The 71721-nt window shown below is 44.2% G+C and overlaps 4 protein-coding genes across 4 annotated transcripts; 2 read left to right on the forward strand and 2 right to left on the reverse strand.

Annotated features, from left to right (window-relative positions):
• The first annotated feature begins 5824 nt into the window (after positions 1 to 5824).
• On the forward strand, positions 5825 to 45261 carry LOC144254682 (E3 ubiquitin-protein ligase TRIM58-like). Its single transcript, XM_077798145.1, has 4 exons — positions 5825 to 6737; positions 8913 to 9008; positions 19628 to 19858; positions 45101 to 45261. Exons 1-4 carry the CDS (start codon positions 6315 to 6317, stop codon positions 45116 to 45118), a joined length of 768 nt encoding a protein of 255 aa, XP_077654271.1. The 5' UTR covers positions 5825 to 6314; the 3' UTR covers positions 45119 to 45261.
• Positions 45262 to 50273: 5012 nt separating this feature from the next.
• On the reverse strand, positions 50274 to 51219 carry LOC144249618 (olfactory receptor 14K1-like). The gene is given in 2 exon segments (XM_077791739.1): positions 50274 to 50855; positions 50857 to 51219. Coding segments are annotated over 2 exon segments (945 nt in total).
• A 1966-nt stretch (positions 51220 to 53185) lies between these two features.
• On the reverse strand, positions 53186 to 54131 carry LOC144249644 (olfactory receptor 14K1-like). Its single transcript, XM_077791766.1, is given in 2 exon segments — positions 53186 to 53767; positions 53769 to 54131. Coding segments are annotated over 2 exon segments (945 nt in total).
• An 11788-nt stretch (positions 54132 to 65919) lies between these two features.
• Positions 65920 to 66846, forward strand: LOC144254683 (olfactory receptor 6F1-like). The gene is given in 1 exon segment (XM_077798156.1): positions 65920 to 66846. A coding segment is annotated over 1 exon segment (927 nt).
• The last annotated feature ends 4875 nt before the right edge of the window (positions 66847 to 71721 follow it).

Here is a 71721-nt window from a genome sequence, read left to right on the forward strand (position 1 = left end):
GCCTGGACCTGATCTAGGCGGCCCCTGAAGAAGTGTGCAAGTCCGTGGCCTGGAGAAGTGCCCCCGCCTTTCTCCTGTGTTTTACACAGACTGGAGACTGGATCCACACGAAGGGCTGGGGCGGCCTCTAAGCTCCCTGAAGAGCTTCCCTGACGCCTCACCCAGTGGAGGCCAGGGAGGCCTGGCATATGTGTCTTCCATTTGTCTGATGGACAATGGGCCCTGTGCAGCTGCAGCCGGGGCGGGGCTGCCTCTAATATCCGGCAGAACACCCCACGACTTTACTGTGCCATTCCACCCCAGCTGCCCTGGGTATATAAAGCCTCTAGTCCACACTGACCCAAGGGCTTCCACACTGACTGCCTCATCCGCAGTGTAGACATACTGCGTGCGATGACATTGGGATCCACTTCTTACCAACAAAAATCACACTTTCTGGAATAGCGCGCACAACTAGCCCTATCCAGTCTCCCTGGATGGCCACCTAGGAAGGAGACACAACAAATTCCTGAGGACCCAGCACACCAGAAAGACAGTCCTGCATGTTCGGCCGCTCTCTGCACACTGCTTCCCCCTGAGTAGAATCCTCTGGAATGACAGGGCAGGCTGTATCTGCCAAGCCTCTGGAGCACCAAGTTCAGACACAAGCTCCTTTGTAAGTTTTCAGGTCCGTCCCCGGGCTCACATGCTACCTGTGTTCTGCTGCCCCTCCCCCCAGTACCTGGGTCTGGAAATGTCACCCTTCTGTGACACTATTTTGTCCATGTGCCAGTTTCCCCTGAAGCAGGACGTGCTCTCTGGTGCATGGCAGTTGAAATCATCTATGAAACCAGTAAGTGGTGGCCTGCGGCCAGCCTGAGAAGCACAGGACAGCACCGTCCAGTCCAGCCCTGTCCACAGCCAGTACCGCTCCCTACATGTGCTCAAGTGGAGACTCTCTCCCATCTAAAACACAGAGCGGGTGTAAGAGAGATGATGAGACTCTCTTGGGCTATCACATTTATTAACTTCCTGCAGGAGCTTGACTCGACTTTACTCTGTCCTGGCTCAGAGGAAAGGGACTTGGGAATAAAAATGTGAACAGAATGCATTATTGTCCCTGAATCAGGCAAATTGCATAAAATAATAATACAAACCACTCTTTAAATGTAGCATTATCACATAGATACAGTTTGTTGAAATGCAGGTGCGCTGCCTGGAGCTCTGGGCATGGAGAGTGCTGGGGAGGGCATCTGCCTCCTCCGCATCTGCCTCTGGTAGGCCCTTGGTCCACTTTCACCACCACTGGACCCTGGGAGTGGTCAGAGCTTGGCCCTTCTCCCTGAATTCCTTCCATGGCAGCACCAAGGTGCATTGGGTGCCAGCATCCCTCCCTGGGCAGGGAAGGTTGGTGCTGTGCCTACTGGGAGTAAGAGACCACCTGCGTGGGCCAGGCTTCAGTGGGGCTTCTGGGGAGAAAATGCAGGACTAGGAGCTCACACTCATTAGGTCAGTGCAATAGAAAGCAGGAAACAGGGCTGGAGACACGGTCGCAGTGGAGTGTTTGTCCAGAATGTGCAAGGCCCTGGGTGTGACCCCAGCATGGGCACTGAAAAAGGAAAACCATGAAAAATAAGAGCAGAAAATGGCAAGTGTGGGGAGCTTGTAAAGAAAGTGGAAACTTTGGCACTGTTGGAGAAGCTAGAACTACCTTATGATGTGGAATCCCACCTCCAGGTACAGACCCACCAGAATAAACCAGGGTCTGGAAAGATTGCATGTGTATTTGTGCTCTTAGAGGCATTCCGCACAAGGCTGAAATACAGAAGCAGCCCATGAGTTCCTGACAGAGGAGTTAATAGTCAACTGTGGGGTGTGTGTGTGTGTGTGTGTGTGTGTGTGTGTGTGTGTGTGTAAAATGAAACATTATTATGGTTACACATGAAGAAATCTGCAACATGTTATGATGAGGATGATTGCTGCAGAAGTGACACTGAGTCAAGTAAGTTGACAGAAAAGGCGAGTATTAGAGGACGCACCTGGGTAAGTCACCTCGAGTGGGCAGGATGAGAGGGACAGAAAGCAGAAAGGTGTCGCCAGCCAAGGGGCAGAGCAAGCGGGAAGTTATTATTTAACAGAGCGACAGCTGTGTATGGTGAAATGTTTAGGAGATTATCATTATTTTCAACACTATTGATGTATTTAATATCACCGAATCTGTGCTTAAAAATAGGATTGTAAATTTAAAAATTTTTTTTAGTTGTAGATGGACAGAATACCTTTATTTATTTATTTTATGGGGTGTGGAGACTTGAACCCAGTGCCTCACACATGCTAGGCAAGCACTCTGCCACTGAGCTACAGCCCCAGCCCCCAGGATAGTCAATTTTTTGTTAAGTGTATTTCACTCCATTAAAAAAAAAATGTCAGGGGGCTGGATTTATGGCTCAGTGGTAGAGTGCTCGCCTAGCATGCATGAGGCCCTGGGTTTGATCTTCAGCACCACATAAAAATAAAATAAAGAGAAGTAAATGAAGGTAAAATAAGATGTTTGAAAAAAAATGTCAGGGTTACAAATGCAGGGTGCAATTGCTTAAGTGGAAACAAACAGAGACATTTTAACATCCCCAAGCTGGAGGGAAATGCTGAGTCAGACCTGGTGCTCTTGAGGTCTCAGCTCAGGCTGTGGGGCTGGGAGATTGTGGATCCCTCAAGCAGAGAGGAGGGTGGGACCCAGGAGAGATGAGGGCCTTGGCCAATAGGACTCCTCGTAAACAGGAGGCTGTGCAGAGACCAGGAGCCCAAACTTTGTTTATGTGGTGCTGAAGATCAAACCCAGTGCCTCATGCATGCTAGGTGAGCACTCTACCACTGAGCCATAAATTCAGCCCCCTGCCAATAGGGAGTAAGCTAAGGCTAGCAGCAGAGGAGAACGTGGGTTCTGTATTCCAGCCAGCTGATGGCCTCAGAGGAGGCAGGCCAGGGAGGCTAGAGGAGGAGTGGAGGATGGGCAGGGTTTCCCCGGGAGATCCAAAACTCTGCACCCTGAGTCGGTCAGGATTAGGGTCAGGAATGGAGAGGCTGAGCATCAGAACCACGTTAACAACAAGGAGTATTGGCACAAAGATTGTTCAGCCTGAAAGAGAGACCATGAGAAACAGGAATTCAAGTTAAATAATCAGATGCCCGGGAGGAGCTTCCTACAGGGCTATTACCATCCACCCCACTACTGGCCCACTCCTAAGGGAAGTTTGTTTTTAAGAACAATGTTATAGACCTCATTAGCCTCCCAGTGTCAGAAAACAAGCAATTTTAGGCCTGGCCCTGTGGTGTAAGACGTAATTACCTGTAATTACAGGGGCTTGGGAGGCTGAAATGGGAAGATTGGGAGTTGAAAGTGAGCCTTATCAACTTAGTGAGGCCCTAAGCAACTCAGCAAGACCTTGTCTCCAAATAAAATATTTTTAAAAAGCTGGGGATGTGGCTCAGTGGTTAATCACCCCTGGGCTCAAGCCCTGGTGCCAAAAAAAAAAAAAAAAAAAAAGAAAGAAAACACTTTGAGCTTTGAGCTTAACAGCTCTAAAACAATAAGTGACCTCCCCTATCTCACCCCAACCTCCTAAAAACCACCATGACCCCACCAGTAATGGTGATCTTTCCTTAGCCTGCCATCGTATGGTGGTGTCTGGGTTCAAATTACCCTAATTATCAACTTATCCATGCATGTGAGCCAATAGGTTGCTTTATTGTATTTCAAGTTTTGTGAATTAGATATTCCAGCCTCTGTCAGAGCCATGGGGACAGAACAAGATGAAAAGAAAGATACAGATGTCATGCTGGATGCATAATGGTCACCTTTGAATTCTCTCCTACCTTCTTTCCCCACCCCCGCTTGCTAGTATTTGCTGAGTGTCATATGTGCCACTCACTCTATGAAGTCCCGAGGACACGGCAGTGAAAACAGGAGCCGCCCCGACCCGAAGCAGCTCATCTTCTGACTCATTATCCTTGCTCCACTCATTTTGTCATCTCTTTTTCTGTCTTTAGTTAAATATATCCAGCTTATGCCAGGACCTCTCTTTGGCATGTGGTGCCTCTTAGCTCATGTGACCCTCTGCACAGCCTCGTAAGAGGGCCGCAGCACTGACCTCCAGTGTGAGATGAAATGCAGCAGGGAAAGTGACCCAGCTCATCCCAGCCTCTTAGCAAGTGGCACAGCTTGCAACCTGGAACCAGGTCGGCTTCTCCAATTCCAGGCCGGTGGCCCTTTCCCTTTCTTCTCAAACCTCACATCTTCAGTGTCCTGCTCGAACCTGAAGTGCCGATCCATTTCATCTCTCCACCTTACCTTTGGGCAGGCAACCTCAGGGTCCTTTACACCCCAGTGACTACCAAAGCCCAGGCCAGGATTTGGGCTCATAGGCATGAACCTTGGAGGAAGGCCAGGGCCTGAGTCATCTGGCCCAGCCACTCCCTGCAAACTTATCTTGCTGCCACTCCTCAGGCCCAGCATGAGCCTGGCTGGCCGCCTCTGGCCACCTGGTGCCCCAGCTGCCTTCCTCCACAGCCGCTGTGTGCACTGGTGGGGGATCTACCTGCACCTTCACTCGCCCCCACACATCAGCAGACCTGGCAGGGTCTGTCTTGACCCTGCAGGCCACTGTCGAGTCCTCTGCTATATTCCTGCAGGACCGGTGGGTGATATTTCTCCCAGGTAATAACTTGTAATGACACATTGGCCTGACTCTGTGCTCATCTCTCTCAGTTGACCTCAAGGCTGCTTGAGAGATGAGGTCCTGGCTCTGTTCCTCATCCTCACGCGTCAGGCCCCAGGGTCCGTGGCTACCAATAAACATAAACATGCACAGACAGACTGATTTGCCAGAAGCACGACCCACTGTCACCTTAAAACTCATCCATAGTGAAATTACACTTTCTTCAGATGACAGACATTCCCACCGACCTGCCAGCCTTCTAGATGACATTAAAGACCTCACTGTACTCCTACAACTCTGCCTCCCCTTGGGGGAGCAGGTCTTTGGTTAATCCCCTACCTGCTCCTGTCTCAGTCTCCCCCCTCCCATAGATGCACTGATGGTGGTGGGAAATGTGCCTTCCAAATAATACCTTGGATGACCTCTTTCTCACTTCCAGTGTATGCGTTGCCCCAATTATAACACACCAGTCCATACTGGCTGTCAGCAGATGGGTGCCACATTATTTTTTAAAATATTTATTTTTTATGTGATGTTGGAACCCAGTGCATCCCACGTGCTAGGCATGCGCTCTACCATTGTACAACCTCAGTCCCAGTGCCATATTTTTTAAACCTTCAGAATTGTTGCTGGGCTGTAGACCTATCATCATTATGTGCATCTATTCAGGTATCTCCTCTTCAATGGTTTCATTTCTTTATCATTAGATAATTCACAGAAGATAGAAAAACTAAAGTTGGTGGAAAGAAGATTAAGAAAAATGAGCATACTATATAAAGAAAAAGATTTAAATAATGACTTTGCTATAGGAAGACCATGGAGTGGATCAGCAATAAGGAGAGGAAGGAGCTCAGTTATTCAAATCTCCTGACCCTGGAAACATTAGTAGCTGCTCCACTGGGAAGGTGCACAGCCTGGAGAGAAAAGTTCAGCTGGGCTCACCCTTAGACAAATATGTGCCACCTTGTTGAGTTCACCTGGAATATCATGAAGACCACAGAACCTGGCTACAAACAGCTAATCCCTTTCATCGATGCACTTCAGGTTACTTTCTTTTTTTGTTGTTGTTGTTATTGTTTTGGGGTTTTTTTGTTTGTTTTTTTAAAAAAATGTTTATTTTTTTAATTATAGGTGGACACAATATCTTTATTTTATTTTATGTGGTGCCGAGGATCGAACCCAGTGCTTCCTGCATGCTAGGAGAGCGCTCTACCTCTGAGCCACAACCCCAGCCCTTACTTTGTAAAATTTTGTTAAACTTTGAACTTTTGAACTTTTGAGATAAGTAGTCAAATCTCCATAATGTCTCCCTTTCAGATGACTTAAATGTTGCAGTACATCAAAGAACTGAAATAAAAATGTTCTCTGGAAGGAAGAGTGAGGAAGAGAGAAAGAGCTCAGCTTCCTAGGAGGTGAGGATTACTTGAATGTCAATTTTACCCCTGTGGTTGACGGTGTCTGAGTTGTAAATCATCAGCAGAAGTGGTTAATTAAGACTCTTGAACCCCAGCCAGCGATAACCCATCCTGGCCATGAGCCCTTCTCTTGGTTCCAGGCGACAGAGGAGATAACCGGCGCCGCGGGGCAGCGGCAGCCACGCGGCCAGGCGAGGCCAGTACCATGGCCTCCTGGACGCCCGGGGAGCGGTTCCGGGAGGAGGCCCGGTGCTCCGTGTGCCTGGATTTCCTGCAGGACCCCATCAGCGTGGACTGCGGCCACAGCTTCTGCCTCCGGTGCATCTCGGAGTTCTGCGAGAAGTCGGAGAGCTCGCAGGGCGACGTGTACGCCTGTCCTCAGTGCCGCGGCCCCTTCAGGCCCGAGAACTTTCGGCCCAACCAGCAGCTGGCCAGCCTGGTGGACAGCGTGCGGCAGCTCGGGATGGGCGCGGAGCCCGCGGGGGCGCGCCAGTGCGCGCGGCACGGCGAGGACCTGAGCCGCTTCTGCGAGGAGGACCAGGCACTCCTGTGCTGGCTCTGCGACACCACGCCCGAGCACCAGGGCCACCGCACGGCGCCGCTGCGGGAGGCCGCCAGGAGCTACCAGGTGAGCGCGGGAGCCCGGGGTGCCGAGCTGGGCCGCGGGCCGCTCGTGTCAGGCGGAAGGCACGGGGCACGGAGCGCCCGGCCCGCCGGGTCGTCCTGCCTCGGCTCCGGCTAGGCAGCGCGGGACCGACTGCCGAGCGAGCGCAGGACCCTCGATCCCTGGCTTTCAAGCCGGTCTTTTTCTTCCCGATCCCGAGCCGGCGGGCTGTGCAGTGAGACAGCCTTGCACCTGTGTCGTACTCGCTTCCACTGACGGGATTCCTAGGGCGCGGCATTTGCCTGGTGTCTGTCTAGGTCCCTTAACACGGGCACCAAGGCCACTCTCTGGCTGAGGAATAGCGTCTGCTCGTGACTGGACTGTCTGGGTCCCCTAAAGTAGGGAGTCACTCGACTCCACACGAAGGTCTGGGAACTGAGGACTTGAGCATTCCCCTGAGGAGGTGCTTGACCCCAAGAGCGCTCCGAGGGACTCTGCCCAGGTGTCTTCCCACAGGTGCCCTCGGGTCCTGGGACATACTCTAAACACGTGCCTGTCCCGGCATCTGGAACAGCTGCTATCACAGAAGAGGTCAAAGCTGTCTTTTTAATCTACTGGCACAGTTAGCCAAAGCACTCCGTGACACTGGAATAAGTTCCAAGCACCAGCTTTCTTAAAGCATTCATTTATTTATTCTATTTGTTTGTTTTAAGTTAAGGACTGGGGTATTCACCAGTCAACATTCATCTGGACAATCTTGGAAATTTTGATTTTTCCTCTTGATTTCTGTTATCCTCTGCAAATTACAGGTACTAGGCGTTCTCTAGCCTACCTGAAAAGTCAAGTATGCTCCTGCCTGTCTAAATCCCCAAGGTACCATACAGAACATGGCTGCTGTGATATCGCTAAAGACATTCTCTGTTTTCAGTAGTCAACTAAATAAAAAAATAAGTACCATCCAAACTCTTTGGCTTGTCAATCACGACTTTCTAGGTTCTGAAGTTCCCTTCCTTCTGCTCTTATCCAAGCCAAACATGGGACCCAGCAAAATTAGCCTAGTCACTCTTGTCCCCAAACATGCTCTTCTTTCACCTCCTTGCTTTTGTTCAGTGTCTTCGGTCCCAGAGAGCTTTCTTCTGTTTACAAGTGAGAATGGCTCTATTCCTTGCAAACACCAAACATATGCCTCTTTTTATTCTGATGCCACCATGAATTCTAACGTTACTTTATGTGTACTTTATATAGAGTATTATAATATTTTAAAGTGAAAGATATATATGTAAGATTTATTGAATAAGTTTGGAGGTAGAATTTGTATTATTTTCTACTAAAAACATATTTCTATATGTGTCTTTAGGGGTGCTTCCTGTTTAAAAAAAAGGCATGTATTTGCTTCTTGGAAGGGTCTTATCATTGAACAGAGATCTAATTTCTGGGTTTTTGTTTGTTTAATTGTTTGGCAGGCTTTTTTATATACTTCTTTTACTCCTTTTAAGAAGTACAGAATATTGTGTTTTTCACCTAAAGTATTTTATTTATTTATTTATTTATTTATTGACACCAAGGATTGAACCCTGGGGCTTTACCACTGAGCCACATCCTCAGACTTTTTTTTTTTTTTTTTGAGATAGGGTCTCACAAGTTGCTGAGGCTGACCTTGAACTTGAGATCCTCCTGCCTCACCCTCCAACTTGCTGAGATTATGGGCATGCACCACCGCATCTGACTTCATTTAACATATTTTAACCAACAAGATTTATTTTTGGTGAAATATCATTACTTATAGTACTAATATCAAATACTTTTCTCATCGTATTTAATAAGAAATTGTATCACTCTTCAACCTAGCATCAATAGATGACATTTCACCTAATGATGTCTTCATTTCCCTCCATCTATTGTTTTTACATATTCATTATAAGCATTTTTTTCAAAATTGGCACTGTTATAAAATGTACTTATTTGACACTGTAATTCTATTTCTTGTCATTAAGTTTCCTATTGTGTTGATGTAAAATGTTTTGCTACTCATTTTTACATTTCAGTCATTGTAGTTTTACTATTGTAATGATGCAAGGAGCACGATTTTAGATGAATCTTTGCATCTGGTATTAACTGAGTTACCAGTGAAGGTGTCCACCTGCGTTCTAGGGAGTTTTCCAGTTGATCCTGCAGGTGCTCACAGTCTTCTCCACACAGGTGAAGCTGCAGATGGCACTAGAGCTGGTGAGAAAGGAGATGGAGGAGGCCCTGATACAGGAAGCCAACATGGGGAGGAAGACCGTGCAGTGGAAGGTAGGGGGCGTTGGGCCTTGGGAGCTGCAGGCAGCACCCTCTTCCTGAGTCTCCATTCTCCAGCGAGCTTGCCATTTACTTAGGCGCTCTATGGAAACATCTCATGGCCATCCTGAATTGTCCCAGACCCCAAATGACATTGTTCATTTTTGTTTTTACCTCTGTCGGCAGGACCCTATCCAGATTATAAATAGCTTTACTCTCTTGATCTTACTGTGAAACTCACTGCTTGGGTGGGTGCCACCACCTGCTACTGGAGTGTCAAACTGTATTTGTCGGACAGTTAAATAGTGAATGCCACAGGCTTGGTGACAGATGTGGTGCAGTTCCCAGGGACCATCTATACAGGGAGGGAATTGGAGCCTTCAGCCTCCTTGGGTCATCCATCCAGGGTCCCCTCTTTCTGCAGCCCCTCCCCCCTTGTTTTTCTCCTACATTTCATTTACACACAGTGGCTGTGAACCTTATCTTCTCCTATTGCTATGTCTATTATAGGTAAAGTTAAGCCCTCTTCTCCTTTCCACAGCTGGAGAGGCTTTGGGTCACCACGTTTGCTGCTGCCATTCATGGCAGAGGCTGGAAAGTTGCTCGGCTCCCTACAGTGCCCAGAGCAGCAACTGCACCCCTCAACAGTGAATTGTAGGTCAAACCTGCCAAAGTGTCAAGGCTGTGAACCACATATAGTGCATGGGTGGATGGGTATATTATGTACAGAGCACAGTATACAACATGATCAGATATATTTTTTTTTTCTTTTCTAACATTTTATTATGAAGAATTAAAAATAGATAAAATTAGGGAAAATAGCTTAACAGTATAATAAATCATTATCATCCAAACCCAGCTTCAGCAATGATTAATTCATGACAAACTGGTCTTATTTTTTTTTCTGACCTACTTACAGTTTCTGATACTTTGAAACAAATTCCAGGTAACATAGCATTTCAGTTTCTTAGAATTAAGGACTCAATTCTATTCCATAGGATCATTATTATGCTAAAATAGTAATAACACTTTCTTAAAATATTAAAACTTCAATTTAGTGTTCACATTTCCATTTTTTTATGACTTAAAGTTTTCAGTCTGTTTTTTCTTTTTCTTTGGAATCAGGTTACAAAAGTAATTAACTTCTAATAATTGGTTGGTATATCTCTCATGTCTATTTTGATCTATAGGTTTTAATTTCTTGCTTGATCTCTCTCTCCAATTTAATTGTTGAAGAATCTAAGTTTGCCTTACAGACTTTTCTAGCTAGATTTATGGATAGAATTTGCAGTATGATTTGGGTTTGCAAAATTTCAAATTGTATAATTTTTCTTCATTTATATCTATAAAAAGGAACTTTTCATCTACTATCTAATAGTTTAGTTCACAAAGAAAAGTCAAGATAAATGCATAATTATTTTTCTTTATATAAAGTTTTAGAATGATGAATTTGCTTCTTCACACCTTAGCAACCACCATTGCTGAGAAATTATTTGTGTGTGTGTGGTTTTGGTATCATTATGAATGCATAAATAAATGAATTTAAACACATTAAATGTATGACAATTTTTTTTTTCTTGCTTTGAAATTGCCTAGGATTCAGAAACCTACTTCTTCTGAAGCTTGCTTTCTCCTGTGAATTTCTTTTTTTTTTTTTTATTATTGTTGGTCGTTCAAAACATTACATAGTTCCTCATACATCATATTTCACAGTTTGATTCAAATGAGTTATGAACTCCCAATTTTATCCCGTATACAGATTGCTGCATCACATCAGTTACCCTTCCATTGATTGACATATTGCCTTTCTAGTGTCTGATGTATTCTGCTGTCTATATTATTCTCTACTATCCCCCCTCCCCTCCCCTCCCCTCCCCTTTTCTCTCTCTACCCCTTCTACTGTAAATCACTTCTTCCATTTGAATTATCTTGTCTTACCCCTCCTTTCCTCTTATATGTCATTTTGTATAACCCTGAGGATCGCCTTCCATTTCCATGCGATTCCCCTTCTGGTTTCCTTTCCCTCCCACCTCTCAACCCTGTTAATGAAAATCTTCGTCTCAAGCTCCTCGTCCCTACCCTGTCCTTGTTTCCTCCCCTTATATCAGAGGAGTCATTTGGTATTTGTTTTTTAAAGATTGACTAGCTTCACTTAGCATAATCTGCTCTAATGCCATCCATTTCCCTCCAAATTCTATGATTTTGTCATTTTTAAATGCAGAGTAATACTCCATTGTGTATAAATGCCACATTTTTTTAATCCATTCATCTATTGAAGGGCATCTAGGCTGATTCCACAATCTTGCTATCGTGAATTGTGCTGCTATGAACATCGATGTAGCAGTGTCCCTGTAGCATGCTCTTATTAGGTCTTTAGGGAATAGACCGAGAAGGGGAATAGCTGGGTCAAATGGTGGTTCCATTCCCAGCTTTCCAAGAAATCTCCATACTGCTTTCCAAATTGGCTGCACCAATTTGCAGTCCCACCAGCAATGAACAAGAGTGCCCTTTTCCCCACATCCTCTCCAGCACTTATTGTTGTTTGACTTCCTAATGGCTGCCAATCTTACTGGAGTGAGATGGTATCTTAGGGTAGTTTTGATTTGCATTTCTCTGACTGCTAGCGATGGTGAGCATTTTTTCATGTACTTATTGATTGATTGTATGTCCTCTTCTGAGAAGTGTCTGTTCAGGTCCTTTGCCCATTTATTGATTGGGTTACTTGTTGTCTTATTGTCTAATTTTTTGAGTTCTTTATATATTCTGGTTATTAGGGCTCTATCTGAAGTGTGTGGAGTAAAGATTTGTTCCCAGGATGTAGGCTCCCTGTTTATCTCTCTTATTGTTTCTTTTGCTGAGAAAAAACTTTTTAGTTTGAGTAAGTCCCATTTGTTGATTCTAGTTGTTAACTCTTGCGCTATGGGTGTCCTATTGAGGAATTTGGAGCCTGCTCCCACAGTATGTAGATCATAACCAACTTTTTCTTCTATCAGATGCCGTGTCTCTGATTTAATATCAAGCTCCTTGATCCATTTTGAGTTAACTTTTGTGCAAGGCGAGAGATAGGGATTCAGATTCATTTTGATGCAAATGGATTTCCAGTTTTCCCAGCACCATTTGTTGAAGATGCTATCCTTCCTCCATTGCATGCTTTTAGCCCCTTTATCAAATATAAGATAGTTGTAGTTTTGTGGATTGGTTACTGTGTCCTCTATTCTATACCATTGGTCCACCCGCCTGTTTTGGTACCAGTACCATGCTGTTTTCGTTACTATTGCTCTGTAGTATAGTTTGAAGTCTGGTATCGCTATACCGCCTGATTCACACTTCCTGCTTAGTATTGTTTTTGCTATTCTGGGTCTTTTATTTTTCCATATGAATTTCATGATTCTTTTATCTATTTCTACAAGAAATGCAGCTGGGATTTTGATTGGCATTGCATTGAACTTATAGAGAACTTTTGGTAATATCGCCATTTTGATGATGTTGGATCTGCCTATCCATGAGCAGGGTATATTTTTCCATCTTCTAAGGTCTTCTTCTATGTCTTTCTTTAGGGTTTTGTAATTTTCATTGTATAAATCTTTCACCTCTTTTGTTAGGTTGATTCCCAAGTATTTTATTTTTTGGGGGGATATTGTGAATGGAGTAGTTGTCCTCATTTCCGTTTCAGAGGATTTGTCGCTGATATACAGGAATGCCTTTGATTTATGCGTGTTGATTTTATATCCTGCCACTTTGCTGAATTCATTTATTAGCTCTAATAGCTTCTCTGTAGACCCTTTTGGGTCTGCTAGGTATAGAATCATATCATCTGCAAATAGTGATAATTTAAGTTCTTCTTTTCCAATTTTTATCCCTTTAATTTCTTTCGTCTGTCTAATTGCTCTTGCCAGTGTTTCGAGGACTATGTTGAACAGAAGTGGTGAGAGAGGGCATCCCTGTCTTGTACCAGATCTTAGAGGGAATGCCTTCAATTTTTCTCCATTCAGAATGATGCTGGCCTGTGGCTTATCATAGATTGCTTTTACAATGTTGAGGTATGATCCTGTTATCCCTAATTTTTCTAGAGTTTTGAACATAAAGGGATGCTGTACTTTGTCGAATGCTTTTTCTGCGTCTATCGAGACTATCATATGGTTCTTATTTTTTAGTCTATTGATGTGGTGGATAACATTTATTGATTTCCGTATATTGAACCAGCCTTGCATCCCATGGATGAATCCTACTTGATCATGGTGTATAATTTTTTTGATATGTATTTGAATCCGGTTCGCCAGAATTTTATTGAGAATTTTTGCGTCAAGGTTCATTAGAGATATTGGTCTGTAGTTTTCTTTCTTTGAAGTGTCTTTGTCTGGTTTCGGAATCAGGGTGATGTTGGCCTCGTAGAATGAATTTGGAAGTTCTCCCTCTTTTTCTATTTCCTGAAATAGCTTGAAAAGTATTGGTGTTAGTTCCTCTTTAAAGGTTTTGTAAAACTCTGCTGTATACCCATCCGGTCCTGGGCTTTTCTTAGTTGGTAGTCTTTTGATGGTTTCTTCTATTTCTTCTATTGTTATTGGTCTGTTTAGGTTGTCTATATCCTCCTGGTTCAATCTGGGCAGATCGTAAGACTTAAGGAATTTATCTATGCCTTCACTATCTTCTATTTTATTGGAGTATAAGGATTCAAAGTAATTTCTGATTATCTTCTGTATTTCTGAAGTGTCTGTTGTGATATTGCCTTTTTCATCCCATATGCTAGTAATCTGGGTTCTCTCTCTTCTTCTCTTCGTTAGCATGGCTAAGGGTCTGTCAATTTTATTTATTTTTTCAAAGAACCAGCTTTTAGTTTTGTCAATTTTTTCAATTGTTTCTTTTGTTTCAATTTCATTAATTTCAGCTCTGATTTTGATTATTTCTTGCCTTCTACTTCTTTTGCTGTTGTTTTGCTCCTCTTTTTCTAGGATTTTGAGATGAAGTATGAGATCATTTATTTGTTGGTTTTTTCTTTTTTTGAGGAATGAACTCCAAGCAATGAATTTTCCTCTTAGGACTGCTTTCAATGTGTCCCATAGATTCCGATATGTTGTGTCCGTGTTTTCATTTAACTCTAGGAATTTTTTAATTTCCTCCTTGATGTCTTCAATAACCCATATGTCACTCAGCAACCTGTTGTTCATTCTCCAAGTGATGCTTGATTTTTCCTTTCTTATTTTATCATTGATTTTCAGTTTCATTCCATTATGATCAGATAAGATGCATGGTATTATCTCTACCCCTTTATATTGTCTAAGAGTTGCCCTGTGACATAATATATGGTCTATTTTTGAGAAGGTTCCATGTGCTGCTGAAAAAAAAGTGTAACTACTTGATGTTGGGTGGTAAAGTCTATATATGTCAATAAAGTCTAGGTTATTAATTGTGTTGTTGAGTTCTATAGTTTCCTTGTTTAACTTTTGTTTGGAAGATCTGTCCAGTGGTGAGAGAGGTGTGTTGAAGTCTCCCATGATGATTGTATGGTGGTCTATCAGACTCTTGAACTTGAGAAGAGTTTGCTTGATGAACACCGCTGCACCATTATTTGGGGCATATATATTTATGATTGTTATGTCTTGTTGGTTTATGGTTCCCTTGAGCAGTATGAAGTGTCCTTCTTTATCCCTTTTGATTAGCTTTGGCTTGAAATCTATTTTATTAGATATGAGTATGGACACGCCTGCTTGTTTCCGCTGTCCATATGAGTGGTATGATTTTTCCCAACCTTTCACCTTCAGTCTATGGATATCTTTTTCTATCAGATGCGTCTCCTGTAGACAGCATATTGTTGGGTCTTGTTTTTTGATCCATTCTACTAGCCTGTGTCTCTTAATTGGTGAGTTTAAGCCATTGACATTTAGGGTTATTATTGAGATATGGTTTGTACTTCTATCCATATTTGTTTGTTGATGTTACTAAACCTGATTTGTTATCCTCTTTGACTACTTTCCCCCCTTTACTGTCCTACCTCCCATTGTTGGTTTTCAATGTTATTTTCCATTTCCTCTTCCTGCAATGTTTTGCCAAGGATTTTTTGAAGAGATGGTTTTCTAGCTGCGAATTCGTTTAACTTTTGTTTATCATGGAAGGTTTTAATTTCATCTTCTAACCTGAAGCTTAATTTTGCCGGATACACGATTCTTGGTTGGAACCCATTTTCTTTCAGTGTTTGAAATATGTTATTCCAGGATCTTCTAGCTTTCAGAGTCTGTGTTGAGAGATCAGCTGTTATCCTGATTGGTTTACCCCTAAATGTAATCTGCTTCCTTTCCCTTGTAGCTTTTAAAATTCTTTCCTTATTCTGTATGTTGGACATCTTCACTATAATGTGTCTAGGTGTGGATCTCTTATGGTTTTGTACATTCGGCGTCCTGTAGGCTTCTAGGATTTGGGATTCTGTCTCATTCTTCAAGTCTGGGAAGTTTTCTCGTATTATTTCATTGAATAGGCTGTGTATTCCTCTGGTTTGGAGCTCTGTGCCTTCCTGTATCCCAATGACTCTTAAATTTGGTCTTTTGATATTGTCCCATATTTCTTGGATGTTCTGTTCATGGTTTCTTAGCAGACTTGCTGAGCTGTCTATGTTCTTTTCCAGTTGAAATACTTTGTCTTCATTGTCTGATGTTCTCTCTTCTAAGTGATCTACTCTGCTGGTAGTATTCTCAATTGAGTTTTTAAGTTGGTTTATTTTTTCCTGCAATTCTAGTATTTCTATTTGTTTGTTTTTTATTTCCTCTATCTCCCTGTGAAATTGATCTTTTACTTCCTGGATTTGTTTGTCAATGTGATCTTTCATTATCTGATTTTGCTGTCTCATGTCTTCCTTGAGACTCCAGATCATCTGAAGCATGTATATCCTGATCTCTCTATCTGACATTCCATCTGTTGCACCTATTACCTCTTCTAAAGTTGAGTTGACCTGCATTGCCTGTGGTCCTTTCTTTCCTTGTCTTTTCATACTGCTGGCGTTTCTTTCTGCTTGGTGAAACTGTTGTGTTTTGAAATTTTCCCTCTATTTATTTATATTGCTCTTGTATAGTTGAATAATCACCCTTGCAGGGCATGTAGTGGCTGTGATCCTCCTCCAATTGGTGTGATCCGTCTACCACGCTGGCAGGCCCTAGGTCTGCTCTGCTGGTCGGTCAAGGGTCCGCCTACCCAGCAGGCACGAGGGGCACCTCTATCACTCCGCAGGTTGCTGGGCCTAACCTCCCGATGGGTCAAAGGTTCGTCTAGCTTGCAGGGGGCTGCTCCCGGAGCGAGAGCTAGGCCTCCCGGGGGAGCCCGGATGGTGGAGGACTGCCGGTTCGGGCGGGGCGGGCCAAGCCGCCCAGGGATCCCGCGGGTTGCAAAGGTGGTTGGCGTCTGCAGGACTTAACTTCTGCACCCGCCGGTTCGGGCGGGGCGGGCTAAGCCGCTCAGGGTTCCCGCGGGTTGCAAAGGCGGCTGGCGTCTGCAGGACTTAACTTCTGCACCCGCCACGTGGGCACCTTTATCGCTGAGTAGCTGTGGCCGCCTGGTTAGGAAGCGGGCGGGTGGGGCCGCTTCTCCCAGGGCGAGAGCTAGGCCTCCCGGGGGAGCCCATATGGCGGAGGACTGCCGGTTCGGGCGGGGCGGGCCAAGCCACTCAGGGTTCCCGGGGGTTGCAAAGGTGGCTGGCGTCTGCAGGACTTAACTTCTGCACCCGCCACGTGGGCACCTTTATCGCTGAGTAGCTGTGGCCGCCAGGTTAGGAAGCGGGCGGGTGGGGCCGCTTCTCCCAGGGCGAGAGCTAGGCCTCCAGGGGGAGCCGCCTGCCGGAGCGGCTGATGGTTGGGGGACTAGACCTCTGTGCCCGCGTGGCCTTCCAAGATCCACTTCTCTGGGGCAACCTGTCACTTCGAGTAAACCTACCAGTTCACGGCAGCTCTCCTCTTAAGGAAGTTATGCTAGAAGTTCCTCCGTAGCTAGGCTGCAGCTGTTTCGATGAGTCTTTCATATCCCGTTAAAGTGGAGACGTTGGAGTCGCTGCTTCCTCGCCGGCCGCCATGTTGGATCCCTCTCCCTCAGTCGCTCCCTGTGCGAGCCACCAAATGCCGCAGTCTGTCTGGGCACAATTCAGGAGCCACTTGTCAAAAGAAACTAACTTTATTTTTAGAACTACAAACGCCAAACAAAACAGCTCCTCAGGAAAAAACCCTCAGAGCCCAACTGCCACCACTGGCTTCCACAAGCCTCTCACCCCCACACCCGATCAGATATATTTTATAGAATATTCCTCTTCCTGCTAGAATCATTCTTTATATTATTTTCTTCCTCAAAAATATAGTTTGGGTTGGGGATGTGGCTCAAGCGGTAGCGCGCTCACCTGGCATGCTCGGGGTACTGGGTTCGATCCTCAGCACTACATAAAAATAAAATATTGTGTCCACCAAAAACTTATATATATATATATAAAATTCTCTCTCTTTAAAAAATTTAGTTTGATATACTATCTTCATACAGATATTTTCATAAGGACATTTATTTATTTATTATTTATTGTGCTGGGCATTTAACTCAAGGTGCTCTGCCATTGAGCTACATCCAAAGTCCTTTTTACTTTTTACTTTGAGATAGGTCCCACTAAGTTGTAGAAGGTGGCCTTAAACTTGTGATCCTCCAGCTTCAGTGAATCACTGGAATTACAGTGCAATACTGTCCCTGGTTCATAAGGACCATTTTTGCTAACATTTTTCTTATGAAAAATCTTATCTTCTCCTATTGCTATGTCTATTAAAGGTAAAGTTAAGCACTGATTCACAATCTTTATTATTTAAAGCTAATAATATTTTATTTTTTTAAATATTGGCCTGACCACAGATTTATGAAATCAGGAGCCCAAGTGCAAGATCTGAATTCCCACATTTTAAAACCTCCAATGCATGTCATAACATAGAAGTGATGCTAAGATATCTCGTTCAGAGGCAAGTAGCCATGTCTGAACTTCTTGGTCGTTCATGTTCTCACGAGCCAGAACCATCAGGCACAGGCTTAATGGAAAGGAGCTCTAAGTTCTGCAGCAGCACTTCTTCTTTCTTCACATCCAGAAGGAGCCAAGCAACATTCCAGCCTCTGCCATGAATGGCAGCATCAAGTGTGGTGACCCAAAGCATCCCCAGCTGTGGAACTGGAGAGGAGAGCATTTTGGCCCAGGTTCACGGCCACTGTGTGTAAATGAAATGTAGGAGAAAAACAAGAAATTATCAGGTTTAAAAACAAAACAGACAACCCAAGGTGGCACTCAAGAGGGTGACGTGAAGGAAGCTGGGCTGCCGTAGCCCCTCCACTCCGTCATCCCTAGTGCACCCCTGGACTCCTCTCCCTGTGGCAGTGCTCAGCCCTCTCTCCAGCAGCCTGCCCTGGGAGACAGTTTGCATTTCTATGAGCCATGCCTCTCAGGAAACAGAATGTGAAATGCAGAGTCAGTGTCCCTGAGGAGGAGGCCAAGAGTGTATGAATTAGTGATTTAGAAAACAGTAAAGGAGGTAGGAATGCAAAATGGGAAGAAGAAAGTGGGAAACCTTGGCGCTGTGGCCAGTGGGGCCCTCAGTTCCTTGTGTGTGTGGGGGGGAGGGGGGGCAGGCATTGTCCCCGCAGGCTGTCGTTCAACAGCACTCAGCCTCTGCGGGCGGCAGCAGGCGGCACCTCCCCTAGAGGGGCGATCCAAAGTACCTCCAGATATTTGGGGAGAACTATTATTTGGATTACAAATATATATATATATGTCTTTTATAATAATTTTGATGATAATTTATGCCTTTCAATTAAACCAAGAAACTATCAGGTTTAAAAACAAAACAGACAACCCAAGGTGCAGATGCTTTGGGAGGGTGACTTGCCGCTCATGCTCAGTTTAAAGCTGGGTTTCTAGCTACTAATTTCAAGAGAATAACATTTAGATGTGATCCCCTGCACACAGTGTGATCCTTAGGTTCAGTCAGACACCAATGTGTGAGGGCCAGGTGTGCCTCAGGGGCAGAGCTTGCCCAGCCTGAGTGAAGCCAGGGGTTCTGTCCTCAGCACCAGGGAGATTTGGGTAGGGGCTGGTGTAATAGCCTGGAGTGAGTGGCCTGCGTGGCAGTTAGTTCTTCTGGACTCTGCAGAGGACACAGCCTTGTGCTGGTTTCTTGCTTCTCCTGGGACAAGAGAACATCCGGTGTTCTCCTGTCACATTGTCCCTCACAGCCAAGGCCTCCTGCTCTTCCTGGCCACCCATCCAGCAGCAGAACCAGCCCTCTGCTGTGGGGCCACACAGGCTCTTGGAGGTGCCCAGATGATCCCCACACTTCTCTTTCTGCTGCATTTGACTAGTGATATTGAAACCCGCGTGTCAAAGGCCTTGCCTCTGGCCCTGCAGCAGAAGGGGGCCCACAGCCACAGTCTTCCCAGACTCTGAGCTTGAAAACCCCACCGGCCACCTCTCCTGTTCCCGGCCTCTGGTTTCTAAGGTCCTCCCCAGAGGTGCAGAGCGAGGGGGGTGGGTTCAGGGGTGGGGGGTGATGCGGGACGTCCCTTCTCTGGCTGCCCGTCCCACACTTGAGGCAGGTCCCACACACTTTGCCCCAGCCTGATGGGGTCTCCTGTTGCTCCAGGAGAAGGTGGAGATGCAGTGGCAGCGCTTCAGGTTGGAGTTTGAGAAGCACCGAGGCTTTCTGGCCCTTGAAGAGCAGCTGCAGCTGCGGAGGCTGGAGGAGGAGGAGAGAGCCACCCTGCAGAGACTTCGGGACAGTAAGGACCAGCTGGCCCAGCACAGGAAGGCCCTCAAGGAGCTGGCAGAGGAGCTGGAGGAGAGGTGCCAGCGCCCAGCCCTGGGGCTGCTGGAGGTGAGGCGGCCTCAGGAGGGCAGGCCTACAGAGGCTGAGGGGATGGGGACAAGCCTTGGCATGGGACACGAAGGCACCCAGTTCTCTAGGACAGAGCTCAGCAGTACTTCCTTAGAAGGCATCTTATGACTGAATACTGGGCCCTGAGTCAGGAGGCACCCAGAGGACCATTTAGCTCATGCAAAAGACAAAAACTTCAATACGTGATGAGAGAAAATTAATTATTTATGGAATCGTGAACAGCTGGAGCAAGGATAAGCTGCGCCATTCTGGCTGAGAAACCGTCTTTTGTCAAAGATGATATTGCTGATTTTCATGAATGTTCAACCCCCAAAGCCTCTGGCAGCCCATTTCATGGAAAATAGCCAGAAGTATGAGCAGTCCTTTACCTAGTCCAGCTTGAAATTCCCGTGTTAAGTCCTAAGGGGAGTGTATGGTGGGAGTGTACAGACTCCAGGCATGGTAGGAGTGTATGGACTCCCATGCAGATTTCTCAATCTTTTGGGACTTCGGAGCAGCCTTTTTAAAGTCTTAATATGAGACAGGGTCTCACTCAGAGGCTCAGGCTGGCCTTGAACCACTCCCTCCTGCCCCAGCGTCCCCAGGGTCTGGGGTCACAGACATGGCCATTCCGCCCCACAGGTGTTGTTCACAGGGTCGCCTGCAAGAGAAATTCATTCACCTGGTACTTTTCTCTGTACCTTGCCCCAGTGACAGACGAGGATTCTAACCTAAAAGAGAGTGCAGATCCCCACTGAGCAGCTGGCCCACAGTGTCCCAACTGACTCGTCTCTGGACACTGCAAGTTCCAGACACATAAATCCAGTCGCTGTCCTGGGACATTTGCAAACACAGTTGTCAATATTGTGGCATCTGATGGGGAATCACTAAGTAACTGCATGAAACGCTTTTATCTACCAAGCACTTTATTTAATATGCCCATAATATCTTTATTCCCATTACCAATGTCATGGCTGTGCTCATTTCCTAATGAGTAAACAGAGAGCCAGAAAGAAATTAATTTTTCAAGTATAGGTGGCAAGAAAGCACAGGAACGTTGGCATTTTCAAAAATAATATTCACTGCATTATCTCAGATAACATCTCATTTAAAATGAGTATTTCTTTGCACCATATAAATGTTAAAATGATTTATAGTACAAATCATAGTAAGAATATACTCTTACATAATTTTTGTCTGTGTCCTCTCTCTTTCTTCTCTGATACCAATGATCTTCATTTTACCCCACTGGCCAAGACCCAGGCCGATCATGTCCATAAAGGACAAGGCAAATGGTTTCCCTGCATTCATGCCTTGTTGAAATTTGTCTGACTGTTGACCACTTTTAGGGAAGAATACAAGTGTGTTGGAGGTGACCTTTTTGTTACCCGCTTTGAGATACACTGTTGCTGGATAGTAGTGACTTCCTTTCTTATCTCCTTAGACAGTTAGTAGCTTTGTCTGTTGGTTCAGAGAATTCGAATTTGAGGATGACTTTTTCTGGAGTACTGGGACAGAACACAGGGCCCTGTTCAAGTCAGGCAAGCCCTCGACCATGAGCGATATGCCCAGTCCCAGGATCTATGCCGTACTTATATATGTTCCTCAAGTAAATTCCGAAAACATGTAGGATTTTTACCCTAATTCCATCTGTATAAAGTGCAGAATGTAACTGTTAAAATAGCCCAACAACCAGAGCTATCAGTTGACAATCCATAGTTCATGGATAGGTGTTGGGAGCCATTCTCACACGTGATCGGGTGCCTCCCGTTGAGGGTCTGAGGCACTTTGGCACATGTCGAAGTTTTTCCCATCCCTCTCCTGATGAGAGAGCCCATCCGTGTGGGGGTGTGCCTGACCACTGACCCCGGGGACCCAATCGCTGACCCTGACCTTGGAGTGCAGCCCCCCCTCAACCTTCATTGGATGGAATTCTCCCCTGAATCTCTGGTTCCCTAATAAAAGGCTACTCCCCGGCGTGCTCGCTCTCTCTCTCCTGCTAGCCCTGAGTAATCCTTGCTGCCCTGCTGGGCGGCTAGAGGAGCGAACCAGAGAGGGGAGCCGTCTCGGACCTAGCAATAGAATTAAGGTAATTGAGTCTTGTGTTTTTATTTCGATCTCGTCTAACTAACTTTATGCCTAGAACCTCATTAATGAAACCACTGCGCAGGCCGCGTGGTAGAGATAGGTTTCATGGGAATTAATATAAACTTTGTGTAGTCTCTGTTCTAATTATATGCCTGATTTTTAAATTTGAGAGTCATGTGAGAATTCAATTATAGCCTTTTTTGCCTTTAATTAACAGAGATCCAGTATCACCGTGGTAGGCACCTGGCGGGGAGCGCTCACCAGTTTTCTGATATTCTACTTTATTTGGGTAGCCCTACACATTTCAAAATGTGAAAAAATAAGAATCTTTAACTTACAACACGTACATTCAAGACCATATTCATGTATGTATAATATTTATTCATCCTATTCAATGTCAAATATTTCTAGAGGCTGTTCACAGTTCTTGGACATGTCCGCAAGTACCTCTAGAATATGCTGCATTGAAAGAACACAGCATTGCATGTATGATATTCCTTCTCTAATGGCATAATCTGATTCCACTCATGAGGGAATATCATGTGATTCTGAACTAAAGGAAAATCTACAGAGGTACTGAAGTACACCATTAAAAAACTTATGTGCCGTAAAGAACCCAGAAAGACTAAAGAAATATCCCAGATTAAAGGAGGTGAAAGAAACAGGACAAATAAAGGATTCTGAAATTTTCCAAGTCTGAATTTTATTTTGGTTATAAATAACATTGCTGAAATAATTGGCAAATTCTGAATCATATTTGTAGATTAGATATTTATAATGAACCATTTTTAAAATTTTGGTCTTTACACTGTATGTAAGGTAACTCCTTGCTTTTAGGAATACAAATATTCAGTAACGAAAAACAATATGCCTGCAACTTACAAATGGTTCAGAAAAAAGAAACTTTGTTATATACCTATAATTATATTTACTAGAAGAGAGAAAGAAAAGAGATAAAGAAGAGAAAGAGAAGAGATAAAGAGAAGATAAACATTTTATTAAAGTTGATAAAATGTTAACATTTGGGTTAACATTTCTCTGTACTTCAATATATTAAACTTTTATTAATCTAAAATTGTCAAAACACAATATTTCTGAAAGAAATATTTTTATAATAATATTAACAACAGTATACTCAAATAAATCATGTCATATGCCATCATTCATGACTTCCTTAATATTACCTAAAAGTCAGAACATGCTGCATAACTGCAATGCAACCTTCATAATGAAAGAGTCTCCATATGACAGCCATTTACTCTAAAATTATTCCGTGGGAAAAATGTACTTTATGCTAGAAGTTGTAGCTAGACTATTATTTTTCAAGAAAGAATAAACAAAGAAAAAAGGCAAAATGTCTTAAGCAAATGTATTTCTCATCATGAAAAAATTATGTTAGTGCTTTATACTAAAATCATAAAAATTTAAATAATTTTTTTCTTGTTTGTAAGGAATATAAGTTTGATGGCACTATAATTGTAATACATTAAAACATGTGATGTTTAGTTCTACCAAGGTAGTAGTATTGAATACATTGGGTAATGTTTAAATGCAACAATTTACATAGTTTGGATACATAGAGCTCAATAAAAACTGTTATGCACTTGCACTTCAAATTTTGTTATAGATGCAAAGAAATAGTCTCATGTTTTGAGAATTTTACACATGAATAATACAAACATATTTTCTTCAATAAAGTTTTAAAAATAACATGGCGATAGTTTGAAATATGCAATACTATCTTTCATGTCTATTTTTCTTTAAAAATATCGGTGTTATCCTTTTGATGCTTCCACAAATAGATCTTGTCTTGGCTTTTTAGTAAATCTTATGGAAGAAACTCCCATTAGTCTAGATTCAAATTCTGTAGCAAATGGAGAGAAAAATAATTATATTTTTTATCTCAAAGGTTTCATAAGCATCAATCAGTAAACAAAAAGTTGAAAAATTATCATTTTTCATAAAATGAATTTCTTTTTACATTTGTACGACCACAATACAAAGTTACTATGAAATAGTTTGCCCATAGTTTTGTGCAAAATTGTCACTGTGAATGAGTATCAGGGTTTCAGATTTTCCATCCCTCTTCATGAATATAACAATCATGTACTAAGGTACTATGGCAAGCACTGGGATGACAAGATGGAGATGATAAAGGCCACTCCTCAACAATCATAATTTTCATACAGATTAACGGGCACTATGACATGTTTAGAACAAGGTACTACTGAACACAGAGAAGGGATTTCTGTTCCAATTTTGTGGCAGTGTTAGAAGTCCTTCCATGAAGGTTCTACATGAGTTGACACCTGAAGGATACAGGGAAATTATGACAGAGAGGGAAAGGATGCATAGAGACAATGAGATATGAGAAAAAAAACATTTGTGGAACTGTAAGTGGTCCTGTGTGACTAGAAGCTAGAGCAAAGTGACAGTAGTGTGAGTGGGAAGAGATAAGGTTGAACATCTTGACAAGAAACTCTTTGGTTTGGGTATTTTCACTTCTTGCTTAGAAATTTCAAACTTTTCTTGAGAGCAACAGGTAAACCAATGACAAAGTCATGAGCAGGGTGTTTTAAATGCTTGACTAAGTTTTGCTAGATGAGTCTGGGCTAACTGCCATAAACCACAGAAAATGGGTGATGCCTTTCTTTTTTTAAGAATACTTTCAGTGTATAGGCTGACAGTTTCAAAGTAGGGTAAAAGTGTAAAAAGAGGCAGTTTCAAATCTAAAAACTCTGATTTGTTCATTTCTCAGATTTGGAAACAATATATAGCTCTTTCATTTTAATTGATTTTTACTCATAAGGTAGGAGCAACATTTTTGGAACATGCAGTTCAATAGTTTATGTACTTGATTAAAAATATGTGGAAATACTTCCAACTATTTGTTAAGTGTGGCCATCTAGTTTTTTTTGTTGTTGTTGTTTGTTTGTTTGTTTGTGCGGGTTTTTTTTTTTGTATAAAATCAATTATCTTGCTAATTCTACAAACAGGGTCTAAAGTAGATTAATGAACATAATAAGTACTATTTTGTGATAATAATGATGTGATGTTTAATGACTCTACATTTTTTTTACATGTGAAGGTAAATGATCTTGATAGATTTCTAGTCTTATCCTTCTTCTTCTTTTTTTTAAATCTATGTAAGCAGCAAAGGGGCATTTATTGAGAGCTAGCTTGGTCCTCTTTGCACACACCAACTGGTGACACTGAAGGCCATCCTTCTTTTTTAAGTGAAAGTATTTTAAAATTCTTACTGTAGTATAACTCTACACAGAAGTGGTATTAATTATGAACTATTAAAAGATGCACATAAAATAATTTGATCTCTCTTCCTCCCCAGTTCCATTTTCCTCTCCTGCCTTCATCTTTGGAGGCATTCTGCAGTGATTAAGGAGAGGTGCCTCTATCTTGATAGAGGAGTGCTTTGTAAAGCCTCTCATTAAGGTGAGCATGATTTGAAAAATTAATCCTCCACAGGGAAATCTACAGACTACCAGATTGAATTTCAAATAAACTAGCCTATAAGGAAGTAAATAACAAACATAACTTTCTCTACAAAAAATAGTTGATCCCCCCAAAATCTTCCTTTGCACTGTATCTGCATTTACACACTCATTCATGATTGTCTTGTAAAACAATTACATGATTTTTCTGGTAAAAACTAATGAGGATACCTTATATTTGCATTGTGCTTAATAAATCACAGAAATATTTAACTTTTATTCTCTTTTTGTACACAGTCATCCAATTTTATGACTCTGAAGCAATTCAGGCCCATTTCTCCCAATTTTTCCAGAAAAAGTATGCATATAATCTAAGAAACAGTTAAAAAATACATATCACCTACGTTTGACCTTTAATTTATGTATTCAATGTTCCCTTTTCAAGTATTCTACTGCATTGGTGTCTTATATAACTTAGATGGGCTGTTTCTTTATCAGGAGTCTGTTAGTATTACCCTCCTCTAGGCTCTTTTTGATTCCTATATATATTTTTTTTTTAACTCAAAGCCAAACAAAAAGTGAGGCCTCTTTTTAACATAGGAGTTAAGATCATCAAAATACCATTGAAGCTCTAAAACAAGGTGTGATAAAATTGATATTTTAACAACAATGACTCATAATGAAAACAAGATGCTATCTTTTATTTATATGATTTTATAAGAGATATCTCACTGTTGTAAGAGTCCCCCTAATAAAAAAATGGTCAAACATTATAGAAATATCTTAAAATGGGTCCAACATAGTTGAGCATTGTTTTTCTTAATAACTCTTAAATAGAGCTCATCATTTTTGGAATAATATTTAAATCTTGCAAAAAGTATTAGGAAATCACATGGTGGGACTGCAAGGTTCCTGTTATAACTCCAGAATGATGGGATCAGTGCTCAATGTACATAAGATGAAAGAAAGATTATAATTGACTCTGTTTTATAGTGGTTGCTTTTCAAAGACTCTTGATATCACTGCCACCTTAGACTGCTTCCAGTCATCAAAATTTTTAGATACATAAAAATGGTCTTAGTATAGCACTGCTATACTGCCCATTAACCTGTATGAAAATTACCAGTATATGATTGTTGAGGAATGGCCTTTATCATCTCCATCTTGTCATCCCAGTGCTTGCCATAGTACCGTAGTAAATGATTATTGTATTCATAAAGAGGGAAGGAAAATCTGAAGCCCTAATACTCATTCACAGTGACAGTGTGTATGAAATTATGGGCTCCTTGTTTTACAAATTTAAATAAATGCTTAATTAAATTAGTTTAAATATATTATAATAGCAGTAACAGTGAAGCAATAAACATATTTTACAAGAACTATGATAAAGATTATGTTAGTAAAACAACTAAGGATATATTTTTATTAAAAAACTGTCAAAACAATTTAGCAAAAGCAGAAATCAAATAATTTTAGTGTTACAAGCTTATTTAATTTATAAAATTATTTAATAATCCTTTACATTAAAAACATCCATATTGGTGAAATTTTTGAGTATCAATCATGCACTTTTTTTTTTTTTTTATTGGTCGTTCATAACATTACATAGTTCTTAATACATCATATTACACGGTTTGATTCAAGTGGATTATGAACTCCCGCTTTTACCCCGTATACAAATTGCTGTATCACATCAGTTACCCTTCCATTGATTGACATATTGCCTTTCTAGTGTCTGGTGTATTCTGCTGTCTGTCCTATTGTCTACTATCCCCCCTCCCCTCCCCTCCCCTCCCCTCCCCTCCCCTCCCCATTTCTCTCTCTACCCCTTCTACTGTAAATCATGTCTTCCATTTGTATTCTCTTGACTTACCCCTCCTTACCTCTTATATGACATTTTGTATAACCCTGAGGATCGCCTTCCATTTCCATGCAATTTCCCTTCTCACTCCCTTTCCCTCCCACCTCTCATCCCTGTTTACTGTAAATATTCTTCTCAAGCTCTTCGTCCCTACCCTGTCCTTGTTTACACCCCTTATATCAAAGGAGTCATTTGGTATTTGTTTTTTAAAGATTGACTAGCTTCACTTAGCATAATCTGCTCTAATGCCATCCATTTCCCTCCAAATTCTATAATTTTGTCATTTTTTAATGCAGAGTAATACTCCATAGTGTATAAATGCCACATTTTTTTTATCCATTCATCTATTGAAGGGCATCTAGGCTGGTTCCACAGTCTTGCTATCATGAATTGAGCTGCTATGAACATCGATGTAGCAGTGTCCCTGTAGCATGCTCTTGTTAGGGCTTTAGGGAATAGACCGAGAAGGGGAATAGCTGGGTCAAATGGTGGTTGCATTCCCAGCTTTCCGAGAAATCTCCATACTGCTTTCCAAATTGGCTGCACCAATTTGCAGTCCCACCAGCAATGAACAAGAGTGCCCTTTTCCCCGCATCCTCTCCAGCACTTATTGTTGTTTGACTTCCTAATGGCTGCCAGTCTTACTGGAGTGAGATGGTATCTTAGGGTAGTTTTGATTTGCATTTCTCTGACTGCTAGCGATGGTGAGCATTTTTTCATGTACTTGTTGATTGATTGTATGTCCTCCTCTGAGAAGTGTCTGTTCAGGTCCTTGGCCCATTTATTGATTGGGTTACTTGTTGTCTTATTGTCTAATTTTTTGAGTTCTTTATATATTCTGGTTATTAGGGCTCTATCTGAAGTGTGTGGAGTAAAGATTTGTTCCCAGGATGTAGGCTCCCTATTTATCTCTCTTATTGTTTCTTTTGCTGAGAAAAAACTTTTTAGTTTGAGTAAGTCCCATTTGTTGATTCTATTTGTTAACTCTAGCACTATGGGTGTCCTATTGAGGAATTTGGAGCCCGATCCCACAGCGTGTAGATCATAACCAACTTTTTCTTCTATCAGATGCCGTGTCTCTGATTTAATATCAAGCTCCTTGATCCATTTTGAGTTAACTTTTGTGCACGGCGAGAGATAGGGATTCAGATTCATTTTGGTGCAAATGGATTTCCAGTTTTCCCAGCACCATTTGTTGAAGATGCTATCCTTCCTCCATTGCATGCTTTTAGCCCCTTTATCAAAAATAAGATAGTTGTAGTTTTGTGGATTGGTTACTGTGTCCTCTATTCTGTACCATTGGTCCACCCGCCTGTTTTGGTACCAGTACCATGCTGTTTTTGTTACTATTGCTCTGTAGTATAGTTTGAAGTCTGGTATCGCTATACCGCCTGATTCACACTTCCTGCTTAGTATTGTTTTTGCTATTGTGGGTCTTTTATTATTCCATATGAATTTCATGATTCTTTTATCTATTTCTACAAGATATGCTGTTGGGATTTTGATTGGCATTGCATTGAACTTATAGAGAACTTTTGGTAATATCGCCATTTTGATGATGTTAGTTCTGCCTATCCATGAGCAGGGTATGTTTTTCCATCTTCTAAGGTCTTCTTCTATGTCTTTCTTTAGGGTTCTGTAATTTTCATTGTATAAATCTTTCACCTCTTTTGTTAGGTTGATTCCCAAGTATTTTATTTTTTGGGGGGATATTGTGAATGGAGTAGTTGTCCTCATTTCCGTTTCAGAGGATTTGTCGCTGATATACAGGAATGCCTTTGATTTATGCGTGTTGATCTTATATCCTGCCACTTTGCTGAATTCATTTATTAGCTCTAATAGCTTCTTTGTAGACCCTTTTGGGTCTGCTAGGTATAGAATCATATCATCTGCAAATAGTGATAATTTAAGTTCTTCTTTTCCTATTTTTATGCCTTTAATTTCTTTTGACTGTCTAATTTCTCTGGCCAGTGTTTCGAGGACTATGTTGAACAGAAGTGGTGAGAGAGGGCATCCCTGTCTTGTACCAGATCTTAGAGGGAATGCCTTCAATTTTTCTCCATTCAGAATGATGCTGGCCTGTGGCTTATCATAGATTGCTTTTACAATGTTGAGGTATGATCCTGTTATCCCTAATTTTTCTAGCGTTTTGAACATAAAGGGATGCTGTACTTTGTCGAATGCTTTTTCTGCATCTATTGAGATGATCATATGGTTCTTATTTTTAAGTCTATTGATGTGGTGAATAACATTTATTGATTTCCGTATATTAAACCAGCCTTGCATCCCAGGGATGAATCCTACTTGATCATGATGTATAATTTTTTTGATATGTATTTGAATCCGATTCGCCAGAATTTTATTGAGGATTTTTGCGTCAAGGTTCATTAGAGATATTGGTCTGTAGTTTTCCTTCTTTGATGTGTCTTTGTCTGGTTTCGGAATCAGGGTGATGTTGGCCTCGTAGAATGAATTTGGAAGTTCTCCCTCTTTTTCTATTTCCTGAAATAGCTTGAAAAGTATTGGTGTTAGTTCCTCTTTAAAGGTTTTGTAAAACTCTGCTGTATACCCATCCGGTCCTGGGCTTTTCTTAGTTGGTAGTCTTTTGATGGTTTCTTCTATTTCCTCTATTGTTATTGGTCTGTTTAGGTTGTCTATATCCTCCTGGCTCAATCTGGGCAGATCATAGGACTCAAGGAATTTATCTATGCCTTCACTATCTTCTATTTTATTGGAGTATAAGGATTCAAAGTAATTTCTGATTATCTTCTGTATTTCTGAAGTGTCTGTTGTGATATTGCCTTTTTCATCCCATATGCTAGTAATCTGGGTTCTCTCTCTTCTTCTCTTCGTTAGCATGGCTAAGGGTCTGTCAATTTTATTTATTTTTTCAAAGAACCAGCTTTTAGTTTTGTCAATTTTTTCAATTGTTTCTTTTGTTTCAATTTCATTAATTTCAGCTCTGATTTTGATTATTTCTTGCCTTCTACTTCTTTTGCTGTTGTTTTGCTCCTCTTTTTCTAGGATTTTGAGATGAAGTATGAGATCATTTATTTGTTGGTTTTTTCTTTTTTTGAGGAATGAACTCCAAGCAATGAATTTTCCTCTTAGGACTGCTTTCAATGTGTCCCATAGATTCCGATATGTTGTGTCCGTGTTTTCATTTAACTCTAGGAATTTTTTAATTTCCTCCTTGATGTCTTCTAAAACCCATTGATCACTCAGCAACCTATTGTTCATTCTCCAGGTGATGCTTGCTTTTTCCTTTCTTCTTTTATCATTGATTTTCAGTTTCATTCCATTATGATCAGATAAGATGCATGGTATTATCTCTACCCCTTTGTATTGTCTAATAGTTGCCCTGTGACATAGTATATGGTCTATTTTTGAGAAGGTTCCATGTGCTGCTGAGAAAAAAGTGTAGCTACTTGATGTTGGGTGGTATAGTCTATATATGTCAATTAAGTCTAGGTTGTTAATTGTGTTATTGAGTTCTATAGTTTCCTTATTTAACTTTTGTTTGGAAGATCTGTCCAGTGGTGAGAGAGGTGTGTTGAAGTCTCCCATGATTATTGTATGTTGGTCTATTAGACTCTTGAACTTGAGAAGAGTTTGCTTGATGAACACAGCTGCACCATTATTTGGGGCATATATATTTATGATTGTTATGTCTTGTTCATGTATGGTTCCCTTGAGCAGTATGAAGTGTCCTTCTATATCCCTTTTGATTAGCTTTGGCTTGAAATCTATTTTATTAGATATGAGTATGGACACTCCTGCTTGTTTCCGTGGTCCATATGAGTGATATGATTTTTCCCAACCTTTCACCTTCAGTCTATGTATATCTTTTCCTATCAAATGCGTCTCCTGTAGACAGCATATTGTTGGGTCTTGTTTTTTGATCCATTCTACTAGCCTGTGTCTCTTAATTGGTGAGTTTAAGCCATTAACATTTAGGGTTATTATTGAGATATGGTTTGTTCTTCTATCCATATTTGTTTATTGATGTTACTAAACCTGATTTGTTATCCTCTTTGACTACTTTCCCCCCTTTACTGTCTTACCTCCCATTGTTGGTTTTCAATGTTATTTTCCATTTCCTCTTCCTGTAATGTTTTGCCAAGGATTTTTTGAAGAGATGGTTTTCTAGCTGCGAATTCTTTTAACTTTTGTTTATTGTGGAAGGTTTTAATTTCATCTTCTAACCTGAAGCTTAATTTCGCCGGATACACGATTCTTGGTTGGAGCCCATTGTCTTTCAGTGTTTGAAATATGTTATTCCAGGATCTTCTAGCTTTCAGAGTCTGTGTTGAGAGATCAGCTGTTATCCTGATTGGTTTACCCCTAAATGTAATCTGCTTTCTTTCTCTTGCAGCTTTTAAAATTCTCTCCTTATTCTGTATGTTGGACATCTTCATTATAATGTGTCTAGGTGTGGATCTCTTATGATTTTGCACATTCGGCGTCCTGTAGGCTTCTAGGATTTGGGATTCTGTCTCATTCTTCAATTCTGGGAAGTTTTCTCGTATTATTTCACTGAATAGACTGTTTATTCCTTTGGAATGGAGCTCTGTGCCTTCCTGTATCCCAATGACTCTTAAATTTGGTCTTTTGATATTGTCCCATAATTCTTGGATGTTCTGCTCATGGTTTCTTAGCAGACTTGCTGAGCTGTCTATGTTCTTTTCCAGTTGAAATACTTTGTCTTCATTGTCTGATGTTCTCTCTTCTAAGTGATCTACTCTGCTGGTAGTATTCTCAATTGAGTTTTTAAGTTGGTTTATAGCTTCCTGCATTTCTAGAATTTCAATTTGTTTGTTTTTTATTACCTCTATCTCCCTGTGAAATTTTTTTTTTTTTTTTTTTTAAAGAGAGAGTGAGAGAGGGGAGAGAGAGAGAGAATTTTTAATGTTTATTTATTTTTTTTTTTAGTTCTCGGCAGACACAACATTTTTGTTGGTATGTGGTGCTGAGGATCGAACCCGGGCCGCACGCATGCCAGGCGAGCGCGCTACCGCTGAGCCACATCTCCAGCCCCTCTCCCTGTGAAATTGATTTTTTACTTCCTGGATTTGTTTGTCAATGTGATCTTTCATTGTCTGATTTTGCTGTCTCATGTCTTCCTTGAGACTCCAGATCATCTGAAGCATATATATCCTGAACACTTTATCTGATATTCCATCTGTTGCAGCTATTACCTCTTCTAAAGTTGAGTTGACCTGCATTGCTTGTGGTCCTTTCTTTCCTTGTCTTTTCATACTGCTCGCGTTTCTTTCTGCTTGGTGCAACTGTTGTGTTTTGAAATTTACCCCCTATTTATTTATGTTGCTCTTGTATACTTGAAAAGTCTCCCTTGCAGGTGCGGGCGGCGGCTGTGCCCCTACTCCAATTGGGGTGACGTGTCTACCACGCTGGCGGCTCTCTGGGCCTGTTCCGGGAGTGGAAGGCGGCTCTGCTCTGTCCCTATTCCAATTGGGGTGTCGTGACTACAATGCTGGCAGGTCGCTGGGCCTGTTCCAGGCGTGGGAGGTGGGCTTGGCTGGCGGGATTCCACCTAATGGCAGTCCCTAACCTCCCTGCTTGCTAATTAATGGCTTCTCTGAGGCGCCACGCCTTCTGTAGCTGCGGGGCAGGCCGCGCGAATCAGTTGGCCTGGATCTCCGGGTTCCTGCTGCTGGCTGTTTTGATGTTGCAAGCTGTTGGAGAGTGGTGGTGTATTCTTCAGCTTTCCCGGATGGTGGCCGCTGACTGCCTGGATGGAGTGTCCGCTGTTTTGATGTTGCACTCTGAAGGAGAGTGGCGGTGTATCCTTCAGCTTTCCCGGATGGTGGCCGCTGACTGCCTCGGTGGAGTGTCCGCTGTGGGGGATGGGACTGTACTGCTTCCTTACCCTTCTGAGAACCCGTGCTCGGCCCAAGGGTCCGTGTGGGCTTGGCTGGTGGGATTCCACCTAATGGCCTTCCCTAACCTCCCTGCTTGCCAATTAATGGCTTCACTGAGGCGCCACGCCTTCTGTAGTCGCAGGGCAGGCCACGCGAATCAGTTGGCCTGGATCTCCGGGGCCCTGCTGCAGGCTGCTGGTATCCCTGGCACTCTATCACTTTGATTTTTTCTGCTTGCCCCTCCCCCAGCGCTGGCTAGCCAGGTTTCGTTTTGGCTGCTACTGGGAGGAGGGGTTGGAGGTCAGGTGTCTCTGGTTTCCCCCTAGTCTTTATGGAGTCTCAGCTTGATACTCCCTCTCCCGGCAAGCCTAGGAGAGATTTTATGCGAATTCCCGCTGTCTGGGGGGTGAGCTGAATGACACCGACCTGTTTTGATGTTGCACTCTGAAGGAGAGTGGCGGTGTATCCTTCAGCTTTCCCGGATGGTGGCCGCTGACTGCCTCGGTGGAGTGTCCGCTGTGGGGGATGGGACTGTACCGCTTCCTTCCCCTTCTGAGAACCCGTGCTCGTGCTCGGCCCAAGGGTCCCTGTGGGCTTGGCTGGTGGGATTCCACCTAATGGCCTTCCCTAACCTCCCTGCTTGCCAATTAATGGCTTCACTGAGGCGCCACGCCTTCTGTAGCCGCAGGGCAGGCCACTCGAATCAGTTGGCCTCCAGATCCCATTTTTGCACAGGGGTGTGAGTTTAAAAAAATGTCTTAAGCATTAGAACTTCTGTCTCCAGTTCCATGGTTACTGAAGAATGCCCTCGTGGGCTTGTGGGGTAAGAAGCCTGCGGACTTCTCACCAGTTTCCCCCATGCTTACATTTCCTTGTGGAGGGAGAGCTTCCTGAGCCCTGGGTTTGGCAGTCACTTTGGTGCCATGAGGTCAGAGGACCAAAAGAAGAGGTGTTTTCCTATGCACCACGGGCACTAGTCAATTCCACCTGCTTCTTGGGTACTCAACAGGAGGCAGAACGAGATGGCTCCGTGACCTAACAGGAACACTGACAGTCAGTAGGGCTCACCGGGACGTCACTGATGAGCTTTGTTGTGCAAGAACTGACCTGACTCTTCCACCCTGTGCACACATCATGCTCATGGTGTGCAGCCATGAAATGCATGAGTAGTTTCCAGTTCTATCCTGATTTATTCACCTAGTCATTACAAGGTCAATTTAGGGTGAGAACTCAGACATCCAAGAGCCTCTACACTTTTTGAGGAAGTAAAAAGTAGGATTAAATATGCAATCAGGAAATGTTTCCCAAATTCCTTAAAAAACATACATATATACACATTTGTGTGTGTATAAGCTCAAGAACATACATGCAATGTACAACTTATATATGTACACACAAATATGCATCTGTGCACACACAGACACACAGACACATATACAGTTCCATGCAAGCTCACAGTAGCATTAAAGATGCATTTCTCCTGACATACACATCTGTATTTCTATGTTTTTTCTTCCAGTTCTTCTGCAGCTGGCAAATTCAAGACTGCTCTTTCTATACCTTTGTCATTGTCCCCAGATCCATGATGAACTCTGACAAATGTCCATTCTCTTTCTTTCCTGGGATATGCCCCACCTGATTTTCTGTTTTCTTACAATTAATTAATTTTTGCTGACCCAGAGTATGCCTTTATTTTTTTTGTGTGTGATAATGTGTTTTTATTTCAAATCTGAAGACAATCTTTTTAAAAAGCCTAAAAACTTAATGTAAATTGGAAATCATTTTTTTTAAAGTTTATATTGGGGAAAAAAATTTAAAAAAATTATCTTTCATTATTGAAGAGCTACAATTATTTTCCTTAACAGCTATTATCTTAAAGACCAGGGCATGCATTATATGTGTAAACACACACACTTTTATCATATATGTAGTTACAGTAACCTGACATATTGTTTGGTAAAACTATATTATTATTTGCTCAAATGAGAAAATTAGGTCAGCATATGGATTTGGGGAGAACGCCCAGTCCACGGTACTGTCCGTATCCTATTATTCATAATTTTGTGTTTGAGAGATACATTCACCAAGCCATCCGCAGCTCTGTGTTAAGTCTTTTTTTAAAAAAAAAAAGAGAGAGAGAGAGAGAGGAGAGAGAGAGACTTTTGATATTTATTTATTTATTTTTTTAGTTTTTAGTGGACACAACATATTTGTTTGTATGTGGTGCTGAGGTTCGAACCCGGGCCGCACCCATGCCAGGCGATCACACTACCGCTTGAGCCACATTCCCAGCCCAAGTCTTTCACTCAAAGTTGAAGTTAATTTCTCCGTTGTGATTGATTCTGCTCTGGATTTGTAGTGTTCTGCTGATGAGATTTATGCGGCCTCAGATTTTCCTGATAATCAGAACCTCAATGGCTGTGACTATGATTCTCTCCCTTCTGTGAGTTGTTATCTGTGGGATACAGGAAAGTGAGATCACTGTGTGTTAATGATGGCACATCTTCATTTTTGAGTGATATTTCAGATCAAAATGCAGCCTTTCCAACCTCAGAGGAAACATAATAATAACTCCTATAGAAAAGAGGCAAATATCATAGAACCTCTTTCTTGGCCCCTTCAGACATGCCCTGGAGCTCCCACTTCAGCTTGCCTGGGATTCAGAGAGGAAGTGCGTCCCTCTGACTGCAGTGGAGCACAGCCCCAGTGCTCTGGGAACTCCTCCCAGCTGGGAGGCTGGTGGCTCTTCTCAGGGACATGCTACAGGAAGAGGCAGAGCACAGAGCCAACCGTGAGGCCTGTGGGCTCAGAGCCAGGCTGCACGCTGCTGTCACTCCAGGCCACCAAGGGTCCACAGGGCCCAGCCAGGGCCCCTGTAGAATTGCCCTCGTCTCCTCCCTTAGTCCACTGTTTCCCAAAGGATGGTGCAGAACACAGTGAAAACTATCTCAGGCTCACTGAAAAGAGGGGATGTCAGACAAGGTAAAACCACTGAGCCTCTCCCTCACACCCAGGATGGTTGAAGACTCTCAAGAGAAAGAAAATTTCAGCGTTTCTGGTTCTTCTAGGTGGGTCTGAATACTGGGGCTTCAGGGGGTGGTAGAGAGGTAAGTGTCTGTGGAGGGGGATCACGTGGGCTGCTGAGGACCCGGCATGTCCAGAACATTCTTTCCCTCTGTGTCAGTTCAGTCAAGCAAGGAGCTCAGTGAGGTAACCCTACATGTCCTTTTAATTATTTCAACATTTAGAATCTTTCAAGTTGCCACATCATGGTTTATATTTACGGGGTCAGTGTGACAATTCCATGCACATACACAACCGGTGACGATCTCATCAGGAAAGTTAGCATCTCTACCTCCTGAGTTTGCCACTCTTTCTGCTGGGAGCCTTCAAGCTCTGTCTCCCCTGAATTTTACTGGAGCAAGCCTGGAAGCCACTTCAGCAGAGGTCAAGGCTCCTCTGTTCTGAGATGACACCTGATCCAGTCACCTAAGGCGATGATGGTTCAGATGGTCATTGTCAGGAAGCACGAGGAACAACTGTCTTCACACTGTTTTAATATGGAACTTAATGTGAACATATTTATTACAGCTAAGAAAAGGCCATTAAGCTTCTTTACTGGGAAAAAATAGGTTCACCTCAAATAGTGAGTCATCTTGCACAGAGAATATTCAGGATAACTGAAGACAAACACAGAGAACTGTGGGAGGCAAGCCCCTTTTCAAGCTTGCTAAACTTGATTTCCCTGCATACTATGCTAAGGACACCAGTGCTCAGCTGAGAGGACCTCTGTGGGGGCGGCAGGCACTGGAACTAGAGCATCCAGTAGGGGTGACCCGTGGGCATGCTGGGTTGGGCTGGTATTATTATGCACATAAAGTAATGATTCTGTTTTAGAGAGAGAATTTTCTTGGGAATCACAAAATCCAAATTCTTTTTTTATATTTATATTTTGGTTTTAAGTGGACACAGCATCATTATTTTACATTTATGTGGTGCTGAGGATCGAACTCTATGCCTCAAGCACGCTAGGCAAACACTTTACCACTGAGCCACAACCCAGCCCCCAAATCCAAATTCTTTATTTTACAATGAGAAGAACTGGAGCCAAAGAGACCCAGAAAATCTCTAAGTGAGCAAACCCCCGCCCCCTGCCCTGTGGTCCTCACTGTGGGGCTGTCTTTCCTTCCTGGGAAGTGAACACACTTCTCAGTTTTGATAGCCAGTGTACACACAGGTCACAGGAGGAAGCATCATCAAAGGAAGAGGATTATTTGGGGTTTAACAAAAATTACCACAAGGCTTAATTTCCTTCAGGACAAATAATTTTGGAAACACACCAAGTGAGTGTGTGATGAAGATGAAAATATCGGCCTGGGGATGGGGCTGTGGCTCAGTGGGAGAGCACTTGCCTCACACTTGTGAGTTACTGGGTTTGATCCTCAGCACCAAGTACTAATAAATAAATAAAATAAAGGTATTTTTATATAAAAAATATTTAAAAAAAAGAAAAGAAAGTGTGCCATGACTGCAGACTCTGCAGGAAGGTGGTGGCATCTTGCCTGACACAGTCTGGCTGGTCACCTGAGGGGAGGGAGGGAGGGGAGGGTGAAGGAAAGTCTCCTGCACAGTGTGTTTCTGTACAGCCTCTGGGGCAGGAATGGTGAACATTCTCCCCATATTCCCTGTGCTCCTCCAACCTATCATCTATGACCACTATTGTTTCTTCATTATAATGATACACCTATGTGATTACAAATTTCCTCTTTCACTTTTTATCTCTCCTTTTTGCCAAAAGCTTTACTTTTAATTTTTCCTTTAATTAATTAATTAATTTAATTATTTGGCACCGGAATTGAACCCAGGGGTGCTTAACCATTGAGCCACATCCCCAGCCCTTTTAAAAAACATTTTATTTATAGACAGAGTCTTGCTTAGGGCCTCGATAAGTTGCTAAGGCTGGCTTTGAGCTTTTGATCCTCCCGCCTCAGCCTCCAGAGTCACTGGGATTACAAGTGTGTAACTACTGTGCCTTGCAAGCTTTAATTTTTATACTTTAAATTTTATACTTTTGTGATGGAAATCTCAGACCTGAATGAAATGAAGTTATCACATCATTATGAGGAAGAGTCTATGCCTGGGGAAAGGGTTAATTCTCCTATACTGTGTAACTCTGAACACTGTACAAACGTTGGTACATCACTTAATTGTAGGCCAATTAACAGCTGTCAACTGTGAACTCATAGGCTTAGTTCTTTGGGAGGGAACTTGAGTTACTGCTGCCTGTGGTGAGGGCCACTTCATGAGAACACTCGCAGGTGTTGTACTGTCCTTGTTCTACACCCGTGAACTACTTAACCTAGTTCCCTGTGCATGTTCTTCCGTCACGTAAGCAAGAATTCAAACCCACCAGTGTTGGGACCGTTATGAAACGATGTCAGATCTCCCATCAAAACCCCCTGTAACATCAGCTCAGGGCTCTGAACTTCAGAGCACCATCCCATTTTGGTCCACAGGCTTAAATAAAGAAGTTCTTAATAAATAAGCAGAAAGTTCTTCAGCTCCTCTAGTGGTGCTTGGTCTCTTGCTGAGTGTGATTTCTATAACACTTCCATTTAATGTATTTAATAATAAAATAAAAACATTTTTACTCTGTGTAAAAAACGTCACTAGACAGTAAGAACAGGATTATTTCGCTATGACTCAGTGAGTATTCCCTCTTAGAGCTGCTTTATAAGTTCAATGGGTTATGCCAATCACTTCAGTTAATAGTTCAGCTAATGAGTCAGGATATATTTTATAAGGTTGCCAACATTATTGTGAATATGTCAGGTCCACTAAAGGACATGTTTCTCAGTTTTCTCCCTGATCTGCCTTCTCGGCATTGCTGTGACGCGCATCGGGAGTGGAGCTGGGCAGGTTGTTGAGCCTGCTGTGTCAGGAGAGCGGTGGGTGCATGCGTTATCGCAGAGCAGAGCTGGACCCTGCAGCGGTGAGCACACGCTGTTGGTCCAGAGCAAGGCTCAGTGGGAACCTGACATATGTCTGCCCTACCCTTCCCTCCATCAGGTCCACAGCATGACGGCCACGGCCAACCACACGGTGGGGATGGAGTTCTACCTCACACTATTCTCGGAGGCCCACGAAATCCACTTGCACACGGCTTCCTGTTCTTGTTGATTTACCTGGTGGCACTGGTGGGGAACCTTCTCATCATCATCCTGGTCACCATGGACCAGTGTCTCCACACCCCCATGTACTTCTTCCTGAAGAATTTGTCCCTCCTTGATGCTTGCCTTGTCTCAGTCATAGTACCGAACTTCATTTTGAGCTCTTTGGGCCACAGGAGCACCATCTCTTTCTCAGGATGTGTCTCAGAGGTGTTGTTGGTGACTCAGTTTACTACACCTGAGCTGTCCGTCCTCACGGCCATGTCCTACGACCGATATGTGGCCATCTGCCACCCCCTGCACTATGACGTCATCATGAACAGGGGTTACTGTGTGCGGATGGTGGCTGTCTCCTGGTTCCTTGGGGGCATCTTTGGGGTCTTATACTCTGCAGGAACTTTCTCTTTATCTTTCTGTGGCTCTAGAAAACTCCCACAATTTTTCTGTGATGTCCCCTCTCTGCTGAAGATTTCTTGCTCAAAGTCACATGTCATCATTGATGTTAGTGTGGTCATTGGAGTCACATTTGGACTTTCCTGTGTTCTGTCCATTGGATTTTCATATGTGTACATTTTCAAAACTGTCACAAGAATGCCATCCTCACAAGGACAGTCAAGAGCGTTCTCCACCTACACACCCCATCTCATAGTGGTGACCACATTCATAGTGACGGGTGTCACTGCCTATTTGAAGCCAGTGCTGGAATCCCCGCATCCTGTGGACTTTCTGGTGTCTGTTCTCTATTCCGTGATGCCTCCGTCTTTGAACCCTGTGATATACAGCCTGAGGAACAAGGACGTCAAAGTCTCTCTGTGGAAGATTGTATGGAAACTGTGTCATAAGTATTAGGGGGGAAACAAGAGAACTAGTTTGTAGGAAGGATCAGTGACATGTATTTTTGTTGTTGCTGTGTGTTTTTTTTTAATAATTATGTAGATCTTCGTGATGTAATGTAAACAAATCAATATCTTGAATCAAGTACTCAATTTAATTTATCAGTTCAGGAATGAGATTTGCAGGTTCGTGATCAGCTTCATGACCTCAGAACCTGTGTGAGCTGGACACGTGTTCCCCCAGTGTTTCCATATAATTTGCTCAGAAGCACATGATGGGCTCTGGATGAGGCTTGCAAGCTGCAGGGCTCCAGCTCTGAGGAACCGGTGCACACATTCCTTCACCTTGCAGAAGGGACCTTGCCGATATCATGAGGCAATGTGGAATGGGCAGATTGCCCAGGTGTCGCCATCTAAGCATGTCAACCCTACAAGCCATGGGCCTCCTAAGACTTGCCCAGAGGGAAAGATGTGCTGTGGGAGGCCTGACCTGCATCGCTGGCACTGGAGACGTAAGGTCGTAAGCTGCAGAGACAGTCACCTCCAGCCCTGGGGGGCAGAGGAAGCACACCCAATGGAGACCCCAGTCAGGAATGCAGCTATGCTGGGGTTCAGTATGATGTGAGCATTGCTGCAATTCTGAGTCTAGAAGCTATAAAATAATGAACTTCTTCTGTTTTAGCATAAGATGTTGGTGACACCGTATGACTGCAGCTGTATGAAATTAGCATGAGCCTAAAATCTTTGTCCCTGCAAATTCTCTTCAATCATACCTGGTGCGAACAGATTTGCAGCCACTAAAGTCTCAGAAAAGCTGAGGAATGTTGGAAAGAACACACAATTCTTGCTCTCAATATCTTTACAATATGGCAGAAAATCTTTCAGTTATGCCTATATTTTCCTTGTATTTACTCATATTACAAATAAAACCTTAATATGTTCTCATTTCTATTTTGTCATCAGCTTTATTATTATGAAATCAGATGTTATAAAAACTTCATCAACCTATCATTTCCTCAATTCTTGTCTTCGTTGTTGTTAAGGATATTCTAGCAGTTAAAGTTGGTATTTGGGATTGACAGTTATTTTGCCTCTATTTTATCAATTTATGGATGCCTTCATCATTATCCATACTGCCCTTTTATTTTTTTTAATTTTTTAAATTAATTAATTTATTTTTTTATTGGTTGTTCACAACATTACAAAGCTCTTGACATATCATATTTCATACATTAGATTGAAGTGGGTTATGAACTCCCAATTTTTACCCCAAATGCAGATTGCAGAATCACGTCGTTTCCACATCCACATTTTTTAAACTTATAAAGACACATTCTTATTGTGTGGGAGACTGAAAGTCTAGCTTAGCCTTTGTGGAGACACTACACAGTCAGATCAGCCCTGTTGAGCGTCTGGAGGCAGCCAAGCCGGGGCTTGTGGACTAGAGGGAGATGGCCCAGCAGTGTTCCTCTGCCTGAGGACCTTTATGGCTCAAGCCTCTGTGCAGTGTGGGGAGAGGACTTCACACTGCAGAGCAGGGGCGGGGGCTGTGAAGCTGGGATGTTCCTCACCAGTTCTGGGTGCTTATGGAGCACACCAACCTGCAGAGCTTCCCGATGCAGGCTCTTCTGAGCTCTGGGAGAGGACATCTGATACCAGGGCAATGTGGTCTTTCCTGATGAGCTCCCTGCATGGTTGGCTGATGGCTACGCCTCCTTGACTCCTCATGTGGAGGAGCAAGGCTGGCTTGGACTTCTTGTAGGCACAACCCAACCCCATGATCTAATGATTTCCCACAATCCCCAGCACCAAGGACCATCTACTGGGCATCAGTTTTCAGCCTAAGTATTAGGAAATGTAAACATAAAGGTTGCTTTTCATCAGCACTGATGTTTAATAAGGAGGATCAAGGGCAGCCAAGTTCTTCCTAGGCTCAGTGAAAAAAAAATTTTTTTAAATGTTTTTTTTAGCTACACGTGGACACAATATCTTTATTTTGCTCATACATTTTTATGTAGTGCTGAAGATCAAGCCCAGTGCCTCACATGTGCGAGGCAGGTGCTCTGCCACCGAGCCACAACCCCAGCTCTCGGTGAACAAAATTTAATCTACCAAGATTTGCATCTCAGGGACAATTCCTCAATTCTGAAATAGTGATTTCATTCAAATTTGTGTCAGTGATGATTTCTTTAAACTTTGTTAATTATGTGACATCTATTTTGACTCATTGTTTCCTATTTGACAATTTTCATTTTTCCCCCACAGCATTGCTGACCTCGGTGGGATTTATGGGCAGCCCACTCCTTCACACTTATGTTGAGGTATCTGATTAGTCAGATACTGGATTTTGATATGCACATGGAGCTCTCTGGACTTTTTGTGCAAAAGAATTCATATTTTATTTCTTTAGGTATATCATGGAAGAGCTTGATCCCTAATTCTGAACTTTAAAAAAACATTACATTTTTTTTAGAGCAAGAAGGGAAATAGAATTCTCCATGCCCTCTCCTCCACCGAGACAATGACGTCATAATAGCATGTGACAGCACTGGGTACAGCTGACAGGGTGCAGCACCCAGGCCTCAGTGTGCTGAGGTGCTCTCTGCTTGTCCTCTAGAGCCCCTCCATGGCCAGCAGAGAGAGGGGCTTTTGGAGAAAAGTCCAACTTTCGGCTTCTTCCTGGGGGAAGGAAAGAGTGTCCTGTGCATTCAGCATCCTGTGTTTGAGGGCATTTTGAGCGGCTGGTTCAGTCTTTCTTGAGTTGTAGCTGGGAGGGGAACTGTCACAGTGGCTGCCTTAGCACACAGAGCCAAGGTGAGTACAGCAGCCGCTTCCAGAAACTGCATTACCACAAGAAGATGCTAGCCAGGGCTGAAAAATTATCAACTGCAGGGGTGGGGGCGGTGGTAGGGGGGAGAGATTGCAAAGAAAATGGGGGTGGGTGGAAAGACTTCAACTGAGATTAACACACAAATGCCCAGAGAAGACAGGTCCTCAGAAACATTAACAAGTCCTCCCTACTCTCTAGCTGGCATGATTGGTAAAAGCCTTCTCCTGTGTGAACCACTCGTAAAGACTTTAAGAGGTGTTTGATTTTCATTGCAAATGCCCAAATACCAACAGGGAGAGAAAGAAAAAAATCACAAAATTACAAAAAAAAAAAAAACAAAAAAAAACAAAACCCATGAAACATGAATCAATAAATGCAACAGAATAAACCTCCAGAAACTACTCCTAGAGACTCTGAGGTTTGTGAATTCCCTGAGGAGGAAATAAGAACGACGTTCAATATACTTAAAAATAACACATGTAGATAACTAAACAAAATCAGGAAAATGATGGTGTCAATAAAAAGAAGATATCAAATTTTGATTTGAAAAATATAATAACTGAATTGACAAATTTACTAGAGGTATCTAATAGCAGACTTGAACAAACCTAAGAGTCAGCAACCATGAATACAGGTAATTTAAGATCATCAAGGCAAAGGGGGAAACAAACTAACAAACAAAAAAGAAAAGAAAAATAAAGAAAGAAAGAAAAATTAGATAGAGCAAAGTGAAGAGAAAGCAGGGAACTGATGGGGCATTAGCTTGTGGATCAAGGGAATTCCCAGAGGAGAAGAGAGGGAACGAGCCAGATGTCCTAAAACAGAATTGTGGTGGAAAACTTTCAAAGTTTTAGGAATGAAATGTATGTACAAACTTGTGAAAATCCAATAAAATAAATACAAAAAAAAAAAACAATACCAAGGCACCTTATAAGATAACTTCCAAAAGTCACACAGAGAACCCTAAAAGAGGGACAAAGTGACTGGGCAGATAGGAGGGAGCTTCCATTGTATTATCAGCAGACTTCTCAGCAGAGACTCCACCAGCCAGAAGGGAGAGGAGCAGCTTATGCAAGATTCTAGAAGAAAAGGAGCTTCCTGCCAAGGAGGATGCCGGCTCTGTCTTCAGATCATCAGATTCCTTTTAATCGGAGCGCCCTGCCCAATCTCTGAGATCTCTGAACACCAGGAGCACTGGACATGTGCTGGGCGTCTTGTCTCTCCACCCAACCGACTGCCGCTCTTCCCATCACCTGAAGCACCCAAGCGTGTGGGCCAGGAGAGCGGCAGCCAGGCTGCTCCAAGGTCAATGCCAAGAACAGGTTCAGGGAAGACGCTGAGGTCCACACTGAGTCTGTGAAGAGGAGGAAGACCCCGCGGATGCTCGCCTGAGGTCAGCCACAGGGCACTGCGCGGGCTTCATGCTCCATTTTGTGAACCGAGCAAGGCGCCCTTGCTTCCTGGTCTCTGGAAGACCCTCTTCTGAGGAACTCCGGGCAGAGCTTGGGCTCTGCTGGAGGTGCATACAAACTGCTCACTTTGACCTGGAGCCCGAGATGTCCGCCAAGGGTGTGATAGCACATGCCCACAGAACCCGGGTGAGCTCTCCAAAGGAGAGGGTGACTCAGAGCCAGGCTCCAGGTGTCCCTGTGGCTTATCTCCATTAGCGTCCTGCGAAACAGGAGTCTTCTTCCAAGGGCTAGTCACCTGCTGGTCTGTGCTCCTGGGTGAATGTTGCAGAATAGCGCGATCCTCTTTCCATTTAAGGTGGAGATTAGGAAAATAAAATCTAAGAGCATTTGTAGTCTAGCTAGCAAGTTATCCACGAGATCCTACAGGAAGTATGGAATTTTGTATTTTTAATGCAAATAGATCACCACACGCATCCTGCACCACACATTAAAGGGAAGACAACACTCAAGACTTGTGTGCCACAGAAAGCCTTTGCTTTCTGTTTTAATGCCGTGGAAAATCTACTTCTGAATCCACACATACTTGATGTAATTGTCTCAATTTTGCTTTCTAAAAATCCCTCTTTGTGGCCCTTTGATCAATCACAGGCATGCATGCTTTAGACTGGCCAAAAATGGAGTCCCATTCAGCTGTAATCCTGTGTTCTCTATTCACAGCCTGGCTACAGCTCATGATGCAGTGAAAGAAGACCAGATGGGGATGTCAGCGTTCTCACCCCAGCAATGGGACTCTGTGAGCACAGTGCGTGCACACCTGGGCACATGGAGGTGTACATGACAGGGGCTCCGAATACCAAATGAATTTAAAATAAAAGAGGGAGAATGCAAGAGCAGGTCACTGTTACTTTCTATTGTTTGACACCCTCTTTCACCCACACCAAAGGAGGGCAGAGGCAGGCAGTGTTGTATGGGCCAGGACTCAGTTTCCACCGGTGAAGAGCAAGATCCTCAGGAGAGTGGCGGCCACTCCATACATAGAAAAGGACCCTCGGAGGCCCTGACTAGAGGAGGTTCCTGGGCGGAGGGATGGAAGGAGGAGGGCAGATGGCACCATAGCACAGGGGTACTCCAAGGTCTGGGAACATGAGAGAGCAGGGTGGGGCCTGCAGATGCAGGCTCAACTGGAGGTGCCAGTCCCTGTCCTGAGCAGCCCTGAGACCCCGGGGACCACACCCCGCTGCCAGCCTGCTTGAGCACCTGGCCTACCACAGGGAGGTCCATGGGCCTGTAGAGCCTGTGTCACCTCCAGCCTCAAGTGACAGCAAGTGCACAGACACTGAGCCTCCTATGGGAGAGTGGGGGACTGGGTGTGCAGACGGGTCAGAACAAGGTGGGACTAAGTTGTAGTGAGGCCACCTCTGTGCGTGTGCCTTGGTTCCTTCATGCAGATCTGGATAAAAATTCAGAAAAGAAGGAGGCACTCTGTTATTTTTTACTTCAGTGAATATTAAAAATCACACACAGAAAATTAAAGGAATTTGTTTTTCTTGCATTAAATAATTGAACCCAGAATAGCGAGATCCTCTTTCCATTTAAGGTCAGTTGCTGATACAGTCACTTCACCCACGCTAAGGAATACACACCAATACATTGACAACCCAGCAGGAGGCAGTTTTGTGCTTCCATAATGTTATGGGAATGGGTGAGTTGGTTTTGGTATGGGGGGGGGTGTTAAACCTCAAGGCACTTGACCATTGAGCCACATCCCCACCCCTTTTGAAAACATTTTTATTTGTTTGTCTGTTTATTTTTTATTAGTGACAGTGACTCACTAAGTTTCTTAGGGCCTCACTAAGTTGCTGAGTCTGGCCTTGAACTCACAATCCTCCTGCGTCAGCCTCTCAAGCCACTGGGATTACAGGGGTGCAGCACCACACCTGGCTAGGGGTGGAGTTTACACTCAGGTGCTTCAGAGGATCCAAATGCTGTCAAGGCTCAGGCCTGAGTCTTCATCAGAGATGTGGGCTCAGGGGCCCTCTGTGTGCTGAACATGGGCTTTGAAGTGATTGCTTCGCCTTGACTGGTTCTCCATAGGTGACCATGGGAGTCTACTTGTATCTCCGTCTCATTTGTCCGTGTCTCTCTCTCCCCTTCACTGAAGGAACCAGTCATAATAGTGCTTTCTACCAGAGTCCCATCTGAACCAAGTCTCACCTGCTCCTCAGTGTAAAATAAAGACAGCAGGCCACAGTGTAGAGAAAACTCAGGGCTTCATAAATGAGGAACGTGTATTATGTCCCTAGAGGAACCTCTGGCACATAGGTGCTCATGATTGCTATGAGCAGTAATTATGCACCACAGAGTCTCTGAACAGCCATATGGCACCCAGCAAAGAGCAGCACACACACACAGGTCACATTTCTTCCCAATTACCCCTGTCAAGCAGGACCATAACGCAAGTGATAGATGCAATTTAGAAACCAGTGCCATCACTCTGAATGACACAGTTTAACCCAGTCCCTGCCACAGTTTGGATTGGAGTGTCCCAGGGCCATGTGTGGAAGGCATGGGCACCAGCTGTGGTGCTGCAGGGAGATGGTGGAGCCCTCTGGAGGCTGTGGGGGGAATGAGTCTTTGAGCTGCCCTGGAGAGGCAGGTGGGGAGCCCCTCACACTCTCTGCTTCCCAGATGCCAGTGGGGGCGACTTGACCTCTCTGTGCATTCCTTCCACCATGTCTGTCCTGCCACAGGCACAGATGGTTGAGGCCAACTGACCATGGGCTGGGACCTCTGAAGCCATGACTCCATTTTCTCATACCTAAGGAGGTTGTCTTGGGTGTGGTGTCACGGTGACAGAAGGTGACAGTGACCAACACAGGATCTAAAACACGATCATTTCAACATGAAGTAAGTGTGAGACTATAGGTTTCATAGCAGGTGTTTAAAATTCACTTATATGAAATATGATATGTCAAGAGCTTTGTAATGTTTTGAATAGCTAATAATAAAAAAAATTTAAAAATAAATAAATAAATAAATAAAAATAGAATAAAATTCACTTATGTAATATTCCCCATTTTGGTCACAAAGCTTTCACTGGAAATCATTCATAATTAAAATCATGAAGTTTGTTATGGTAAAAAGAGATTCCTGTACATAGGTTGTTTCAAACACCCTTAAAATATTCCAATAAGTGAAACTGAGTCAGGGATCAGGTTCTCCACCTTTCAGTGATCAGCTGTGGAGTTCATAAGGCCTGCTGGCCACCTGCTGAAGTACACACAGACATGTGTCTAGTGGTGCTTAGGCACGAGTCTAGATCCCTCTGGGTTTGCTTGGTGCTACCTTCTAAAGTTCTCTTCACACATAATATATTTACTTATGGAGACCGTGTGAGGTTTCAATACACATGTTTTATAAAGATCAATCAAAGGTAATTAGCATTTCCACCATTTTTTGGATCAGTTATTTGCATTGGGAGCATTCAGAATTCTCTACTTAAGAAACACTTCTGCAGTAGGACTTCTGCTGCCCACCTGGTGTTCTCCAGACATGGGCCTCAACACGCGTGGTCCTCTGTTGATTCTCCTGTCCTGTCAACTTGCTTTCTTTTGTGAGGGCTCTGAAAGTTTCACTTCCCTACATTAGTTCCCTCCTCCTGCAGCCTGGGACAGGAACGTGTTTGAAGCCATTCACCTCTGTTCACATGAGGTCTTCATCCATGCCTACTGGCATACCGCCCATGGCCAAGGGGTCCATCTCCACAGAGTCACAGCTATGGCCAGGACTGTAGGTCTAATTAGCAACAGTCCGGAGTCTTCCAAAGAGACAGTTACTGTGTCTGACCAGATTCCAAAAGGAAATTCTTCACCTAGTTGTGAATGTGTGTGTTTGTGTGTGTATGTCTGTGTGTCTGTGTGCGTGTGCACTAACACACAATATCAAGGGCACGTGAAGCAGACGGGACCTGGCATGACTACAGGCAGGATTGTACCTTGGATCTGGAATGTCCCTAAAGGCCCCTGTGCTGCAGTCCATGTCCCCAGCTGCTGGTGCTCTTCGAGCTACAAACTTTGAAAGGTGGGACTTAATTAGGTGAGGCTGGTCACGGGTCACTTTACTGATTTCCCCCTTGAGAGCTTTGTCATCATCCAAAGCCCTCCATTCCCAGATGTGCATGTTTTCCATATTTCAATTCAGCATTTTTGTAAAAGGGATTTAATTAAAAATTGATGGGTTCATTGAATACAAAAAAATTTCAGAGAAATATAAGTTTATGATGGTATAAAATAAACTGACCAGGGGTCAAATGTCTATTAAAGGTCAAGCTTTTGAAGACTCTGAATTGTGAACTACACCATAAAGGCCTCATAGTGGGCCTCATAGGCCAGTGTTCCTGCTGCAGCTTGATTTCTACAAGATACTTAACTTATTTTCTGTCAATATATATACAAGTCCCACTACAAAAAAACCATTTAAATTACTTTTGTCTATTACATACAAGGTTTCATAGACTTGAAATGGGAAACTAAGTACTTTATGGCCAGGCTCAGCCTGGACTGGGAAATTTTGGTAGACTATAAACAAATAGAAGATTTCCTGAGGTGGGTCATAGGAGAAAGTTTCAGAGATGCAGTCCTGAGCACCCAGTCTGAAAGGTGTGTCCAGTTGACAGCAGGGGCGTTTACTACAGCCCTGTGTTGTGATATGGGCAACCGAGCACACCGCCTGCTTTCTTCATGCTGAGCGCTGTAGCCACCTCCCCTTGGCTGCGAGGACCAACAGAAGGGGTGGACATAAAGCCTGCACACAGTGAAGGTGGTCAACAAGCATGGCTTCCATCTTCAAGAAGGAGGCCTTAAGCAGACTGGAGAGGGAGCTGAACTGTTTTCTGCTGTGAGAGTCCCTTCCCTGATAACATGAAATGGTTTTGGGGTAATTTTTCCCATTGATAATTGCAGGTTGCACCTGTAGGGTTCTGGAAGTGTTACATGACCTGGAAAGTCTGGAGAAGGTGGGATTTATCACAATGTTAGAAGCCATGCCAGATGTTACTTTCATAAATTACAGAACATTATTAGCACAATATCAGGAATTTGCACATTAGGTACAAACAAGTTTTGGTTAAGAGAAAAGAGCCTGCATCCAAAAATATAAATTACATGCAAAGAAACACAGATCTGATGGAATCAATCATATGCTTAAATCTGTAATGATATAAAGTACATCAAACAGACAGGTATAATGGTATACACCTGTAATCCCAGGTATTCAGAAGTTCAAGGCCAGCCTGGGCAAATTAGTAAAACTTTGTCTCAAAATAAAAATAAAAAGGATTTGGGGATGTAGCTCAGGAATAGAGTGCTCCTTAGTTCAATCTCGAGTACCTTAAATATATCAAGCATATATTGGAGCAAAAAGTGAAACTTGTGATAGAATTAAGTACCTTGTTTTGAACTGCAAAATTGTTAAGCTCATGATTTTTAAGTTAAAATGATTTTCACCAAATAGTGAAAATCAGAAGGGCTGTATAGTCAAGTCGAATCCATAAATAGATGCAAGGAAAACTCTGAAATTATAAATCATTAGCTAAATAAAGTGAAACCCAGGAAATATGGACGTTTTGAAGAGATAAGAACTTCATAGAAAGCTCACGGAACTTAGGAGCAAAAATCAAAATCAAGAGTATAGTAGGAAACCTTTGCAATTTCCATGACAGTAAGATATAAAGTGAAGAGGGGTAAGAAAAGGCTTACTGTCTATGAAAACATACACCCTGAAGTTGTTGCTAAAAGGCTGTGCAGAAATTCAATCTCTAAGTAGAAATTTAAACACTTCAGTAGATACAGAACAACAACAAAACCCTGAAACTCTGGGTGCCAGCTTCGACTTAGTCCTGTTCCCATTGCCGACTGCTTCTAACCCTCCTGAGGACATTGCCCAGAGCTGACCGGATGTCCTTGTTCCTCAGGCAGTAGATAAGGGGGTTCAAGGCTGGAGGTACTGTGGAGTAGAACACAGACACCAGCAGGTCTACAACGGGGGGCCCATCAGCTGCTGGCTTTAAGTAGGCAATTGCACCTGTTCCCAGAAATGCACTCACCACAATGAGGTGAGGCACACAGGTGGAAAAGGCTTTGGACTGGCTCTGCCTGGATGGGATCTTTAACACCGTGGACAAAATATGCACATAGGAGACCACAATGCACACTAAACATGAGAAGGCATAGCAGACCCCTACAGACACGCTGGCCTCGATGATGGTGTGCTCTGCAGAGCAGGTGAGCTTCAGCAGGGCAGGCACGTCACAGAAGAACTGGTGCACCCTATTAGAACCACAGAACTCCAGAGAGAATGTCCCAGCCGAGTACAAGACTCCAAAGGCCCCCCCATTGATCCACGACAGGGCCATCAGCTGGACACAGAAAGCGCTGCTCATGACAGCCTCATAGTGCAGAGGGCAGCAGATGGCCCACATAGCAGTCGTAGGACATGGCTGTGAGGATGCCAATCTCCGACCCAGCCAACAGGACCACCAAGAAGAGCTGCAGCACACACCCCAGGAAGGAGATGGAGTCCAAGAGCGAGAAGGAGTTTAGGATGGACTTGGGCATGGTAGCAGAAATGAGACACAGGTCCAAGAAAGACAAATGCCTAAGGAAAAAGTACATTGGGGTGTGGAGACGGCGGTCAACAAGCGTGAGCAGCAGGATGACCACATTCTCCAGCGCAGCCATGAGGTAGATCATCAAGAAAAGCGTAGCCTGCAGCCACAGCACCTGGCCTTCAGCCAGCCTCAGGAGCAGGAACTCCACCACCAGTGTCCGGTTCTTCATAACTTGAGTCAGGAGCCAGGGTTAAGAAAAAAGTAGGTAAAGCAACACATCAGCTAGAAACATCTCTTGCTCCTTAATTTCTGAGAAGAGTAGAGGTGAGCATAGTGAGGGAGAAAGCTTTAAAATGCCAAGGTATTCGCATATCTAGTGGACCCATGAGTCAGACAACAAAAACCTGCAATATACCTGGACTCAAGTTGATTGCAAAAAAAAAAAAAAAAACATAAGAATTACAGTTCCTTCCCTGATAATATGAAATGATTTGGGGGTAATTTTCCCACTGATAATTGCAGGTTTGGCTACATAATTGTAATTGTAACAGGGTAATACCTTTTTATATAAATAACATCCTACTTGTTTAAATTTTTTTTTTTTTTTTTGTGGTTGAGAAGTCTTGAATAACACTTCTGCTTCTTGTACACTGCAATCTTTTAAATAGTTGCTAATTTGACCTAAATCAAGACCAGCAGTTGGCTGAAGCTGTTTTTTTCAAGCAGGATCCTAAAGAAATGTTGGGCTGGGGTGTGGCCCAGTGGTGGAGCACTTGGCCAGCATGTGCAAGGCCCTGGTTCAATCGCCAGCACCACAAAAGTAAAAGAGGAAAGGAGAGGAGTGAGGAAGGAAGGAGGGAGGGAAGGAGGAAGGAAGACAGGAAGGAGGGAGGGAGAAAGGAAGGAGGAAAGAAAGACAGGAAGGTCTTTCTATAGTTGGCCATTTCATATCTTGAGAAATGTAGCAGCCAATGCAGTAGAAACTTGACATCTGAGAAAGAAGAAGAGTAAAATAAAAATAAACTGAAAAAGAAAATATTCATTATTATTAAGTGATGCTGTTGTTTATTGTTCACTGCTTTTCTTTTTGAAGGACACTGAGAAATTAAATTTAAAATTTCCTAGACTCAAACAAGAATAGTAGTGATACATCATACCTGAGCCTCTGGGACAATCCGAGGGTGGTTCTTAGAGGAAAGTTTACAGCGTCAAGTGCCTATGTTAAAAACAGCAAGATCCCAAGTAAGCAACCTAAAGCTGCACATCAAGGCCCAGAAAAGCAGGAACAAACTAGTTCCAAACATGCAGAAGACAGGAAAATTTCATCACAGCCCAAATTAATGAAATTGAAAATAAAATGTGGGGATTGGCATCCAAACAGACAGGAAGACCAATGGTATAGAACAGAAGGCCCAGGGACAAACCCACATAGATACCACCACATGACACTCACCAAAGGTCCCCAAAGCATAATGTGGAGAAAGGACAGTAGGGCTGGGAAAACTGGATACCCACATGAGCAAGAATGAAACTCGATCCCTGCCTCTCACCCTGCATGAAAATCAACTCAAAGAGAAGCTGCTAGAGACAAACCAAGACCCAACGCTCCAACACCTTGGCACAGCACCAGCTTCCTCAACACAACCCCTGAGCTAAGGAAACAAAACCAGGAACCAGGGAGTAACGCCGACCAGATTCTGCCTGCACATGTACAAGCATATCACATGCATTCCCATCTTGTACATAACTATGATGCACTAATTTAAATAAATAAATAGAAGAAAGACCTGTAGATAGTGGAGGGATGGGGTTAGGGTGAAAATCAGAAGGGCTGTATAGTCAAGTCGAATCCATAAATAGATGCAAGGAAAACTCTGAAATTATAAATCATTAGCTAAATAAAGTGAAACCCAGGAAATATGGACGTTTTGAAGAGATAAGAACTTCATAGAAAGCTCACGGAACTTAGGAGCAAAAATCAAAATCAAGAGTATAGTAGGAAACCTTTGCAATTTCCATGACAGTAAGATATAAAGTGAAGAGGGGTAAGAAAAGGCTTACTGTCTATGAAAACATACACCCTGAAGTTGTTGCTAAAAGGCTGTGCAGAAATTCAATCTCTAAGTAGAAATTTAAACACTTCAGTAGATACAGAACAACAACAAAACCCTGAAACTCTGGGTGCCAGCTTCGACTTAGTCCTGTTCCCATTGCCGACTGCTTCTAACCCTCCTGAGGACATTGCCCAGAGCTGACCGGATGTCCTTGTTCCTCAGGCAGTAGATGAGGGGGTTCAAGGCTGGAGGTACTGTGGAGTAGAACACAGACACCAGCAGGTCTACAACGGGGGGCCCATCAGCTGCTGGCTTTAAGTAGGCAATTGCACCTGTTCCCAGAAATGCACTCACCACAATGAGGTGAGGCACACAGGTGGAAAAGGCTTTGGACTGGCTCTGCCTGGATGGGATCTTTAACACCGTGGACAAAATATGCACATAGGAGACCACAATGCACACTAAACATGAGAAGGCATAGCAGACCCCTACAGACACGCTGGCCTCGATGATGGTGTGCTCTGCAGAGCAGGTGAGCTTCAGCAGGGCAGGCACGTCACAGAAGAACTGGTGCACCCTATTAGAACCACAGAACTCCAGAGAGAATGTCCCAGCCGAGTACAAGACTCCAAAGGCCCCCCCATTGATCCACGACAGGGCCATCAGCTGGACACAGAAAGCGCTGCTCATGACAGCCTCATAGTGCAGAGGGCAGCAGATGGCCCACATAGCAGTCGTAGGACATGGCTGTGAGGATGCCAATCTCCGACCCAGCCAACAGGACCACCAAGAAGAGCTGCAGCACACACCCCAGGAAGGAGATGGAGTCCAAGAGCGAGAAGGAGTTTAGGATGGACTTGGGCATGGTAGCAGAAATGAGACACAGGTCCAAGAAAGACAAATGCCTAAGGAAAAAGTACATTGGGGTGTGGAGACGGCGGTCAACAAGCGTGAGCAGCAGGATGACCACATTCTCCAGCGCAGCCATGAGGTAGATCATCAAGAAAAGCGTAGCCTGCAGCCACAGCACCTGGCCTTCAGCCAGCCTCAGGAGCAGGAACTCCACCACCAGTGTCCGGTTCTTCATAACTTGAGTCAGGAGCCAGGGTTAAGAAAAAAGTAGGTAAAGCAACACATCAGCTAGAAACATCTCTTGCTCCTTAATTTCTGAGAAGAGTAGAGGTGAGCATAGTGAGGGAGAAAGCTTTAAAATGCCAAGGTATTCGCATATCTAGTGGACCCATGAGTCAGACAACAAAAACCTGCAATATACCTGGACTCAAGTTGATTGCAAAAAAAAAAAAAAACATAAGAATTACAGTTCCTTCCCTGATAATATGAAATGATTTGGGGGTAATTTTCCCACTGATAATTGCAGGTTTGGCTACATAATTGTAATTGTAACAGGGTAATACCTTTTTATATAAATAACATCCTACTTGTTTAAATTTTTTTTTTTTTTTGTGGTTGAGAAGTCTTGAATAACACTTCTGCTTCTTGTACACTGCAATCTTTTAAATAGTTGCTAATTTGACCTAAATCAAGACCAGCAGTTGGCTGAAGCTGTTTTTTTCAAGCAGGATCCTAAAGAAATGTTGGGCTGGGGTGTGGCCCAGTGGTGGAGCACTTGGCCAGCATGTGCAAGGCCCTGGTTCAATCGCCAGCACCACAAAAGTAAAAGAGGAAAGGAGAGGAGTGAGGAAGGAAGGAGGGAGGGAAGGAGGAAGGAAGACAGGAAGGAGGGAGGGAGAAAGGAAGGAGGAAAGAAAGACAGGAAGGTCTTTCTATAGTTGGCCATTTCATATCTTGAGAAATGTAGCAGCCAATGCAGTAGAAACTTGACATCTGAGAAAGAAGAAGAGTAAAATAAAAATAAACTGAAAAAGAAAATATTCATTATTATTAAGTGATGCTGTTGTTTATTGTTCACTGCTTTTCTTTTTGAAGGACACTGAGAAATTAAATTTAAAATTTCCTAGACTCAAACAAGAATAGTAGTGATACATCATACCTGAGCCTCTGGGACAATCCGAGGGTGGTTCTTAGAGGAAAGTTTACAGCGTCAAGTGCCTATGTTAAAAACAGCAAGATCCCAAGTAAGCAACCTAAAGCTGCACATCAAGGCCCAGAAAAGCAGGAACAAACTAGTTCCAAACATGCAGAAGACAGGAAAATTTCATCACAGCCCAAATTAATGAAATTGAAAATAAAATGTGGGGATTGGCATCCAAACAGACAGGAAGACCAATGGTATAGAACAGAAGGCCCAGGGACAAACCCACATAGATACCACCACATGACACTCACCAAAGGTCCCCAAAGCATAATGTGGAGAAAGGACAGTAGGGCTGGGAAAACTGGATACCCACATGAGCAAGAATGAAACTCGATCCCTGCCTCTCACCCTGCATGAAAATCAACTCAAAGAGAAGCTGCTAGAGACAAACCAAGACCCAACGCTCCAACACCTTGGCACAGCACCAGCTTCCTCAACACAACCCCTGAGCTAAGGAAACAAAACCAGGAACCAGGGAGTAACGCCGACCAGATTCTGCCTGCACATGTACAAGCATATCACATGCATTCCCATCTTGTACATAACTATGATGCACTAATTTAAATAAATAAATAGAAGAAAGACCTGTAGATAGTGGAGGGATGGGGTTAGGGTGGAGGAGAGGGAAGGGGCTAGTACTGGGACTGAAATACAGAAAACTGTGTCATGTGTATTTATGAATATGTCAAAATGAACTCCAATGTCATGCAAAACTGCAATGCACTAGAAATTTTAAAAAAGTAAGTTAAAATGTGAAATCTTCCTTGCTGTAAAGTGATCTTACATTTATTATTAGCTTCTCTTTTATTTTGAAGGACCTTGATTCCTCCCCCCATACTTTCGTTAAATAGTGTAATTCTTTGGTGAAAGTGCTATTTTAGTGTCTATTTTGCTTCTTTAATGTGGATATTAGCATAGTTAAAAAAAATTAGAAAACCATACAAATTATTTTAAAAAAAAATTGGTTTTCAAAAACACAGTGACATTTTTCATGACAATAGCAACTCCTAAGACTAAGCCAGGTGACGGTCATAACATTCTAGGCCTGATGTGATTAGCACCAGGACCAGCACATGTTAGACATGTTCTCTGCACCCAGTAGAGCAGAAGGCATGCTGCTACCAGGACCAGGGGCCTCTACTAGAGGCCACTCACACATCCAGGCTAGGGAGGCTTGTACCTCTTCTTGCCCCTCCATCATCCTTAGCCCAGAGCCCTGGATTCTGCTTTAGCATTGCCTCAGGGACACATTTTCTTAATGTCAGAGGCTGCTCCCATGCACCCTGGCGCCAGAGAAGTGGACTTTGGCCTCCAGGCTCCTGGTTTGGATTGCTCCCACCAAGGCTTCCCCAGCCTTGTCCTGCTCCTGGGCCTTCTGACAGGTGCCTGTCCCCATCACTGCTGTTCAACCCAGATAGACAGCTTCAGCCGTGCCGCTGTTCAGAACGGGGTTCCTAACTGCTGTCCTGGTTGGCCTGGTCTGTGTTGGTAAGGCTGTCCAGCTGAGCTGAGGGACGTGCTCTCTGAGTTCTCCAGGATGGCGGGGCACTCTCCAAGGAGGACGCTGACCCGGGAGGCTCCTCAGTCCCTAGCCTCTGTTCTTCCTCTCCACCTGGAGAGATAGCTCCAAGTCTCACCTGTTCTTTTTTCTTTTTTCTTTTCTTTCTTTTCTTTTTTTTTTTTTTTTTTTGTAGGGGGAGGGTGTGGGTAACCAGGACTTGAACTCAGGGACACTCCACCACTGAGCCACACCCACATCCTTATTTTGTATTTTATTTAGAGACAGGGTCTCACCGAGTTGCTTAATGCCTCTCTTTTCCTGAGGCTGGCTTTGAACTCGTGATCCTCCTGCCTCAGCCTCCTGAGCCTCTGGGATTACAGGCATGCGTCCCTCTTCTCTGTTCTTTATCTGGCTTCTGCACCTGCCAGTGCCAGTGTGGTCACTCCTCACCTTAGACAAGTGGTGCAATCTGAGCAGCCAAGAATCAAACTCCTGCTTTCACAATAAGACAAAATGAACATTTTAAATGAGAAGTTCTGTAGTGTAATATTAGGATGTTATTTGGAATAGTAACATTTAAAAAACCAAAAAAGTTAATAATTCTATTTCCTCTATGCAAAAAAAAATGCTTTGAAGTTGTTTTTTTTTTAACAAATTAAGGTGTTGGTGAGGAATAGTCATACTTTGATATTAAAAACGTGCACATAAAAAATGAGCCACAAAGCACTCAACAGTGTGGGGCTTTCTCTCGCTCCCTTGGACGTACCTGGGCTTCCAGCAGGATGCTACAAGATGGCTTTCTCTCTTGTGTTCTAGTTCTGGTGCTGGGATCACACCCAGGGCTTCGCAAGCTACATCCTCAGCCCCAGGTCCTCTGTTCAAGTGCTCTTGGTTACATTTGTTTTCAAGGATAATGAATCAATAGGAGAAAACTAAATAGGTGGTGGAGGAAAGAGCAATTGGTAAAATAGGCCATCAAATTTATTTTATTTTTAGTGAGAAACAGATAAGCATAATGTAAATCAAAGAATGAGAAAGTAAAGTGAAATGTGATGGGGCTCTTATTTGATTGGTGTGGAACCAGGGATTGAGCCCAGGGTGCTCTATCACTGAGCCAGGGTCTTGCTAAGTTACCAGGCTGAACTCAGACTTGCCATCCTCCTGCCTTAGCCTCCAGAGCAGCTGGGATGACAGGCACCTGGCTCATATGAGGTGCTTTTAAGAGGCTAGAAGGTGAGAAGCTGTGTTGAAACAGCAACCAAGACACCCATAACTACAGACAATACTACCCCACACCCGAACACCCATACAGGCACAGTGCACAACACGCATGCATGCACACCTGTGCACACACATATACACATGCACACACACAAGCACACACAAACACAAATGCATGCACACCTGTGGACACACAAGCACACACATGTACATAAGCACACATGTGTACACACAAGTGTGCACAGAAGCACATGCACATATGCACACACACATACACACATGCACACAAACATGCACACATGTGCACACACAAGCATGCAAACAGGTGCACACAGGTACACATGCACACACTTTTCCACACTGCTTTCCAGAAGGTGTGCTCTGAAAATCAGCCTAGGTTTTCAGAGTCTTCATATCAAGAGAAACAAGTCCTTTCAGTTTTAATAGGAGTGACATTGTTTACTTAAATTCTCCAAGAATGCATTTCTCCTCCAACTTAAAAGTTGAAAGACCCATCCGCAAAGGAAACCTCTGGCTACCTTGCACACTCCAGTGTGCTTGCTGTGGGAAGGCAGCACTGGCCCCAGCGCGGGCAGCAGTGGGGAGCCTGACTCAGGTTGCAGCTCAACCCCACACTCTCCTCTCTCCTCTGGCGAGTGCCAAGCTTGGAGCAGCTCTGAGGGCAGGTTCCCAGCCAGCCAGCTTCCCTCATGTCACCTCCCTGTGCTTCCAGGGTCCAGAGCGAGCAGCAAAGCCTCTGGAGTCTTCCCACACCACATTCGGCTTTGATGGCAAATCTCCAACCTGGAGGGCTCCACCCTGGAGGGCCAGTCTCCACCATGGAGCTCACTTTGATTGCTTGAACCACACTCCTCAAGGCCACATAGGAAGTGAGCGCTGGAAAGCCTGCTGAAGCCTCTGTGGGCTCTGCTTCACAGAGGACACGGCACAGCAGCAAGGCTGTGCCCCTCTGTGCCAAGACACTCATGGGTCCAGAGAAGCTCCACGCGATTGGGCAAACGTGCAGCTGTCCCATCCAGCTCTACAGAACCAGGGCACGGAACAGCCCTGCGTCCCCGGGGTTCTGCTGCGCCCACAGAGCTGGGGTAGGGCCAGGTACAGACACCTCTCTACTGTTCATATAGAACGTTAAAGTAAACTCCCACTCTGGGCAGGAAGAGCAGGTGAGGGACAGATAGGATGGAGGAGAGAAGTGAGGGCGGAGGACTGGATGGCCACGGTTGCTCCTGTGGAGCCTGAGCTTCCTGGAAATGCTTCCAGTGCCCAGAAGGGTCCATGGGAACTTCCCACGTAGAGCTGAGCCCAGCTCCAAGTCCCACCCTCCCCTCTGCCTCTCAACTCACTGTGGCCCCGAGGCCGTCCTCCACATGGGAAATGTGCTCCCACTGTCAGGCTCCCAGTTCTGGGGCAGGAGAACTGTGCTTAGTGGCCTTGGTCTCAGGCACTTGTCCAGGAGGGTCAAGTCTTTAAAGCCGTAGCGAGCAGGCCTGTGTGACTGCCCGGGCTGCTCCCCAAGGCGCTCCTGGCTGCCCTGAGATCACTGCTCACACTCCAAGCCCAGGAGGCCAGGCCTTCCCCACCCCCAGACTGAGCCCAGCCCACTGCCCTTTCCTCCAGCTGCAGAGGGGAGCTCCCTCTGGGTCTCATTAGGGTAACTCTTAGTAGTTTCTTACCTATTTGGAGCATGTAGGTGACAATCATGTCCTAAGACGCTCATTAGCTTCTAAAGCATGTAACAACTAATTTATATCTGCATGCCCACTTTCTTCCCATTGGCTGCCCTAACTCAGCTCAGTTCTTGTGGAGAGGGACACTGACCCACAGTCCTTGGAGGTGGGGTCTGTCCTGTGGGCTGTGTTAAGTCCCACAGCCACTGAGCTTCTCTTTTCCTCTCTCCCTTCATGCACATCAGCTTTGTCCTTCCTCAAGGATGAGTAATACTGCATTGTGTAGATGTGCCACATTTCCTCACGCATCCATCTGTTGATGGCACCTGGGCTGACGCTGTAACTTGGCTGGTGTGAATTGTGCGGCTATGACCACCAAGCGCCTGTGGAGCTGACTTTAGTTCTTTTGGATGAACACCAAGGAGTGGGACAGCTGGGTCATCGGATGTCTCCATTTCCAGTTTTCTGAGGGACCTCCATACTTCTTTTCAGAGCATTCGTATTCATTTTCAGTCCTGCCAACAAGGCGGGAACTTACCTTTCCCCACATCCTCAGCAACATTTCTTATTAACTGTATTCCTAATAATTGTCTTTCTAACTAGAGTGAGATGGAATCTCAAAGTATTTTTAAGTTGTAAATGGACACCCAGAATCTTTATTTATTTTTATGTGGTGCTGAGGATGGAATCCAGTGCCTCACACACACTTTACACTAGCCCCAGCCCAGGCCCTCAACATACTTTTGATCTGCATTTCCTGGTGGCTAGGGATGGTGAACATGTTTCATGTATTTGTTGGCCATTTGTATTTTTTCTTTCGAGAAGTGTCTTTTTAGGTCTTTGCCCAGGTATTAACTCGATTGTTTGGTTTTGGTGGCGGTTATTGCTGTTGTTTTTGGTGGATTTTTTTTCCTTTCTAAGTTGTGCATATTAATACTCTGCTAGAGGAGCAGCTGGCAAAGACCTTCTTTCTAATCTCTTCATGCCCTTAATTGGGTAAAGAATTTGTGGTATAGATACTCAGCCCCAAAGAAGAATAAAGTTCTGGCATTTGCTGGTAAATGGATGGAGCTGTAGAGCATCGTGCTGAGTGAAAGAAGCCAGACCCAGAAAGTCAAGGGTGGAATGTTTTCTATCATATGCAGAAGCTGGATAAAAATAGGAGAATAAGGGAATGGGGAAATCTCTTGAAAATAAAAGGAGATCAGAGGAGCACAGGGGGGATAACTGTGACTTTCACCTTTTGTATACCTATAAAGCATGCATTAAAAAAATAACTACAGACAGAAGGAAGCCTGTAGACAGAGGAAGGGCAGGGATGGGGGAGGGTCAGGGAAGGTACTGGGGCTGCAGTGGGACAAATTCTATTTACTGCTGCATGATTGCCTCACACGACTCCCAATATCATGTATAAATCACTCAAAAAAACCCCATAAAATTCCTAAATTTGTTAGTAAGAACTCCAAAAGAATTCAAAAGATATGTTGGCATAAGAAATGGCTTAAACACCCCATAAAATTCCTAAATTTGTTAGTGAGAACTCCAAAAGAATTCAAAAGATATGTTGGCATAAGAAATGGCTTAAACAAACCCCCAAAGCAAAAGCCTGGGAGGAAAATATTGGTAAGTGTGACTGAGTAAGAGTTGGACTTGTTTTTTAACAACATATACATGATGTTGAAAGATAGTCTCAGACAATATTTCAACAATGTGTAATCATCAGTTTGCAGGATTCGTAGATAAGATAAAATAATTTTTTAAATTTTTTTTTTGAGAGAGAGAGAGAGAGAATTTTTTAATATTTATTTTTTAGTTTTTGGCGGACACACATCTTTGTTTGTATGTGGTTCTGAGGATCCAACCCGGGCCGCACGCATGCCAGGCAAGCACGCTACTGCTTGAGCCACATCCCCAGCCCAAGATAAAATAATTTAAAAACACAAATGAATTGATGATAAAGCACATACATGTGCAATTTAGAGAAAATACCCAGAAGGCAAAGAAATATTAAAATTTGGTCAAATTCAGGAATGAAAAAGAAGAGGCACAACAAAGTACAAATTAGACACTCCACTATAGTTATTAGAAAAAGTTTTCAAGTTCTAGCAATACTAAGTGCCACCAACATTGTGGGCAAATGATAGTGACTGGTGTGGGTCCTTGTGGATTCCGGAGAGCAAGGGCACTCTGAGATCATGGGGTCTGTGCTGCTGCAGGAAACTGGGTGTGGGGCGGCCAGACCTGGGGCTGTAAGACAGACCATGATGACTCCTAGGCTGAACCCAGAACTTACAAGGGTTACACAGAGGGCAGGAATAGCATCCTCCAGCCGTGCACCATGAGGCATCACTGCAGGTAGTAATCGTAGGAATAGCGTGAGTTGTAGATGCATTCACTCCTGGAGCAATAAGCACCAACCACAAATCTGGCAGTAGAGAAAACTCCCATTTCCCATTCTTGACACCGCTGATTCTTGTGAACTCTTGAGTTTGACAAATTCATGAAATGTTGGTGTTCCTAGACATACCATCCATCTGGGGCTGTTTAATGTGGGGAGGGGGGCTCTGTGCTCTGAGCCAACTGCCCCATAATTTTTATTAAAAAAAATTGCTTCCTAACAAGGATAGTTTAATTCTTATCCCACCAATAGAACATGAAGTTCTAATTTTCTTTTCACTGTTGAACAATCAACTCTATTTCAGTCATAGGAGGTCCCAACACCATGAAACTGAAAGATTTAATAAAAATACAATGAGGACATTATAGGTGGTGCTTTGGGACAATATCTGGGCATGAAATATTACTAATTTGTCTCTTAGTTCAAACTTCCTGTCTGATTTATTTTAGGGGATAGAGCCCAGGACCTCACCCATGTCAAGGCCAATCTCTCACCTTTGATTTTGAGATGTGCTTAGGTTTCCTTTACACTTTAATTTGTATTATTCATTCTAAAAACAAACAAACAAAAACAAAACAAAACAAAAACACTACTCTATGTTTTTTCAGATTTTATGAATGATTAACATATAAAGCCAGAGAAATACCCTTTTCTTTCTTTGGTAACTTTGCCATTTAGATTTCTCTCTCAAGTGACTGGAAAGGTTCTGAAGCCTTGCTCTGGGAAGATTTAGTAGAAGGCCATGTCCTGGTGAACTGACCCCAAATACCCGAGGGACAGAGGGAGCCTCCTCCCCCAGGGCTCCCCACACCTAATTACTCAACAGCAAAGCATTTCCGTGGGAGGCTCTGAATTCTCAGGAGGCAGAGAAAACACAAGATAGCAGGAGGCAGGTTGGCTGTAAGGGGACTCAGCAGGATGGGACCAAAGGAACAAGGAACAGCCTGAGAGGTCTGAGGACCAAGGAAGATCCTGCCAAAGCATCCTGCATACCAGCACCCATGGAATAATGAGAGGCCAGGAGGGAAGAGGGTGATCTAAGTCAGGAGGGAGGGGAGAGGTAATCAAAGTCAGGGAGAAAACCATGGAAGGGAAGAGCAGGGACAGGTGAGTGTGGAGTGGCTCTGGGTGGGAAGGCGCTGCATGCCCCGGGGTCGTGGGAGGGCCACTGTCTGAGCACTCCACACAACTCCACTCTGCACGCTGAGCTCTGTGGCCAGCCGCCAGGGGCCTCCTGTCTGCCTGCAACAGAAACAACCTGAGTGCAGTCATTTTTAATGACACGTTGCATTGGGTATGAGAATAGTTATTATCTTTATTCATTTAAACTTTCTGGGTATTTAAATTACGTATCATATCTAGTCAGTAAATCAACATGCATTTTTTTATAAAATGAACAACCCTAGTAATTAATTTTAAAAATAAATTGAAAATTTATTCGAAAGTAATAATCAAACCATGTCTTTCTCTGATTTTTAAAAACTCTTCAATCATGTGCCAAGAACATCTTAGAATGAGTTCAAAACCCATTCAACTATAGAAAGATAGACACATAGATTTTTAGAGATGACATAGTCACAACTTCAAATGAATCTTCCTATGTTAAAAGTTGTGCTCTGCCATGGGAACCCAGGGCTGGTGAGCACCACTCCACCTTGGGCAGGTTCTTTACACCTGTGCTTGTTCCTAGTGTATAAGAGTCTGTGCTGTGCCCCAGAGTCCTCAGGATTCAGACCCAGAGCACGAGATCTGAGGGCTTGTGGGCAACCACCAGGTGCCTAGAGGACAAGGGGACGTGATCTGAGGGTGGTGAACAGGAGGACATGGCCAGGCACTTGTTCTCTGTGCAGCATCTCTTCCCTCTGGGAGCAAGGCAGGCACCTGCCACCCGGAGTTACCAGAGGAAGAGGAGGAAGAGGAGGACGGGGGAGGATAGGGGAGGGTCTGTGCCTCTGCCTGTGCTTGGCTGCCTGGTTCATCTGCACCCCGAGGCCCATGCTTGGGGCATGGGTACCAAGCCCCAGCTATGCCACAGGTTGGCCTGGGTTTACAGTCCAGGTGCTCCTGGGCTCCTGTTTCCCAGGAGAACAGAACATGTGCACTCAGTGCTCCAACTGCAAGCAGTTGTTACAATTGCAGACTGACTAACTTCCTGTGAATGACACAGGCGCTGAAACGTGTTAGCTTTGGGAAATTAGGGAAAGGCATTATGTAGCACATATTGTTAAAGAGTATCTTTTCTCTGTATTTCTTCTTGTCTGAGTCACCCTTGATATATAGATCAATTTTCTCTTCATTAGGATAATTAACAATGTGGGTTTTTTTTTTTTTTAAACTACAGTGGGCATGAAAGAAATCTTTTCCCCTCCACTTATCTTAGACTCACTGGCTGGAGCCCTGTCAATTAGAGAAAACACAAATTTATAAAAGAAAAGCACTGTTCAGTCTATTAAAAATATCCATGCACTTGGGAGCACTTAGGTGAGTAGCTCAGAGGAGGGGTCTAAAGGTGGACTCAGGCAGTGTCTTTACAAAGAGTAAGTGTTCAGAGCAGAGGCAGGCAGAGGGAAAGCCTGACTGTGGGAAGTGCTGGAAGGCCAGGGTCATTTCTGCATGGCTCGTCATCGGGGCTCCTCTGGGTCCCTGGGCTGACAGTCATCGCCTTGGGGACAGGTCACCCTGTCCCAGTGGAGCCAGCAGCCAGGGAGATTTCCTTATAGCTCCTATTTATTTCCAGCTGCCTTCAGTCAAAAAATAATCCTATCACCAGAGGAGCATATCTGGGGGTGAAGTGCTCTGTACCCTCCCTTCCGACAGCCAAGCAAACCTGGGCAAAACAGGTCACTCTCTGAGCTTCAGGGTATTTGCCTTCGACTTTAAATGGTCTATAATAACTGTACAAGTCCAGGTACAATGGGATGGCTTTATAAAGGAGAAGGCTGCTAGACCATTCCTCAGGTGTGGTCCAGCCAGTGTCCACTTCCAGAAGCTGTGTAAGTGCAGACCCACTGACACTCCCCCACCCTCAGAGGATGAACTACACCTGCCCTGGACTCCACCCTCAGGTGCCCGTTAAGGCCTGAGAAGCACTGCCTGGAGGAGGTCAGAGGCCCCTTCTGCCGGACATTAGGTAGACCCAAGCTGTGGACGCATCAACCCACCCAGCCTGGGTTCTTCATGTGCTTGTTGACACAGGACATGTGCAAGAAATTCTAGTTTCCTGGAGGAAATGTGGCATGGGGTGGTGAGGAGGGTGGTACTGGGGACGGAAAGCTCCTGCTCTCTAGAGTGAAGTGGAGTGAAGACACCCCGATCCTGTGGTCTCTGCTCAAGAGTCTGCCCCCAAGTGCAGGCTCTGGTCACCTGCATGCCTGACAGGAACAGCTTACCAACACATGCAATGTGGTGTCCAGGGTGCACTAGAGAATGGGAATGACATTCAGAATGACATCCTGTTCTTAACTGGCTCCCTGCTCCCGCTTCCCCGTGAGGGTCAGGATGTCCCCATTGGGTTAAGCGCTTTGTTCAATATGGACTTTTGCTTCTTTTTTGTGAGAAGAATGCATTGCCTTAATAAATTTAAATATGAAAAAAAAAAACAGATCAGAATTCTTATACTTGACCTCTGAATGTTCTTTATGGGGAAGGAGCTTATAACTTAGAGAATCAGTGGAGAAGCCAAGCCTACAATGGGTGATTAAGGTCAGCACTTATGTCTGGGGGCTGCCTTCTGACCCGTGCCTTTATTCCAGGGTCACAGAGTGCTGGTGGGCCCAGCTAGTGCGGCAGGAGGCCCAGACGGGTGTGACTCGTGAATGTGAAGTTTCCTGGGCTGTTGGTCAACTGGAGTGATGCTTTCCTCTGTGCTTTACTATCATGTTCACCACGCCTGACTCCACCTTGAAGCCAGTGGTCAGCAGACACCAGCTTTCATGATGCTTCTCTGTGAGTCCTTCCAAGGTATGGTCAAGGCTGAGAGGTCCTCTGCCTCCTGGTCTGCAGGTCCCTGCCATGGATGCTGGCAATGAGACGGGGGGCAGGGGCTTTCTGCTGCTGGGCTTCCCGGGGCCCCAGGCCCTGCAGCTCTCACTCTTCCTGCTCTTCCTGGTGATGTACATCCTCACAGTGGGCGGCAATGTGGCCATCTTGCTGCTAGTGAGCACCTCCCGCCAGCTGCACACCCCCATGTACTTCTTCCTGAGCAACCTGTCCTTCCTGGAGGTCTGGTACACCACGGCCGCAGTGCCCAAAGCCCTGGCCATCCTGCTGGGGAGGAGCCAGAGCATCTCCTTCATCAGCTGCCTCCTGCAGATGTACCTGGTCTTCTCGCTGGGCTGCACGGAGTACTTCCTCCTGGCCGCCATGGCCTACGACCGCTACCTCGCCATCTGCTACCCCCTGCACTACGGGGCCATCATGAGTGGCCTGCTCTCTGTGCAACTGGCCCTGGGCTCCTGGGTCTGTGGCTTCCTGTCCATTGCAGTGCCCACGGCCCTCATCAGCGGCCTGTCCTTCTGTGGCCCCTGAGCCATCAACCACTTCTTCTGTGACATCGCGCCCTGGATCACCCTGGCCTGCAGCAGCACGCAGGTGGTGGAGCTGGTGGCCTTTGTGATTGCTGCCGTGGTCATTCTGAGCTCCTGCCTCATCACTCTGGTCTCCTACATCTACATCATCCACACCATCTTCAGGATCCCCTCGGCCAGTGGCCGCAGCAAGGCCTTCTCCACCTGCTCCTCTCACCTCACCGTGGTGCTCATCTGGTATGGCTCCACCATCTTCCTCCACGTGCGCACCTCCATCAAGGACGCCTTGGACCTGACCAAAGCCGTGCACGTCCTCAACACCGTCGTGACCCCAGTTCTCAACCCCTTCATCTACACCCTCCGAAACCAGGAGGTCAGGGAGACTCTACGGAAGAAGTGGAAGAGAAAATAGCTCTGTAGCACAACTGTGCCCTGTCACAGCCCCTGCCACCTTCCCGGGGCAACAAGTGGGAATGTGGATGCTTGAAGGCAAGCAGCCATTGATTCGGGGAGAGAGAGGAAAAGAGGGAACACAGACACAGAAAGCCTGAAGACCCAAACCAAAGCACACAAAGTGGGCATGCTGGCCATACATCCATACACAACGGGAACAGCAGCTTTTAAGACTTTAAAACAGAACTTAAACCTCATACATTAAATTAGCTCTCCCCCTGGCTTTTCTTTATAAACTTGGGGGCAATTATACAGAGGGAAGGGGGCCTTGCCAAAGCTCAGGGCCCATCAAAGCAGGCCAGGTGACCCCTGCCACTCAGGAGGCAGGTGTTGGGAGGCAGGGCATCCCTCCCAGGCTGCTTCCCCCTTCTCCATGCCCAGCACTGCCATTGCGGGCAGAGCTATGAGGCTCTGCTCTCTGCCTGCTCTGGATTTCTGCCAAATGCCACTGATGGCAGCTGACCCCCTCACTGTGACGAACTCTGATTGAAGTGCTGACATGCCCGACCGTCTGGTGTGGGTCATGGAGGCTTGGTGTCCTGTTTCATAGGTGTGAATCACAGTCCCACTGTCACATATGGTCTGGCTGTTGTCACTGTGAAGCCGGGCTGGTGTTATGGTGTGGAAGTGAGGTGTCTCCCCAAGCTCTTGCTAATGCAGGGGCAGCAGAGGGGAAATGGCTGGATGGTGGGAGCTTAACCTAAGCAGCCCATCCTAGATGGAAAGGACCAACTAGGTGGTAGCTGTGGGCAGGTGGGCAAGGCTGGAGGAGGGGTCACCAAGGCCTGGAGGGTGCATCTTCCTGGGCCCCTTCTCTCCCCTCTCTGCTTCCTTTCTGCTGGAATGAGCTGCCTCACCAGGGCCCAGACCAGTGGAGTCGGCCATCAACTGCTGGGACCTCTGAAACCATGAACTCAATAAACTTTCCTGCTCTAGGTTGTTCTTGTCTGGAGTTTTGGTCACAGCAATGGAATGCAACTAACACAGCTGCCAGGCTCAGCCTCGGCGGCAGGCATGCGGGGCTCACAGAGGTCTGAAGTCCCCAGAGGTTTTGGGGAGCACAGACTGGGTTCTAGGAGACCTGCAGGTGACTGCCTGCCTATAAGCCAAGCCCCTGAGTGTAAACATGTCACCCATAGAGGACTGAGTACTTGCAGTCCCGCGTCAAGTGCAGGCCTGGAGTCTGAGCTTATGCCACCTGCACAGAAGACAAGTTCAAGACCCAAATCACCATTAAAGCAGGATTAAGAACCTGACACCCCACGATTACACAGACACAAGCAATAACTGATCCACAGGATTTCTCAACACAAGGCTTGTGGCCGCCCTCTTCTGCCTGGACAGCAAGGGGCAACAGTGGGGAGGTTGCAGATGACAAAGTGGAGCCCAGAAAAACACGGACACCACAGAGGTCAGAAGGCACAAAAATACGTTAAGGAATTGAAATTTTTTTCAAAAATGACAAACATATATTTTACTTATAAATCAATATATTTAACAGTGAAACTAAGTAACAGATGATCAGCAAAAGGTAAATTCATAGAAAACTGAGACAACATTTTACGTTTGTGTGACTGGGAAAAGAATCATTTGGTGATGCCACATATCAGCTTCACTGAGGGGAACCTGGTAACACCTAGTCAAGATCATAGTGCTGTCCCCACCATCTGGAGGTCAGCCTAAGCAAATACCCCCAGGTGATTTCTATGGATATAATGTTATTTACAATATTAAAAATCAGAAAGCATTCAAATAAACCTCGGTACAAAATGGATTAATGAATTCTGAACCATGCAGAAAATACAATATCCCAAAATAGTGTGCAAGTACAACAAGTGCAGAGCGCCTTCTCTTTGGCTGGCATGCACTTAGGACATATGAGTGAATAAGATGGAGAAAAATGTACCCTTACACTCTGCTGGGAGGAGACAGAACATAACTAAAGAATGAGAGACTGTGAATGTGTTCAAAGATGCTAAGTGCCCTGGAACAGATGCATTGGATGCATTGGTAGGACACAATTTTTGAGTGTGTGTGTGTGTGTGTGTGTGTGTGTGTGTGTGTGTGTGTGTGAGAGAGAGAGAGAGAGAGAGAGAGAGAGAGAGAGAGAGAGAGAGAGATTGAACCCAGGGGTACTTAACCACCGAACCACATCCCCAGCCCTTTTCATTTTTTATTTTGATGCAGGGTCTTGCTAAATTGCTTAAGCCCTCACTAAACTGCTGAGGCTGACTTTGAATTTGTGATCCCCCTGTCTCAGCTTCCCCAGCTTCTGAGATTATAGGTGTGTACCACCATGCCTAGCCCAGGATATGTTTTGAAGTCAGTCATTTGAATTAATTTTAAAAATTAGGAGACAAAACAAAAATCCAAACAAACAAACAAAAAACACTATGACATTTAAGAGTACATTTGAATATAGAAAACATGCAAATATGACTGAATGCAAACAGGATTCATGGAACTCTGGCTGTGCTGAGGAAGGGGAAAGTGGAAGATTGGATTTGGAGAACATAAAATTTTTCATCTGCAACTTGCTTCTAATGAAAAAAAATCTGAAGCAAATCATTTGAGTCAAATATGAGGAATTTATTCTGAACACAGTGGAGAAATAAAGGAGGAAGGGATGTGAGCAGCATGAGGGGCATCGTGAGGGTCTTCAGAAGTGGAGGTGGCAAGCTGGGGACACACAGGAGGGTCTGTCCGAATCCTGAGAGCAGTAGGGGTCTATGGGAGGCCCCGAGAGCACGCTGGCTGGCTCTACCACTTAGCTTCATGGCTTTGAACAGGGAGATCTTGGGTGTCTTTCAGTTGAACTGCACAAGACTCCACCCAGGAGGGACCTGCTCAGCACCTTCTGCTCTACCCGCTCTATCTTAGGTGGCCCATTAATTTTTTGAAACACTTCTTATCTCTTTTCCGGATGCAGGATCCATCTCCCTATTACCCTGCTTTGTCTTAGGAGTGTGCCCTGCTTGGCCTCCGTGCCTGACTTTATACTTAGTGGTATTTCCTGCCAGCACCAGCGGGGCACCCACCTCCTGGCCTCCTTCACATCCACACAGCGTTCCCCTGGTGCACATACCATGACTTTATTCAGTCTCTTTTGCTGGATACTGTGGCAGTTTCCACTTCCTACCATTGCAGTGGTGCTGTGATGGATCAGTTTGCCCAGCTGTGGATTTCTGCATTCTCAGGTTAGAAATGCACACCGGGTGGAGGCACTAGGAGCTTAGTTGCCATGTGCCATGTTTCCCAGTGGGCTTTGGGTTGGGGGTCTGAGAGGCCCTGCTGCCCAGGCTCACCATTTTGGGGCGGGATTGCAGCATCCACAGCTTTGCAAGGAGGAAGGCAGAGGAGGCCCTTTCAATCTGCCTCTGTGTTACTAGTGTGGAGCTCACCCTGAGAGATGCACCCGAGAAGTGTGGGTATTTCTCTCCATGTGAGCTGCTGAGGGGTTTTGCCTCTTTTCCTAGGCTTTTTGCTATTTCTTTAGTCATTTTTTACTATTTTTATAATTATGGACATTAAGTCCTTATGATATTCATTGAAATTTTTTTTTCAGTTAATTTGGACCTTTTGAATCTATTCATTGTATTTTCCCCCACACATTTGAAACACATTCTCCTTGGTCAAATTTACCAATTCAGTAGAATAGAAACTGTTGGGAGTCGCCCCAGCTCCAAAGACTAACTTCCCCATCCCCCAAGAAGAGCCATCCAATGGTGAGCCCTGCTGGCTCACATGATCCTGCTGTCCAATGGTGAGCCCTGCTGGCTCACATGATCCTGCTGTCCAATGGTGAGCCCTGCTGGCTCACATGATCCTTACCCACCAATTAGAACGCACCCCAAGCCAGCTGCCAAAAAACCATTAAATTGTTAAACTGTTTCAACTGTCAAACCACCCCTGGCTCTATAAATATGCAGAGCTGCCTCAATAAGGGGGCATTTTTTCTCCTACTGAAAGCCTTGATTGTTCTTTCAGAAACAGTGAGGAAGTTCACCTGCGATGTGGCCCTCCACTCATGACTCACTACTGATTTGGAGAGTCTATTAGAAGGCCAGTCCTTCCTCCTGGGTGATAGGCAACATTTCCCACTTTTCCATCTAGAGTAGTTATTGGTAGCATTTCAACTGTTACATTGTAATCTCAGAATCATTTTTTCCATTGACTGGCACAAGGAGTGGATGTCATGTTATTTTTGCGAAATGGCTGTAGAATTATTTTAACCCCATATACTTAAAAGACTGCATTATCCTCAGTGAATTTATCATCTGTTAGATCCCTTCCTTTCTTCTTTTCTTTTTTTTTTTCCAGATGCGTAGATACCATCACAATTGTACTAAATGGTACGACAGTCCATTGGTGTCCAGAGGAAAATAATGAAAACAGGAAAATATCTTTATTAACTTTTACAATAAGTTGCGGGGGGGGGGGCTCTCCCACTGAGCAGCACCCAGCCAGGCCTCATTCAATGGCTTTATTTACCACTTTGGTTATTTCCACACTAATCAGATATGACTTTGCTTCAGGAAAGGCTCCGATTTCCTAGAAGCTGTGTGAGGCACAAGTCCTTCACATGGCCACTGTCCCCATCAAAAGACAGAGGAGTCAAGGCTGACTTTTGGGCCAGGCACACCGACAACATGAAGATCATGAACCGTCCAGTGAGATGTTGGGATGTGCTGTCACAGATGCCCATAACTTCCCCATGTCCCCCTGCATATCTCATGGGAGTTGGCAGAAGTCGTGCCCATGAGGTTAGAAAACAAACGATGCAAAACCATCTCTGCACATTACACACACAGGGAAGAATCTTGAGAGAAAGAAT

The sequence above is a fragment of the Urocitellus parryii genome, chromosome 1 (assembly GCF_045843805.1).
Source record: "Urocitellus parryii isolate mUroPar1 chromosome 1, mUroPar1.hap1, whole genome shotgun sequence".
NCBI classification, from domain to species: Eukaryota; Metazoa; Chordata; class Mammalia; order Rodentia; family Sciuridae; genus Urocitellus; species Urocitellus parryii.

What these genes read in the sequence shown, in the direction of transcription:
- LOC144254682 (XM_077798145.1), top strand. Translation starts at nt 6,315, where the DNA reads ATGGCCTCCTGGACGCCCGGGGAGCGGTTCCGGGAGGAGGCCCGGTGC. An exon ending in AGGCCGCCAGGAGCTACCAG is followed by an intron (nt 6,738 to 8,912) that starts GTGAGCGCGGGA and finishes TTCTCCACACAG; the next exon opens with GTGAAGCTGCAGATGGCACT. An exon ending in GGAAGACCGTGCAGTGGAAG is followed by an intron (nt 9,009 to 19,627) that starts GTAGGGGGCGTT and finishes CTGTTGCTCCAG; the next exon opens with GAGAAGGTGGAGATGCAGTG.